At 38.0% G+C, this 72,089-nt stretch overlaps 2 protein-coding genes and 1 pseudogene across 3 annotated transcripts; 2 read left to right on the top strand and 1 right to left on the bottom strand.

Moving 5' to 3' along the window:
• The first annotated feature begins 18,835 nt into the window (after positions 1-18,835).
• On the top strand, positions 18,836-22,416 carry LOC104211238 (uncharacterized). Of its 2 annotated transcripts, none has more exons than XM_009760265.2 (4): positions 18,836-18,946; positions 20,394-20,865; positions 20,941-21,864; positions 21,977-22,416. In XM_009760265.2, the coding sequence occupies exons 2-4, from the start codon at positions 20,684-20,686 to the stop codon at positions 22,077-22,079; spliced, it is 1,209 nt and encodes a 402-aa protein (XP_009758567.1). In that variant the 5' UTR covers positions 18,836-18,946; positions 20,394-20,683; the 3' UTR covers positions 22,080-22,416. The 2 variants fall into 2 exon arrangements, with proteins under 2 accessions (XP_009758567.1, XP_009758568.1); XM_009760266.2 differs by having other exon boundaries at positions 20,391-20,865.
• Positions 22,417-23,566: 1,150 nt separating this feature from the next.
• Positions 23,567-44,629, top strand: LOC104211239 (DNA replication ATP-dependent helicase/nuclease JHS1). The gene is made up of 34 exons (XM_070165854.1): positions 23,567-24,266; positions 24,988-25,155; positions 25,239-25,472; positions 25,556-25,618; positions 25,755-26,117; positions 26,199-26,252; positions 26,343-26,404; positions 27,141-27,273; positions 27,419-27,529; positions 27,655-27,751; positions 27,934-28,016; positions 29,052-29,117; positions 30,403-30,558; positions 30,683-30,738; positions 30,865-30,922; positions 31,042-31,152; positions 31,760-31,816; positions 32,851-32,985; positions 33,067-33,321; positions 34,096-34,170; positions 35,070-35,191; positions 35,279-35,351; positions 35,450-35,554; positions 35,765-35,932; positions 39,621-39,690; positions 39,775-39,926; positions 41,340-41,417; positions 41,498-41,590; positions 41,680-41,817; positions 42,948-42,987; positions 43,084-43,157; positions 43,261-43,395; positions 44,053-44,172; positions 44,283-44,629. The coding sequence occupies exons 1-34, from the start codon at positions 23,715-23,717 to the stop codon at positions 44,436-44,438; spliced, it is 4,413 nt and encodes a 1,470-aa protein (XP_070021955.1). The 5' UTR covers positions 23,567-23,714; the 3' UTR covers positions 44,439-44,629.
• A 1,684-nt stretch (positions 44,630-46,313) lies between these two features.
• Positions 46,314-50,951, bottom strand: LOC104232838 (eukaryotic translation initiation factor 3 subunit B-like; annotated as a pseudogene).
• Between the last annotated feature and the right edge of the window lie 21,138 nt (positions 50,952-72,089).

Genomic DNA, 72,089 nt, shown 5'->3' with positions numbered 1-72,089 from the left:
TCAAGTTATGTCCTGGAGATAACTTGTAACACAGGAAAGGTGGCAGGACAGGTCTACCCGGACTTCCGTCTAGTCGGGAATGGCGTGGCCTCCCAGTTTCGAAGTTTGGCGTTCGGCCCCATGTACAACATCTCAGCAGTGCTTGTGCCTTCACCTGGTTGAACCATGTGAGTCTCGTAGAGCATTTCTCTCATTGCCCCACATATCTCTTCGATTTCCTCAGCCGTGAAGACCTCATCGTCTTCTTCTTCGATGCACCTTGGCCTGATGAAAGTTTCATATAAAACCGGCAATGGTCGAGGTAACTTCCAACCCTCATTTTTCCTTTTCTTTGCCCACTCTTCATCTCCTGGAGTGGGTTTGAAACCTAGTCCAAAAGGTTTCTTGGCGGTTGGCAAGGTGATGGGTTCTATTATTCCCTGCAAGGTTCGTCCAAACCCTTTCCCTGGCCTAAATCCGTGCCGGATCATCTCTTTGGCCACCATAACCGAGGCGTTAGACAAGAAAGGCTGGGGGCAAGGTATTCCCTCTTCATGCTGCTCTGCTAGTACAATCTCGAAAGCTTGATAGACCGTGTGTTCGCTCCCTTCTCTTGGTTCAAGATATGGGATGGATGAGTCCCGATAAATAGCATGCTCGTCCTCCCCATGGACCACGATCTCTCGGTCTTCATACTCAAACTTCACCATCTGGTGAAGAGTGGAAGGCACAGCTCCTGCCGCATGGATCCAAGGTCTGCCGAGGAGAAAATTGTAGGATGTATCCATGTCGAGCACCTGGAAGGTTACTTCAAACTCGACTGGTCCTATGACCAACAACAGGTCTATTTCCCCCATGGTATCTCTCTTGATGCCGTCGAAATCCCTTACGCAGACATTATTGGGTCGGATTCTCCCGGTCCCAATTTCCATTCTTTGTAGCGTGGAGAGCGGGCAAATGTCAACACCTGAACCCCCATCCAACATTACCCGCTTGACATAGTAGTCCTCGCATTTAACTGTTAGGTGCAAGGCCTTGTTGTGTGCCGCTCCTTCTGGGGGTAGATCGTTCTTGCTGAAAGAGATTTGGTTAACGGCGAAGAACCTTTCTGTCATTCGCTCCAGTTGTTCAACCGAGGTTTCAACTGGCACGTATGCTTCATTCAGGGTCTTCAGTAAGATCTTTTGATGCTCGGCCGACCTCATCAACAATGATAGCATGGATACTTGCTCGGGGAACTTGCGCAGTTGATCTATCACTTCGTAATCCGGCATTTTCATTTGTTGGAAGAACACTTCCGCTTCTTCAATGCTTACAGGCTTCTTTGGTGGGAAGCGCCTTCGTGTGGCGTTGTTCAGCTCTTGGGTGTTTGAATGCCTTCCAATGAAAGTATTTTCCGGAAGTTCCCCCGTGACTTCTTTACCTTTGTACGTTACCAACGTCATCTAATAGTTCCACGGTATTGTGGACAGGTTTGTCATTGGCTTTTGTGGCACGCGTCCGATAACCACTGGCTCATTCAGCCGAGGTGGTTGAATTGTCCCCCGGACCACATAGGCCCCTTTTGGTACGTACATAGGTTTTGCCTTTTTGACCTCGAAGCTCTGCGGCTTCTCTGCTCAACCTCGTGGGATGTAAAGAACTCCATCCTTTACCGGTACCGCTTTCTTCTCCACCTTCTTTTCGGGCTCGCATTTTGTAGTATTGGCCTTTTCCCCTTTTTCTGGTTTCTGGGCTGTTTCAAGCTTTTTCCCTGCGTCGACAATGGCGATTATAGCTTTCAAAGCAGGGTCAAATTCTTTGTCTTCGCAAATCATCTCGATCATCGGGCAGTTATTATGAGCAGGTAATGGATTGTTAGTCATATTTGGGACCTCCTCGTCCCTTAGCACTATTTTCCCTTGCTCTATTAAATTCTCGACCACTCTTTTCAATGACCAGCAGTCATTTGTATCGTGCCCTTCGGCCCCTGAATGATAGGCGCATCTGACTCCAGCTTTGTAAGAAGGTGACGTCGGGTTTTGCCTTGTTTGAGGGACTGGTCGCAGGAAGCCCAACTGGACTAGCTTCGGGAACAAAGTAGAGTATGGTTCACCGATAGGTGTGAAAGTCCGCCTTCTAGGTGGCTCCTGAGGGCGGAAGTTATTCTGCGGAGGTTGTGGGTTATAGTGGTTGCGGTAAGGAGGCTGATTTCTGGGAAGTGGAGCTTGGCCTCGGTTGGCTTGTTGCGGCGGATGGACATAAGGCTGGGCATTCATGACCATATAGGGTTGATGAGCATATGCCAGATTTGAGTGGGGGTAATAGTGTTGTGGGGTTCTTTCCGGAAAACGTGGTCGGAGATTACGATATTCCCTTGTTCCCGAGGCTGTCATGGCCGCTTCTTCCTTTTTCTTCCCTCTTGCCATTCCTCCGGACCCGCTTTGGACAGCTTGGGAGGTCGCCCTTATGGCTGCTTGACTCAGAATCCTACCTGTTTTCAGACCATTCTCCACCATCTCTCCAATCTTAATCGCTTCCGCGAATGGCTTTCCCATGGCTGACATCATGTTTTGGAAATAGTCGGACTCTTGAGCCTGGAGAAAAGTAGTGACCATTTCCACTTCATCCATGGGGGGCTTCACCCTCGACGCCTGCTCGCGCCACTTAATAGCATACTCTCTGAAGCTTTCTGAAGGTTTCTTTTTCAAGTTCGACAGAGAATTTCGGTCTGGTGCGATGTCGATGTTATACTGGAATTGTCTCACAAAATCTCTAGCGAGATCATCCCAGACATGCCATCGGGACATGTCCTGGTCCATGTACCATTCCGAGGCTATTCCTACCAGACTTTCCCCGAAATATGCCATTAGCAATTCCTCTTTTTCGCCGGCTCCCCGCAATTGGTTGCAATATTTCTTAAGATGTGCAATGGGGTCACCGTGTCCATCGTACTTCTCAAACTTTGGGGTCTTGAAACCCACTGGTAGGTGTACATGAGGGAACATGCATAGGTCGGCATAGGAGACGCTTTTCTGTCCGCTCAAACCTTGCATATTCTTCAAACTTTGTTCAAGGCATCTCATTCTTTTGGCCATCTCATTTTGTTCTGCAATTCTGGGGTTCTGATCCTGCCCAGGTGCAAGCTCGCACTGAGGCTGTGGAGGATTAGTGCTGGTAGCAAACCTAGTTGGTTCTATCGAGAAAGATGGGGCTTGGAATGTAAACGAGGACGAGTCAAAAGTCGGCTTGTATGCAGCAGGTTGTGCCGTGATCGGGCAAGGTGGTGCAGTTAAGACATTGGTGTTTACATCCGTCGTTGACACTCGAGGATGAGACTCAGAGGGCGATCCCGCAGAGAAGGCTGAAATGGTTAGGTATCCGAATGGGGTAGCAGGATAACTTATGGGGACATTAGAAGTCCCGCTTGTCCTGGAGAATAACTCGGGGAATCCAGGGACGATGCTTGGTGGCTCTTTTCCATTATTCCAGTCATCAAGCATTTCGAGCATGCGAAGCCGCAAGATTTTATTTTCCTCTGTAGTTGCGGATTCGGGTGTGGGGACGCCCGAGATAGAACTTTCCTCGGAAACAGGGATTGTTGGCAACGGAATCTCTGAAGACATTTCTACACTTCCTTTTGACCTTGTGAAGTAAGTGTGAGCACTGCCTCCTGTCTTAACAATAGGTAATTGAACACTCCCTTTCGATCTCGTGAAATACGGGTGCGAGGCCAGACTTTCACCAAACCAACCACCTTTTCCAAAACCTGGAGAAACTCAATGACAAACGAACGGTTAATTCGAAATCAAATAATAGATAAGCAATCTCACGTTGGGGCGTGATGCACCTATACAGTTAAATGGACTCCTACATGTTTGCGACGAAAGCACGTGTCATTCCGGCATTCTTTTAGGCTTTTATTATTCCCCCCCCCCCTTTTTCAATTTTTCTCTTTGGTTAAACCGCGATCGGATCCGATGAGGATTGCCTACGTATCACGATGCCACGTGAATCAGATCATTACGTAGTTCAAAAACACAAATGAGCGTAAAAGAAGCAACCTTTTTATTGCTGAAACTGTCTATTACAAACTACATTTTGCAAAAGAAAGAGCAAACTTTGAAAATAAACCTAGACTCAAAATAGACTAAAAATCACCCTGATGGGAAAAACAGGCAGAAGATGCTAAGATACAGACTTGACTTATGAGTACATTATGGTTTTGAAAATTGGTGCCCGCGGGGCATCGTTCGGCCTCGCCGCGGTCCTAGGTGTGAGATCCCTCTCAAGTTGCTCCAGCTCATGCATGGTCTGCTTGACATAACTCATCACTGCCGAGAGGACGGTAACGCTGGTCATGTTCTCACATCGTAGACATCGTCTGGTGATGGCATGGGCAATGGCCTTGATCCTATCTCTGGTTTGCTTCTTCTCTATGAGTAGGCGTTTTATCTGATCGCTACACATCTTGAATACCTGAGCATCCTGTATATGCTGATGCTTCAGTTGTCGTACTTCTGACTTCATCTGGGCCAACAAGTCGTACCAGTATCTGCTCTCAATTTGGAAATCCTTGGCCTGATTAGCTACTTTGATCTCAAGTGTAGCCATCTCTCCCTTTATTTTAGCAACAGTTTTCTCGTGGTCGCCTTTCAATTGATTCAAGTATCGGCGATGCTTATCTGCTCTTGTATCCCACTGTGCCCTGAGCTCTGCTATGACGTTTTTAGATTTCTCTAAACCCTCTTGCCATTCCCTGACTTCGCTTTTTAGCCTTTTTATCAACTTCTCGTCTGATCGACGCCTTGGCTGTTTATCCGCATCCATCCTTATCTGTTTGATCTGGGCTCTGAGCATTTTGTTTTCCTGAATTAACCTGTTCCGCTCTCCCAGATCGGTAGCAACTTGCACGTTGTGCTCATATTTCAGGCTTTCCACTTGTTGCTTCAACCTGCTGATTTCGGCGCAATAGCCTCTTTCTTTTGCTAACCAATCCCACTGTCTTTGCGATGATTCGGTGAAATTCCGGATGTGGGGTCTCTTAGCTGGCCTTTCATGCTCAAGTTCCCTTCTATACCATGCAAGGTAACCTGGCGCCGTCTCTCCTTTGGCTCGATCCCGCACGCAAGTATCTGATTTCAAATATTGACACTCACTCCAGATTTGGCGAATCTTTGCTTCTGGGAATTGTCCGTTAGGACTTATCTCAACTGCTTGAGTGCTAAGATCTTCCTCATGAGGTACTGTCTGGCATCTTCCGAACTGTCTCAAAACTCGGCAGGGTGCGTAAGGTTGAATGCTCTTAAGCCCCATCAGTAAGAAATGAGTTTTAGCTGCCGACATATATAGGATCTCATCAACAGGCAACCATCCTAGCGTCCATTGTATTTGGCTGGCAGTAAGAGCTTGAAAGAACGAGGTCCATGCCAGGACTCCTTTGGGCAAACTGATCTCTTTGGTTCTCGTGTAAAATTCTTCTATGCAAGTCTTTTCCGGGGAACCATGGCTCAAAATCTCGGAACGATGGCAGAGGTGCTCGGTCATCCACATTTGTAGGAGCAAGTTACAACCTTCGAAGAAATTTCCCCCAGCTTTACAAGCTGTAAGAGCTCGAAAGATGTCAGATACCACCATAGGCGCGAGAGTACTGTCACTTTGCGTGAGTAAAGTGCTGACGACCCCGGATATCTTCAAATCAATGTTTCCGTCTTTCCTTGGAAATACCAGAAGGCCCAGGAACATCATCATGAAGGCTACCCGTCTGTGTTTGTCCCACTTCTGACGAATACCTTTGCTGCACAGTTTGTTGATTGGATTATTGAATCCCTCTTCATGACCGTACCTATCATATATAAAGCATGGAGTACAAACACCGACAGCCAGATCCGGGTTGTGGACCGTTCTTGGTATCTTCAGTGAATCTAGGAACCGATGTACCGTGACAGCTCTTGGGGCGACCAAGTATTTTTGCCTTAACGGAAGTTCAGCATTTCCGATGTACCCAGTCATTTCTTCCAAAGTCGGGGTAAGTTCAAAATCAGAGAAATGGAAAACATTGTGCGCCGGGTCCCAGTAGGTAATCAAAGCTCTTATGATATCTCCCCGAGGCTGGATTTCCAACAAACCCACGAGACCTTTCAGATATTTCTTGACCTCATCTTGTCCTTCAGCACCTAGATCATTCCACCATAGCCGTAACTTGACAGGGATTTTGGTCATTATTGAAAAATGTTCAATTTTGCATTGTGCTCATCCTGCACATTTATTAAGGTGTTCTTAACAAAAATAACTTGACTCAAAATATTTTACAAGGAGGATCAAGTTTTCGAACACGGCCTTTCAGCACTTCGGGGATGAAGATTTTGAGGCTGTGTGGGTCAATTGGATGAAAATCCTAAAAAATGACCCGAAGGTGGCTATTTATGCAAAGTCAGCCTTCCGGCGTCCCTTTCGGGAACATTCGGCTATTTATGACAAAGCAGCATCACCTGATTTATTCGTGACAGAATTAAAATTTTGACATTTTTTTTTATTATTATTATTACTATTTGTTCGTTTTTTTTTTGCTCCTTTTTTTTAGTAAAAGGTGGGGTTGAACCCGATGGGGGTTGCCTATGTATCTCACATCCGGTGAGAATCAAACCGGCGTAGTTCGGTACATCGTGAATAGAGAAAATCAATTAAACCCAGAAAGCAAGAGTATATTTTTTTTTATTATTTTCTTTTGAAAAGAGATAAAGACTAAAGAAAATATTTATTTTTTAAGGAAATATTTGGACTATTAGTCTGAATTTATAAAGGAGGTACTACGAAAGAAACAACATTTTTTTTTGAATTATGAATTTTCTATTTTTTTTTTACTTTTAAATAAATACCCTTTTTTGATTTTGAAAGTGATAAAAAAGAAAAAATTTATATGTTTTTTTTAATAAATCAAACTAGAAGACAAATTTTGTTTTTATTCTTTTTTTTAGAAAAATTCCGGCGAGGTTTTGACACTACTTGGACATTGGTTTTATTTTTCCAAAATAAGTAATTATCTCCCTACGCTGCTATTTTTCCCCTTTTTTAGAAACCGGTCAGCATGCGGAACCGAAGCAAATAAATGCGCAAAACAAATAGGATGCAGCAGGATGGTCTTTTCATTTCAGGTTGCCTGTCCTAGACAGACCCAACCCCTGTGTTGAGTCCCCTAAGTCAAATGCAACATGATGCAAATAAGCGTTCCTACTAGGGATCCGGCATGAAGTTTCGTTATACTAGGTTTATAACCTGGGTATTTGTTCTAGACTGTGTACCCGAGCGGACAACTCGAGTCGAGGAGGGGGCTACGTACCGGGGACCCGCGAGATCGTCCGGCTTTGTAACTTGTCCGACCTCTTTCTTATTTCAGGTATTGACACTAACAGAATAGGGAGTCTCGACCAGCGAGCTTCTCCCCGGAGGTAAGAAGAGAAGGGTTTCGGCACAGTTTATATACAGTTCAGATAATATCAAAGCGGTAAAAGACAACATTTAGCACGTTATGCAAAACATGTAATAAAGATCAGATAATAAAGCCAAATATAACAATTATTCTAAGCTCGAATTCTTGAACCCTGAACTAGTGGTTCTGGGTAAATTCCCCAGCAGAGTCGCCAGAGCTGTCACACCTCCTTTTTGCGCGCCCCGTCCCGAAGGGTTTAAATGCGCGAGGGGAGTTTTTCCAATTTAAGTGACAATATTCGAAATGGGATTATTTGTTTAATTCAGAGTCGCCACTTGGGAAAGGTTTGGCTTTTGGTGTCCCAAGTCACCGGTTTATCTTGAATCCCAAATCGAGGAAATTTTGACTTTTCCAAATGAAGTCTGCGAACCAGAAATTCTAAGTAAGGAATTCTGTTGACCCGAGGGAAGGTGTTAGGCACCCTCGAATCCCATGGTTCTAGCACTGTCGCTTAAATTGTTATAATGGATAAATATCTGATTTAAATACATGTTATGAATTACGTGCTTTTATTAAGTTTAAACCGCTTTTATAATTATCATTTATTTTTTTTTTTATAGAATTGCAACGTCGTGAAAATGCATCTCGAACCACGTCACAATCAATGCACCCGTGATCGTCAACAACATTTTGACTCCGTTGAGATTTGGATTTGGGTCACATCAATGTGCACCCGTGTTTAAGAAAGTTAAATTATTAAAGGTACGCCTAAAGAGTCTAACGCGTTATTATCTTTGGGGAAGACAGTGAAATTCACGAAACAGTCTATCCCAAATTCTAAGTATTTATTATGATCAATTGTTGAGGGCCCCGCGGTTTGCATTTTTATTTGGCGAGGCTCGCCTCGTTGTTTTTTTAAAAGGGATATCCTAAAGCGACTACATTTCTATTATATTTGTCTCTAAAAAAGAAAAAAGAGAATACGTGCTTAATTAAATTGCTTGTTTGGCCAGTTTGGCCTCTTATTAGTTATTGGATTAATTCCCTACAAGGTGGAAATTTTTTTGTGATTTATTGGACATGTTTTCAGCTTGATAAAAGAAATCGCATACAAGACAAATATCATGCTAAAAATTTACCCTAGGCGTCTGTTCCATTTTTATTCGAACTGACCTTTTAAACAGATTAACAGTATCGACTACTGTAAACTACTACCAATGGGATTCAGACGTGATCCTATAAACTGCCTAACGCAACCCGATTTGATAGAGTTAGTTTAAACGATTCAGAATTATGATGAGTCTTTTTGTCGAATTAAAAGCATCCTGCCTTACATGTTAGGGAACAAGAATAGAAGCTGAGATTTAACTGCCAATATACTAAACACACACGCACTCCTCGTCATACAGACAACTTAACAACTATAACCACATAGTGTTAAATAGACTAACTTCTATTAAGTACATATTGCACAAATGTATATTTTAAATGAGCTATAAACTGAAAATTACACAAGCCTAAACACATTTAAGAGTTGTAAATGCAGCAAATGACCAGGCTCTTTTGCATCTTTCATTTCATGCCTTTAGTGTTACATCAGTATGAGATTCGAGTGTGTACCTGGGAAATGCTTACAATTGAAGAAGCAAGGAAGTCAGTAGAGCAATAGTAGCATACACCAAACAGCAGCAGTAACAGCAGATAATAACAGAACAAATCCCAGTGCAGGATGTAACTATAGCCGATGGAAAAGTGGAAAAATGACAGCAGTAGGCAGTGTAATAGAAACAAAACTCCAGACAGACCAACTCCCGGAAATAAACCAATGCAACCCACAACCAGTAAACTCAGTTTAAGCTGGGAGGAATCAGAATTGATTTGAGCAAGTTGAAGAACAAATGAAATCCCAAACAGCAATGTGAAGAAACAGATTCTGATTTTTTTTGTATATTTTTCCTCTCTTGTTTATGTGTCTGTATATGCCTCTCTATGATATCCCTCTCCTATATCTCTCTTCTTTTCCAAAATTCCCCTCCCAATTTCCAATCTCGAAATCTGTCTGAGTTCTCAAAAATCCCCCCTTACTAATGGAAGTTCTTTTTCCTTTTATAGCCTAACCTCATGCTATTCACAGCCTATTAAATCATCAGAGATCCCTCACTTTCTTGTTGTTTTTCCACTCAATGTTTAAAATATGAAAACCTCCCATGAGATTCCTGACAGTACCCTTTAATATTTATTAAACTAAAAAGCAGACAGGGGCAGCAAGAATATAATCTGACAACATATGCTGTCAAACTATTTTAATCTAAAAGGGCTTTTATGCACATGTTGTGCACCAATGCACATGCCCTCCAATTCAGATTGCAGCTAACAATCCAATCTTTTCATTTTCAGATTCAAATACAGCAACTATAAGTAGCCATACTTGATTCTTCCTTTAATTCAAACAAAGTTCCAGCAGGCAATAGATCAAATTGTTACCATTCGAACAACTGAAATTAATTGACGACATATGTCGACTCGACTATACTAATCATAACATGTACAATCGAAAGCCATGATCAGAGCATTTAACAGTATTAAACACATGATTCGAATTGTACTGACTAAACAAACAATTGTATTGAGGAATCGATTAATCAAACAAATTTAAAGTTCAATTGATTGCACAGCACATACACATATACACACTATCAGTGAATAGAGGAAAGATTTGACCAATGCAGAGGTCCGGGCAAGGTGGGCAGAAACAGTTGGTAAAATTCCAAACACAAATTAAAACAAGACATTTGACCATACAAACAGACCTTTAACAAATACATGAACCGAATAAAGAAAATAGAAACAGACTTACCTTAAAATCCTTGGAAAAATCAGAAAACCAAAACTCGTATTTGAAGAAAACATTCTTGGGGCTGAACGGACTTTAATCGAAGTGTTCTCAACTGAGAACACTTCGATTAAGGTCCATTAGACCCTAATCACTTTGGCTCAAACGGACACAGACCAGGCTTGGGGTTTCTAGGGTTCCTAGATGGTAGATTCGGGTTTTGGGTTTCCTTGGTCAGATTCGGACCAAACCAAGCATGGTTTGGTCACGAGGGAGGTCCGGGGACTGTCTGGTGTGAAGCTGGGGTCAATCGGTGTAAGTCAAGTTCCGACTCGAACCTTCAAATGAAGATTCGAGAAGGTGGGAGGGGATTTGAGCTAAGTGGTTGGTGGATTTGGGTTCAGGGTGGTGAGGTGAATCTATGGTGTTAAGGTGGAGGTCACCGGCGTTCATGCCGCCGGGATTTTGGTGAAGGGAAAAGGGGGCGGCTCTAGGGTTCTGGGGTTCTGTGAAGGGGACGACCTAAGGCAGGGGGGTTTGGTTTAGGCGCGGGGTGAAGGGGGAAGGGTTTATATACGGGGTAGATAGTTGGGTCTGGGCCGTTAGATCACTCGAGATCAATGGCCTGGATCTAAAGATTAATCCAAACAGTGCCGTTTGGTTTAGTACTGGGGTCGGGTTGGTCCGGGTGGAATGGGTCGGGTTTATGGGCGTGTCCTGAGGCCGTAGGATGAGGATTGGATTAACGGCTGGGATTAGACGGCCTCATACGGCATCATTTAAGTAAAGGATTGGCCAGATCTGGGCCGTTCCTTTGAATCTATCAACGGCTCAAAGAGATGGTGCCTGTACGACGTCGTTTGGGCGTCTTGCAGAGGGCCTGTTTGGACTGGGTCGTTTGTATTAGTTTTGGGCCTGATTTCATTTGAAATTATGGCCCAAATCCAATGTTTCCCTTCTTACAACTTAAAAAATAAAATTCCTAAAAAAATAAAATCATACCAATATTAATTAATACTCAAAGCAACAATTATCACTCGCATTGACATTTAATAAAAATAAAATCATTTAATGACAAACAAAAAATAAAAGACGCATATTTTTTACGATTTTCCTTTTTAAAACCAATTACGGTTCAACTACACACGACACACATTTTTGTATTTTTTTTTTCAAAAAATAAAAATGGACGAAATCACAAATAACTAACAAAATGCCACGTAAAAATCCAAAAAATTGTACAGCAAGACCATTTGCTATTATTTTTATTTCTTTTGGAGTGATTGTCGCGTAAAACAAAAATCACGCGCTCACAATCAACTTTCAACCAAAAATCTCGTTCTTTAAGGGTATAAATTAGGGATTTTTGGGGAACTGGAAATTTTACAAATTTGGGGATTTAGACCTCGATTTGGGGTCGGATTCCAAAACTAATTGCATATTCGAGCTCGTGGGTGAATGAGTTTTGATCCGAACCTCGAGTTTTGACCAAGCGGGCCCGGAGTCAATTTGTGACCTTTTGGGGAAAATGATAGAAAACCTATAATTAAGCATTGGAGTTGAATTCTTTAGCATTTGTTGATGTTGTTAAGTTAATTATGGCTAGATACAAGTGAATTGGAGGCGAAATCTAAATGGAAAGCAGTATTTGAGGCTTGAGTTTGGCCGTGGAATTCGATGTACGTGTTTGGCCTAACGTTAGCTTGAGGGAATAGGTGTTAGTTTTGTGTACGACGTATATGTGTGGTGACGAGTATCTATACGTTAGTGTCGAGCATGCCCATGAGTCTTATACCGTGACTGTTGTGACTCTTATTATGTACTATCCATGCTTAAATTGATGATTATCCATGTTGAACAAGACTTATGATAATTTCTTGGTAATTGACCATTGTTGAGTATTGGTTCAATTTGAGATCTATTTTGTGAAGTTAACTGTTGGAACGAGATTGGTTATAGCTGATTCCCTTACCGGGATATATTTGTTTCTATTGTTGATTCCCTTGTGGGGATGTTATTATTTCTGCTGTTTGGGTGAGGAAAGAGTGATAAAGTATGAAGGGTGATGCCGTGCACATTCATACTTATGCATATGGTGAGGAAGAGTGATAAAGCACGAAGGGTGATGTCGTGCACATTTACATTTATATTGACACATATGGTGAGAAAGAGAGATAAAGCACGAAGGGTGATGTCGTGCACATATATACTATTCATATGGTGAGGAAGAGTGATAAAACACGAAGGGTGATGCCATGCATATTTTTATTATTTATTGCATGGTGAGGATTGAGAGTAAAAGCACGAAGAGTGATGTCGTGTATTTTCTGTTTGCTGAGTTCATTTGCTGTTATCGGTTCAAGTGTTTTAACTGTTTAAATTCCTTTACTGCTGTAATTCTTTATGTTGGAACCCCCATAGCATGTTGCCCCTTCCCGTACATTTCTGCTTAGTTTTTATTACTTATTACTCTGTTATTATACTGCTTAACTGCACAGGTTTATGATGTTTGGTGTGTCCTAGTATCGTCACTACTTTGTCGAGGTTAGGCTCGGCACTTACAAGTACATGGGGTTGGTTGTACTGATACTACACTCTGTACTTTTTGTGCAGATCTCGATACTGGACCCTATGGACCGTAGTTCGAGGTTGCTGCCTTCAGTCAAGTGGAGACCCGAGGTAGTCCTGTAGGCGTCCGCAGGCCTTGGCGTCCCCTTCTATCATATTTCTTTTATGTTTATCTACTTTCGAAGAGATGTACATTTCCTTGTTTAGACCTTTATTTGTAGTATTAGTAGACCGTCCGTGAGATTGTGACACCAGTTCTGGGTGGAGTTTTATTATGGTTTCACATTTGTATTAAGTTAACCTGTTAAGCTTTGTTCTTCCGCATATATTTCTCCACTGTTTTTTTCTTATATTAACTTGTAAATTGTTAAAAGATAAAAGAAAAAGGTAAAATAATTAGTAACGTTGGCTTGCCTGGCGGGTGCAATGTTAGGCGCCATCACGGTCCCGACGGTGGGGAATTCGGGTCGTGACATCTTTAATCAATAAAAATATATATATCAATTATTATAAAAGCACAAAGCCTCGGAGCGAAATATTAATAAACCTTTTTACGCTTAAAAATAAATTTCAAATAGGATAACATTAACATTTAATTATTTTTCCTAATAATTATAATTTTGAAGTCAATTATAATATTGTGATAAAAATATTAACTTAATTGTCCATTTTTATTGATTTCTACATAACAAATCATAATATACGTGGTTATTAAGACAAAAACAATATTCATAAGATATTCTAATTTCAAATTACTAATAACTTTTTTTGTATACATTAAGTTAATTTGTTATTTAAATCAATATTATTAGAAAAGGTCATGAATAAAATTCTTTATATGTGTGTCAATTTCATGATCGGTATTTATCATTTTTAAGAACTCAAACTTTATTTAATATTATTTTTTGTGACTAAAATCATGTTTTGAATGTTATTTATATATTTTATAAAGAAATAATTCTCATCAATATAGGGCACACGCGTAACGCGCGTACCCGTAGACTAGTTTTATTAAAACTAAATTCATAAAATAATTCGAACTATATTTTAAATTCAAGATATATTGGTCTAAATAAATATTATGGGCTAATATAATTGAATTAGTTATATAAATCTGATATACATGGATTAAATAAATAAGTCTTAATCCATTGGGCTAGTCCATTTAGTCGGACTACAAATGATGAGCCCACTTTATTAGGCCCAATAGGCCATCTTCCTAGAAGCCCAGTTTGGTGTCACGTGTCAATTGACGTAGCACGTCAAGACAAACAGAAGAGCCAATGGGATTGTACCACGTGTCAAAATGACAAGGCATGCCAAGCCAAATCAAAAGGCCAATGAAGTCGCGCCACGTATGCAAGTGATATATTCTGGCGAATCAAATGTGGCCATGTCACACTTCAATTTGATTGATCGGAAAGAGTTTGTTCTTATCATAACTCTTCCCTTCCACAACTATAATAGTTTCAATTTGATTGATCGGAAAGAGTTTGTTCTTATCATAACTCTTCCCTTCCACAACTATAATAGGGGTCTTCATAACTTAGAAAAGGGACCAGAAGTTATAACAAGAAGCAAGAGAGAGCTCGTGGATCAAACGCCAGAAATTTCTCTACAAGTTTCAAGCTTCAAGCTTCAAGCTTCAAGCAACCAAGTTCAAGTTCAAGCTCAAGAACGAAGAACAAATCAAGATTCAAGAACGAAAAACAAATCAAGATTCAAGGAGTACGAGTTCAAATCAAAGTTCATGCTAGTTGAATCCAAGATCATCATCTGTGGCAACGAATATAGATTCAAAATCAAGCTCAAGGGCCCTTGAATTTATTTACTATTGGAAAGAAGAATCAGAGGATTCATGGACATTGTAACACTCAAATATTTAAAATAAAACACTACGATTGCTGCAATATTTTCGATTTTGATTTTATTTTCTCGATACAAATTTATTGTCTACACGATCGTAATCGGTTTTTGCCGAATTTCTTGTAGTGTTTCACCATCCAAGTCTTCGCACTTGTAGCAACTATATAAAGAAGCTTAATTTAGGGGCTAAGCCGCAACAAGAGAACATGAGACACTAAACTCTATATATATGCAATAAAGATATTTTGTGAAGCGACTTATTTTAAGGCATGAGAAGCCAAATGATTTTAAAAAACGAAGCAATCAAATACAGCTATAAAAGAGAGGAAAAGAAATTGCTATTGTCTAAATAAAGTCGCAGGGTTCATTTTCATCTGAAAGGATATATCGTTTAATTTTGTTATTCATATTCATATTCATAAATTAATGTGACTGGGGACACCACTATGCTTGAGAATATCAGCAATAAATCTATCCATTTAAAGAAGAGAAATTTTCATAAAGCACTATCTTTTAGTGGTAATTAGCTATCTATAGATACCATTTGCTATATTATGAATTGTAAATATGTTTTCTGTTGTTATAAGATGTATTAGATGTATTTAAGCTATTGTATTCATGAATACAGTAGCAAAATAGGCGGCTAATCAGTTGTTGTATTCGAGTGTATTCGATTGTATTCATGGCATGAAATATGGGATTACAACTGGACACCTTATTGTATTCGACTGTATTTACAGCGTGAAACAGGAATTACACTGTTTTTAAACGGAAAGTGAATCAATTAACATAATAGACTCCTAATATAACTCAACAAACTCAATTATAACACGCAAAATTTGTATTTCCAGTTATAAAAAAGATTCTCAACCGAAAAATACCCTAAAAACATAGCATTCTTCCGATAAATTATATAAAACCTCTGAATACATAAATTATATTAATTAAAAAATATATATAAATACATTCATGACATATAGCGAGATAGTGAATACAAGGAAATACATATAATACAACGGGATACATTGAAATGCAATTGAAAAAAAGACAATGAATACAATGAAATACATAGAATACAGTGAGATACATTGAATTACAATGAAAAAAAAAAAGATAATGAATATAATGAAATACATGAAAATACAGCGTGATACGTTGAAAATATATTGAAATATATTAACAAAAAATCAAGTTGCCCAACCCCAAACTCCGTCATCTTTGTTCAAGAACGAACCCTACTGGAGATAGTGCCACCAAAAGCCCCAAACTCCGTTGAAATTGCTTGTGGCTTCTTGTAGTTCATTGTAGTCAAATACGTGAATTCCGAAATAGTGTGAAGCCTTTTCAGGGTTCGTTATTGAGGAGGGATAGGAAAGGATGCTGCTGGAGATCAAAGATGAACCAACGTCACTTTTCTTCTGTCGACGACGATAGAGAATGAAAATTACACATGCCACAAAGGCAGTTAATGACTGTAATTGGGTACAAGCATCAATCGGATACTAAAGATGGCGGCGATATTTGTGGCGGTGTTGGTATTCTTGGTATTGCTTGGGCTTTTGGTGGCACGATCTTTGTTGAGATTGAGCGTCGTGTTTTCAGGGAATAGAGAAGAGAATGACATGTATCAAAGTAGAGAGAGAAAGAAAATAGTGTAACTGAATAGCGTATTTATTGTCTTAGGGGTAGGAGGTAACCAAAATTAGATATTTTGCTATAAACATTAAAAGGTATCTATAGAATATAATTTTTTTAAATGATATTTATTTAAAATAAATAAGTTGATAACCTTTCTATATGAGGTAAAAATTCCTTTAAAGAAACTATATTACAATCCATTTTTTTCAATCAGCTCAAATGTAATCGCAATATGAATGTACTTGTCCAGTCCGATATCATATCTTTTTTAAATTAATTGACTACTACCTACCTCCCATCCCATTCCTCTAAAGCCCAATCAATTTTCAGATCAAAGAAACATCAATTGATACCGTACTTTTTTGGTCTAAGTCCTTAAGTAATGAAACTGATTTAAATTAAATTTCCTTAGTCGTTAGCACATCTTTATGAGTTATGAGTATGACTAATCGAATCAATTAGAAATTAATGCTCAAATCTTCTGCTTTGGCTATATAGTGTTCTTAAGGTATAAGACTTCAATCCATTTGGTCTTGGAAACGTACATCTTGGAGATAGGAATTGCTAATAAGTATTTATAAAATTAAGCACAAAAATTAAAACATATGAGTTGATGAATGTAAGGATTTGCAAGTATGCCAAACCCTAAACATGTATGATATTCAAGAATTTGACGAATAGCTCCAAGTATGGAACGAATTCTTTTTTTTCTTTTCATATAGTTAACAGTACGATGATTCACAGGCAACAATATATAGCCTTTGGTTACTGAAATTTGCACTCGTAATATTACAATTTAGATTATGACTTTTTATCTGTGAAACACGAAATAAGTTGTTCAGCCATTATCTTCTTCTTTTCTCCGTTAAGAAAATGTGTGCCTTCTTAACTCGTCTAATAATTCAAGGATTAAAACAATAACAACACATTCAGTATAATCTCACAAGTGGGGTATGTGGAGAATAGTGTGTACGTATACCTTAGGAATAGGGTTGTTTTTTTATAGACCTTCGGCTCAAGGAAAACAATTCAAGGATTAAAACTGCAATAGAAAGTGATTAAAACTGCAATAGAAATTCTGGTCCAAATTCAAGGATTAAAACTGCAATAGAAATTCCTGGGGCATTTGCATCTATACTCGCTTTTTGGGTCACGTTTTAACTTGTGCCCGCTTTGCAAAAAAAAATTGCAAGTGTACCCACTTTTTCACGTAACTTCAGCATACGGGCCTGAAGTAGCAAATGCAATCACTCAAAACTTCAGCGTTCTAGTAAACGGACCTGAAGTAACAAAAATTGTTGAACCAAGTATGCTAAAGTTTTTGTTTGTAATTGCTGAACTTAAGCATAGTAGCTGAAGTTTTGTTCTCTATTTGCTGAAGTTTTTATTTGTAATTGCTGAACTTAAACATAGTAGCTGGAGTTTTGTTCTCTATTTGCTGAAGTTTTTGTTTGTAATTGCTGAACTTAAGCATAGTAGTTGAAGTTTTGTTCTCTATTTGCTGAAGTTTTTGTTTGTAATTGCTGAACTTAAGCATTGTAGTAGCTGAAGTTTTGTTCTCTATTTGCTGAACTTCAGCATGTTTTAGCTGAAGCTTTGTTCTATATTTACTGAACTTCAACATGTTTTATGCTATCATGTAATTGATTTTTTGTACAGATAATAAATTTATCATAAGTAGAATTAGTAACTTTAAAAACTAAATACTGATTTAGCACAACAGGTTAAAATGCATTGATAATGTACAAAGCTGAATCCAAAGAGAATAATAGAGTGTGAATTAAAGGAAATGAACTTATATTTACATACATGTACGTACTTACTTTAGAAAGTTATTTATAATTTATGTTTAAATAATCTGATAAACATACTTATGGCAACATCATCCCCATGAACTGAAGTTTCATAATAGCACCAACAGAAGAAGAAGAAGAAGAAGAAGAAGAAGAAGAAGAAGAAGAAGAAGAAGAAAACGAAGGAGGAGAAGGAGGAGGAGAAAGGGAACTGAAGTTGTTTAAAAAGTGGGTACAAGTTAAAAAAAAATTTAAAAAATAGATATAAATTAAATGGGAGCGACCAAATAGGACGCCCCGTACAATTTTTACGAAATTCCTTAGTTACTACAAGGTCATAAGCCTTTTGGAACTTCAACACCCTTTGCGTTAGAGAATGTGAGGCCCTAAAATGGCAATTATTGATCCACATGCCTGGGCTATAGTGAAGTCCAAATACAAACTTCCTATCTTGGCCGAGATTGTTACAGAAATAGCAAGTCAGATTCACTATTTACTTTTTTTTAGCTGCTATTGATTTATTATACATATATTATGTATGACTTTTACATATATTATACATCTGTCGGCTATTTTTAATTTAAGAAATTAATTGAGCAGCTATTTGAGTTAATTCTTCATTCTTTCTTTTCTTTCTTCATTTTCTTACACAGAGCCCAGCCCAGAATAATGGGCCTCCCAACCCATTAACTCTATTTTTCGCAAAAAGAAAATAAAAAATTCTCTTTCCTCTCTCCAAATTTCCCTCCAAATCCACAGCTCCTCACTTTTTTCTCTCTCTCTCTCTCTAATCTCTTCAACCCTACCCAAACTCCATTGGAGATTAGTTCACAATTAACGCCTCCCGAAAGGAAAAAACGGGTAATTTTATCTACTGATATTTTCAGAAAATCTTAACTTGGGTTTGCTGCTTTGTGATATGGTATTTATTTTGGGGGTTGTGCTGTGCCTGTGTGTGTGTGCTGCTATTGTTTGAGATCTTGTTCTGATCGTTTGTAAGAACAAATCTTTTGCCTAGTCTTTAAACGTTTTTGGAGATTCTGTTTTATGAGAAATGAAAATGGGTTTTGACAAGAATTTGGATGTATAAATTTGGTATTGGGCAATACTTCGTTAGAGTTCAGGCTTTATTTAGTAGAAACTTTTAGTTATTGCATTTTTCTCTATCTTGTTATTTCTAAGTATGAGCTCAAGTTTATGATATTTTTCCTTCTGAGATTAAAAGTATGGTTAACTTTTGCTGGTTTTCTGATGTGACATAATCTGATTATCACACGGTTTTAGGAAGTTAGTTTGACTTGTGCTTTATTAATAAGAGTAGTGAAATAAAATATTGAAGTTATCGTTACATCATTGTTGAAAAGAATGAATTTTTGAAAGAATTCAAAGTTTCGTACAAGAAGTTGTGGGATTTCCTAGAATGGAAAGTATCAAGTAAATTGTGACAGAAGGAATTATATACTTTAGCATGAAATAGAGAACTCCAAGTATAAGTTTCAGGGAGAATGTGTTATAAGGATAAGAAGACTTTGTCAAAGTATACGTTGCCTTCAATTTTATGTGATAAGCTTAGGCCTCGTCTCCTGGGAAACTTTAGAGGCTTTTCCAGAGAATCCATCAAAGTTTCGGCTGGAAATCTATGTTTCCCAGACTTTTTTCTTAAAACTATAAGATTTTTTTTTTGAGTTGACTTGAATGTTTCATGTTCTTGTAGTTCATTATCCTCTCTTGTTTTTTCTTCTTTTAGATGCAACATGCATAAGCATTTAGAGCAGGAGTCAGTTGACCCTATTGTGTCATGTTAGCTCAGTTTCCTATCTTTATGGTGTTCAGCTGATTAAGTCTGCAAGCTTTTATTCTAATCTTTATGTGATCACATAGACGATAGAACTGATTCTTTATTTCGATCACTTTCTGAACAAGCTCAACCTTCAAAATGTTCTTTTTCTTGGGGGTCTTCTACAGATGGGAGTTAATTTTTCTTAGTTGATTCTTCCGTAGACATTCTTTCAAAAGATGCCAATATGTACCTCTTAAATATCATTGAAGGATGTTGTCATTCATTGGTGATATGACCTCATTCATTATATCCAGGGCTCATAAAAACTGCACAATGTATGAGTATATAATCATTGATGATATATTTGGCCACTGCCTTAATCTAGAAACATGTTACAACCTTAGACAAAAATGAAGGTTATCAAATTCAAATAAGAATCAATTTCTTGTTGTTCTCATATTTATTGGAACAGTATGCTTTTAGTTATTTTTGTACTTCAATTTACGTTACAGATGTTTTGTCTAGCAGGTAAAGTGTAGATAACATGTTGTGGAAGCAAGGAAGTAAAACGGTCATTTGAGGTCTGTTGTCATCTGGCATTTCGACCTTGATAACTATTCTGCACTGGACTGTTTGTGCTCCTACTTGTTTTATCAGAGTTCTTTTGTATTGTTGCTCAAGAGATCCATTTTTGTGAGGACTTTATAGTCAAGGGACTAGAGTAGATAATCTTCCTTTTGAAAAATTTCCTCCTTTTTTCTTCTTTTATTTTTACATTTTTTGGGGGGTCGGGGGTATTGTAAGGTTTCTATTAAAGCATGGACCTGAAGATGGAAATAGAAAAATCACAAACTTGTGCTGAAGGAGGAGCGGAGGCAATACTAAACGTTCAACCCAATTCATCAATCTCTATTGCTTATCACAATCTATTTGGTCCTCACGATGATTTAATGCTTCTTGAGCTTGATGAGAAACTCCTACCTGATATCCTCAATCAAAGGTGTGTTGTACCATTCTGTAAAGTTCTTCAATTTGCTATCTAAAGTTTTGAGTTAAATTTATGCTTATTCTGTAGGGTAACATTAAGAGGGCAGCCAGATGAAGATGCAGTTCTCTGTAGCCAGTCAAAAACTTATGCCATTAAATTTGTTGGAACTTCTAATTCTGTATTTCTTATACCTCCTCCTGACCTACCGATCACACATGGAGCTTCACCAAACTCAAGTGAAAAGCATCATGACAATTTGACAGTTGCTTCTGTCATCAAAGTAGTACCTGGCAGTTTGGAACTTGTCGAGGTTGCTCCTAGATTGGACAAGCTCAAATCGCTTCTCTCAGAAAACCCTTATGGTTTTGATGAGGTGTCACAAATGGATACTGAATTTGCGCACAAGAGCAGGGGCTTGTATGCATGGGATGACCTTGTTGAAAAGGTGCAAGCCAGTGACGAGGAACTGTGCACAGGGTTGCGAGCTCTTTCAGCAGTAGAGATAGATGGATATTGGCGACTTTTAGATGAGAACTTTGTGGATGAGATTCTGAACATGCTTTTGCATGATGCAGTGCTGAATGACTGGCCTTTAAGTGCTCTAAATGAAGATGAAGTTTTGCGTGTGCTGGAAGCAGATGGATTCCCTCGGAAAATAGTAAGGCACTGTTTGGAAGTTTATGGAAGTAAGGTGGATGATGACACTAGAGGCGGCTGTACGTGGAGGTTGGAAGAGAGGCTAGTTTGTGTGCATTTTGCCAGAGTAATCTTAAGAGGGAAAAAAATGAAACTTGAAAGATTTATGGAGGAGTGGAGAAAGAAAGTTCCTGAAGGGATGAATGCAAGTTTTGATGTGCTAGAAGGGGAAGTCTTAACAGAAAAGCTCGGGATCGAGACTCGGATTTATGCTTTTAGTGTTTCTTCACTCCCATCTGTGCCTGCTGAACGGTTTTCGAAACTATTCCAGGAGAAGCCAAAGTGGGAATGGAATGAACTGCAGCCATTTGTCAGGTTGGCTTTAACATTTCATTGCCTATGATTTCAATCTTGTTTATTTCATCTTACTTGATGCTTGAAATGATGTCATATGCTCCATTTCCGCTGTTGTTATTGTGATGTGTAGGGATTTGAAGTTACCAGGACTTTCTCTGGAAGGTTTACTACTCAAGTACACTAGAAGAACTCAACCAAGCATGGATGCTGAACCAATTTTCAGTGCAAGATAATCGCAAAGTGCGCCACATTATTTCCCCGTACATGTTCCACAATTGGGATGGTTTACTAGACTTGTGAAGAGGAAGAGTAATGTAAACTTGATTTTGGAATCTGTAAGCAAGTTTACTATCTAGTTGCTTTGCCTCTGCAGTCAGTTAGCAGCTCCTTATTCTGTTGTCCTTGTAACAGTAAGAACTGTACCAGGGAGAAGAAACTATTGAGTTGCATCTTGGGTTTACAATTCCCTTATGTAAACATTTATGAATTCCGAAGTCCTAAACTTTTGTTAAATTTCAACTCTCCTTACCCCCGGGTGTTGACATTTATATGTTAATTATCTTTTCTGCCTGTGATTATAGTCCAGTGTCAAAGATTATTCCCTCGCCTTCTGCTTTAGACTATGATTTAAAAGTAAAAATGCTTAGAATTTATATTTTGACTCTGAACAACAAATAAGCTGTTGTGTCTAGGGGAAAGAATAAAGTTTATAACAACATAGTGCATTAGTATTAATTAGAACGAGTAGATATCTATATGGTTGACCACTTTCAGTTGGATTTTCTTTTCAATGTATTCTATTAGAAAGGGAGAATCAGAAATGCGAAAAAGGGAAAGGACCAACGCTTGAGAATCAATTTTGACATCTATCATATGGAAGATTTTTACCAGAACCGTTAGACCATAAACTTTGATAACCACTCTTGTCTGGACTAGAAATATTTTTTGATACTTTTCGAAAAACTAAAATTGTATGTGTTTTAAGAATATACGTTGTTTTTCCAATTTCAGAACAAAGTGTTTTTGGAAAAAATCCAGAGGTAAGCTTTGAAAAAATATAACACTGATTTTCTCTGAAATATTTTCGCAAAGGCCAGATCAAACACAAACTTCTTGGTTTAGCTCAAATGGTTTTCCAATAATCTCTTAGTCGGGAATAGGAAAAAAGAAAACATTTCTCTTGTTTAGAGCATAACAAATTAAAATTTGTGAATTAGAGTACTTACTGTTTGGGAAGAAAGGCTTCTAACCCATCATATCCGTGAAAATGGCATGAGGGAACCAGTTTTCGAACCGGTAATTGAAAAATAACCAGCTTTTGTAAAGTTATTGAAAGATATTCATTATTTTGCTGAAACACGAAAAGTTTCAGCATAATATATTGTATTACGGAGCTCATGCGTATAAACTTTTAGCATATTATGTTGGAACTCCAACACATTATGAAATTCCAGCACATTATGCTAGTTCTCATATGTAAAAAAATTCGAACTCCAGCATATTATGCCGGAACATTTTTGGATTTTTAAAGATATTTTTGTTCAGATTTTATCTTTACGTGAAAAAATGACTAAATTTTAATTATTTTTGAAACCGAGACTATTTTTTAATTACCAAGTGTAAATCCTAATTCTGATTTTTTCCCGTTATATCCTTTAATACAAAAATACAATTTAAAAAAAAAAAAAAAGCCTCCAACTTCACTACCTCCAAAGTCCAAACCGTCCCCCTTCTCTTTTGGCGGGAAAATCCCTCTCTCAGTTCCTAACATTTTTGCCTCTTGCTTCAATCTTCTCCGATGACCTAAAACCCTAGTTAGTGTCATCTGTATTCTGTAATAGCACAACTCAGCTCAACCGAAACATAAAATGGCTCCAAAGAAAAGAACAAGTTCAGGATCAGTGAAGAAATCAAGCAATCAAAACCAGAACCTTCAGCATCAGCAGCAATCTCAGCCTTCCAAATTCGGGATCCAGCATTTCTTTGAACGCCACACCCAAAATGTCCTCTCTCAGAAATCCAAACCCCTCCTCGTTCCCCACAACTCCAATTCCAACTCATTTCAAAACCCTAAAGAAAATTCCAGTGTATCAGTACCAGAAACTTCTACAAATAATGGATTGAATTCGAAGAAGTGTGACAAGGATAATGCGGTGTCTCGAGATAAAGACCGTAGAAATGTGAATAAATCGGATCATATTGATGTAACGGAGAGATTTAAGGATAAGGGAGTTGGGGATGGTAAAACTAAGGGAAAAAGAGTGACTTCGAAAAAGAATGAATTGGGTGGTCCGTCTCAGAGTACACCTACGGAGAATGTGGTAACTGCAGGTTCAGTGGAGGATAAAAATCAAGCAGAAACAACGCCTGAGTTTTGCAAGTCAGTGTCTGTGAAGCGCTTCAAGTTTTCTCCAGGAATGGTAATTATCTTTATTTTCTGATGGTTGGTTTCTAGCTATTGTTTACTTTTTTATTGGTGAGTAACATCATCAGTGAGGATTCATATTAGCCAACACCAACTTGTTTGTGATTGAGGCGCATTAACTGTTAGTTGCATCAGTGAAATTTACTTGGATGGAGCTAATTTCAACGTGTGTATATGAATGAAGGGTCTTCTTGTTTTATTAAATACTAGTGCAAGATTGCAACTTTTTAGGCTCATTCTACAAGAAATCGTGCTATGAGGGATCGGGCCATGGGTAAGAGGAAATTAATGAGTAAACTCATTGATGTAACATCATGCCAAAGACTTTTAAGCAACGTGGCTTTCTGTGTCACTGAAGTTAAAGTAGCATTTGTCGATATTTCACAGGACAGCTGGGGAGTTTGGGGGCCCAACCTCAGAGACCTGTCTAAAATTTCTATAGACATTGCATGGATGTCCACCTTTTAGAATTTTAAAGACATGTCGATGGTCTTCTTTGACCCCAGCAACCTCTTCTATCTTGCAAGGAGGATTTTGAATCCATCAGTTGTTTAATAAGCTTGACACATCTTTTAGTCTATAGTTTTAAATGCTTAGACTGTTGCATTCATGGTTAAGAAAGCATGAAAAAGAATTAGATCTAACTGATTCAAAAGTTGTCCAAGCTTGCTTGTCAGTTACACATGATCTAATATATATATGCTGTTGTTTGTTAGCTGATCAAGCAAAGCCAGGATGATGGAGGTGATGAAGTAACATGGAGAATATCTCCAGTGAATGAACGACTTCATGCCGTGTCCAAACAGTTACCAGAGATGGTAAAGGTGTTGGCGGATTCATCACGCTTCAACTCCTTAAGTATTCAAGAATGTTCGCTGAAAAAGGTACATTAACATATGTACAACTATGCTGTGCCATTTTTTTGTTATAGATCATTGTAATACTATAATACTAATGATTACTACAGACGTCTCCTGGGACAGAAAGAAAGTTTGAGAAGCGGCTTTGTTCACCTCCACTGAAGGCGCTTGATAAATCATTAGTAAGCTCAAATAGGGCTAGCTTGAGAAACAGAAGCAACGATCATGTAATGGATCTGTGGGAAACCAATGGAAACTTTAACTGCCAGAGCAAAACTGAAGTAACTAACAGTCAGAGTCCTTTTCAAACTCCACCATCTTTGACATACGGCAGTGATAAGGTAGTATCTGCATCGTCATACTAGTAAACATCTGTCACATTTCGTGTAGAAATGTTTCTGATGATTTCTGGCAATTAATGCAGCCTGCCAATGCGGTCAATAATAATGAAGTTACTGATCAGCTTGGTTCAAGGCAACACAAAAAGGTCTTTGACTGCTCTTAACATTTTCAGCTAATGTAATTATTTGCTGTTAGTCATTTCTGACCCCATTTGTGCAGAAGATGTAATTAGTCGTACTTCAACAGTCCCCGTGCTTTATAGGTTTTATATCCTGTTTCAGGCATTGATTGAGCTTTTAGACCAAGTAGAAGATGTTATCTCGGTTGAACCAAAATCTAAGGAGAAAGTTGCCCATAGTCATGATGAACCAGCTAAGCCAGCTTCCATTGTGCTAGAAGATGTAATTTCTGTTATACCAAAATATGAGGAGAAAGTTGCATCCCATAGTCATGAAGAGCCAGCTAGGCCAGCTGCCATTGTGCTAGAAGATGTCATTAATGTTGAACCAAAATGTGAGGAGAAAGTTACATCCCATAGTCATGATGAACCAGCTAATCCAGCTGCCATTTTGCAGAAATCGGCAGAAATATTTTGTGCACGTGACCAAAGGAAAGAGTCAACTATCTATTTTCTTGTATTGGAGGTACATTGGAACTTCTCTTATTTAAATAGATCCTTTATGTGAATTATGGATCGATGTACTTCAAAACATATGTTACTACAGGTTTCTGAGAAGCATGGACAAGTTGAAACATCTGGACAGCAGTACTCCTTCAAGGTTTGTGCCAAAGCCCCTTGCTAAAACCTTTGTGAGTTCTCACTTCTCACTAACCCAAGCGATGTACGGACACCTGACAATGACTTTCAGGTTTTGCGCATACTGAATGAACAAAGTGGAGAAGAGCGGGTTTTGCAATTGAGAGATGAGTGGTAATGAGTTGAATCTCTGTTATTTCATCTATTTTCAATCTGCTGAATATACTTAAAAACACAGATTTACAATCAAGCTATTTCGTTCAAAAGGACCAATACTCTTGAATAATTTCCTCTATTTCTGTTATAGTAGAATGTAGACAACATGGGGGATGGACTTTCCTGGTCACAATGACTTGTTACTTGAACACGAATACTTTTGCTACTCTTACCTCATCTTCCCAACCGACAGTTCAGTTGTGATGATATTTAGTCATGCAGAACAACAATCTCAATGTGCATTGTGTAACTTATATCTATTATTTGCTTCTTTAGATCTGTCATGGACCCAATGAGATTATCATGTGAACTAAACAAACAGAGATTTCATGTGAACTAAACAAACAAAGATTACAGTGCCACTACTACTCGGATGACCTTCAAACACTAGTTTTGTCCCCCTTCTTCTTGCATCATATGTCTTTTGTTGTTGAGGTAGCTTTTATGTCTTTCTTGTCTTTGCATTTGAGTTTACAAAGGCATCTTTATCCTAAATTCTAAAGCAGACAACGTTCTAGTCCCAGCCGCTTTTCTGCATTGCTTCATTTTATAAAAGTACCTTCCAGTTGTGAGAAACTATAATTCATCATCTGTATGAACCTTCTGTGGAAGAGACCAGAGATCGTCTCTTCTTAATCTTTGTAATTCTGATTGTTGACAGACAATTATGATGAGGAACTTACTTGCTTTCCAGGTGCTATAGTGTTGTTGCACCAGGAGATACTATTCATGTCATTGGTGAGTTTGACAGCGAAGGAAAATGTGAAATAGACCGTGAGAAGAATTTTCTCATTGTTCATCCAGATATTTTAGTCTCTGGAACAAGGGTATGTGTGTGCAATTATTTTTCAGTTGTTTGTTTCGATTACTCAACATCTTGTCTTTCACTGTTCCAGCTTCTGCAAAGTCATGCTTCCATCAGTTGATGATTCTTCTTTCTCCATTGTTCTTGAACGTTGAGTACTCTGTTAGGTTGCTTCCAGTTTCAGTTGCTCAAGGCGAGCTGTGCTGGATGAGAGGTTAAAATCTGGCGAGTATTCAGCTGCAGCATTGATTGGCACATTATTGCATCAGATGTTTCAGGTTTTACAAATGAAAATTTCTTGCTTTCTATGGCCATAGGCACATTTATTATCATAGTTTAAATTTTCACTGCTTTGCATGTACTATGAACTATGCCATTGAAAGCGACTGACACTTTTTGCCAGGCTGGGCTGATCAGAGAGTCTCCTACACAAGAATTCTTGGAGGATTATGCAAGGATAGTGCTCCAGAAAAGTCTTGAGAGCCTATATGCATGTGGAGGTGAGGAACATAAGTTTCTCCCAATTGCTACTTTGTGAAGTCGTAATTATTACGTTGGCCATCTGGAAAATGCTTTCTTAGAAGTCCTGGAAAAATGATTCTCAACGACAAGTCTACAGCAAAGCACTTAAACTGTCCATTCCTTTCAATGCTGAAACTTCTCAAACTTGTGGTAATTGCAGTTGATGAAAATGATACTCACAAGACATTGATCGAGGCAATTCCAAAATTGCTGAATTGGATACGTTCCTTCCAATATTCGGAGGTAAATGGCTACATATTTTATTAAGACTGAATTGTTGTTAAACACTATCTTGAGGCCATTAGTAACTAAGCTGGAAAGATGGGATTGTGATTTTGAAACTTTCGAATGGTGTGAACTCCTTGTTAGACTTGGATTACATCAGGCTACTTTGTTCAACAAAGCATGCAGCCCTATCAAGAACATGTCTTTTTTTTTTTCTTTCAGAAAGGTGATGGTTTATGGATTGTTTACAATTTTTTTGCTAACACTTGTAAAACCCAAATGAAACAATTGAAAAATAAAAAGGATATGGTACCTAAAGAAAGCATAGTTAGAGCCATCTCCAAAGTACTATGTTCCAAATTCTTTGTACATAGGCTAGTCCTCCTCTTAGTCACGTCAGCCAAAATGTGTGATAGATGGATACATGTGTGGTTGTATGGGTGCGGATCTAGAAGTATGATATGTTATCACCTAAATCTTAGGATTGGGGAACTAGAAAATGTGGTCAGTACGGGTGCTGAGATACCACTAATAAATGTATAGTATAACATATATATTTATATGACTAATTCATTTGAAAGACATCCGACAAAAACAAATACAAATAAATTGCTTTAAATATCTAAGCTTTTATTCCATAAGTATATCACATACAATTACAATTTTTCAGAATACTTTATCTGAATACTTATGTAAAACCCAAAATTTGAAACCAAAAACGCAGCCAACCTATGCTTCTCAGCCATACTGTAATTGTAGCCAATGCAGCCTAGATGAATTAACCAAGTGCGGTGGTATCTCACACCCATGCCCTTATCAATTTGGATTGACTTTGGTGCAGTGGTTTTTTTTTTTGAAGGATCCATGTAACATAGGCAACACTTGTCCTTTTGCCATTTCCATTATTTTCTACTTCGTTGGTGGCTAGTTCTTTGTGTTTGATTCTCAGTACATCTTGATTATGATTTGTGCCCATTCTCACATTTGTTTCCCACATTGTTATAATTTCTCTCCTTGTTTACCTAACATATTTATGAGCTTAACTTATGTTAGGTTTCAGAAGGCCCAAGTATTGATTTTGGAAGTGAAGATGGAGTTAAGAAGATTAAAGTATCTGAAGTAAGGAACCTCCTTCTATCTTTCTTGGTAATGCAGGCTTGAGTTAATACTTGCAATCAATATCTTTTAAGGCTATCCATCTTGAATAATTTAATGATCTTGAGATACGAACTTTGTTAGTTCTCAAAATCATATGTTGCAAATATTTCTGATATACAAAGCATTAACCACATCAGGATGATCATTAGGAACTGTGTTAAATGAGCATTAACACATTTATCTCTAACATTAGTTTCTTTTTGTATTTATGATTTGTGATGAACAAATAAGAAATAATCGACAAGCTTTCCACACAGCAACCTCAAATTGAAATTTAATTCACACTCTATCTACTATACTGTAGTGTCGCAACTGGAGTATGAAAGTACATGTAAATTGTCCTCCTAAAGTATAACGTTAAGATTTTTTTAAAAGAAAAGGTTCATTATTAATTGATGAGTTATGGGACATCAGATATAAATTGTGTTATAAAGTTTATGGTAGGAGATTGTTAGAGGATGTCTAGTAATGAGCAACCAATGGAACATGTTAATCTAACATTTAACTAATATTACACTCCCCAAGTGGTTTACAGGATTTGTGCTTCAGTTCAGTTAGCTATATGCACTTGGGACTGCTTTCTTTAACCAAGATTATGCCTGATTTATTAGTTTTGACTGGATATTGAGCAGTTTTTTTCTGAAGGACATTATTTGTCTTAAAGGAGAATAAACTGCAACATGATGCAAAACTACTGGTGCTTTCTTGCATTATCTACATGACAAACCCTTCTTTGCTGGAAAACAAAGGAGAAACATTACTTACATGTCAAGAACAGATGTTCACCTATAATTGTTTTGAAAATGCATATAACATGGTTCACCCTGTCCAGTCTCTCTATCCTCCCTGTGTTTATATTCTTTTCATTTTGGATGTCCTTAAATATAAACTGACAAACCCTTCTTTGCAGGAAAACAAAGGAGAAACATTACTTACATGTCAAGAACATATGTTCACCTATAATTGTTTTGAAAATGCATATAACATGGTTCACCCTGTCCAGTTTCTCTATCCTCCCTGTGTTTAATAAACTGTAACATGATGCAAAACTACTGGTGTTTTCTTGCATTATCTACATGACAAACCCTTCTTTGCTGGAAAACAAAGGAGAAACATTACTTACATGTCAAGAACATACGTTCACCTATAATTGTTTTGAAAATGCATATAACATGGTTCACCCTGTCCAGTCTCTCTATCCTCCCTGTGTTTATATTCTTTTCATTTTGGATGTCCTTAAATATAGGTACTTGATATTGAAGAAATGGCATGGGCGCCAAAATATGGGTTGAAAGGCATGATTGATGCATCCTTGCGAGTAAATGTAAAATTCAACACCAGTAAACATAATGAGATGATTATGCCTCTCGAATTTAAAACTGGGAAGGCAACAAATGGACAGGCAAGTTTTGTTTGAGAATTTGCAAAATAGTATCACTTAGTTGTGAAGTGATGATAATTTTCCACTTTATACATTGTTGCTAGGCACCTAACCTCTAGGCTATCATTGGCATTACATTCTGCAGACAGCTATGGAACATAATGCTCAAGTGATGCTGTATACCCTTCTTATGTCAGAAAGGTGCACCGAACCCTGCCTATTTGCATAAGTATTCACCTACTGTTGGCATATGCTGTACTGCCATGTAGATTTTCCTTTAGTTCTTCATAGATTCATCTCATTGCCATCTATTTTTCTCTTAATTAGATACTCGCAGCATATTGGACATGGTCTCCTGTATTATCTGCATACAGATCAGACGCAGGTAAAATCAAGCATTTGATTTTGATAAGTAGGTGAAAAACTAGCATCTGTAAGAATTATAAAGTTTGCTTTTCTTTCTTTTTTCTTTGCAACCTTCTAAATTACACTTCATTTTTCAAGGGAATAACTGTTCGAAGATCTGACTTGGTTGGCCTAATAATGCGCCGTAATGAACTTGCAAATGATCTTCTCAAAACCACTATAACTCAACAACTGCCACCAATGTTACAGGTAAGGTATCTCCGTCTCATCCTGTTATACTTGGGTTAAATACAGATAGTGTTTGCTAGAACTTAATATTTTGCATTAATACTATCTAGTCATTGAATATGTGGCTGATTTCCACATAATGGCATGTTGTCCACTAAGCATTCAGGGTTATCCCGCATTTCCTTGTGTCCTTTTATTATATTCTGTTCTTGCACAGTCCTGTAAGTTTATAGAAATTGTTAAGGTTAAAAGGCTCTTAATTGTATTCTGTAACCTATTCTCTCTGGTACCACGTAAAAATCTCTACTGAAATATATTCCCCCCCCCCCCCCCCGGTTTGGTCGTCTTCATAGAGGTGAATGTTTTGCCCGTTAAGTGTAGTTCATTCCGAGTACACCTTCATAATTAGTATTGAATACTAGTTCTTCCTGTAGAGACCTAAGCATGGTTGTCATCTTCCACCACTATCCCAGGCCACAATCATTTATCGCCTTAATTATAAGTAAACACCATAAAAGTGATCAGAAAACTTAAATTAGCTTATTACCTGACCAAGAGGAACTCATTTAACAAAATCTTCTAGATATTATTAACTTATTATTCTGGTGACTTCTTTCTTTTGATGCAGAGTCCAAATATGTGCAGAGCCTGTCGACACCTCAATGTCTGTACCATTTATCATAAGGTAATTTGAGAAGTTCTCAGGGTTTTTATAGTGACAAGCATCCATTGTACTCTTTTACGTATATAGATTTTCAAAATAATTGGTTAAAGGGGCTTCCATGTTTACTCAGTTTTCAATCCTAAAACATTTTAGCATCTTTACCTCTGCATGCTAAGAAAATGTTCTCCTTTCAAAATGATCGAGATACTGAGAAACTTATGATAAACCATCTATAGAAGAAAGGAAGGGAGCTTAGTTGTTGAAGTCAGTAACTAAATCCTTTGGTTGGCGAATGTGCATGTGATAAATATACAGAGGTATCTTCATCAAAATAAATATACAGAGGTAATATGCTTACACGCACTGTAGTTCCTTCTCCTAGAAAAACCTGTTCATGTGGTTAAAGTAACATAGTTGCTTGCTGATAGAAGAAGGGGCACTTAACAACCAAGAGAAAGTTATTGCCTCAAATGCCATGTTTAGAATACTAGTATTAGGCCTGATTCCTGAAATATATCAAAAGACTGTAAACTTTAACATTTATGCTACAACTAGTACTTATTTGGAACCTGAATTGAGGAAAAAGATTGCATTTATAACATCTATGTTAGAATTCTAATTATGTCAGGTCTTAGTTTTCTTGACAAAGGTGCCAAAACTGGGTGCGCGCCTAAGAAGCTAGACATGTAATCAAGGCAATTTAATGGCTTTTCTGAATACGAATCAATTTGCCTAATGATGAGGAGTCCGCATTTTGCAGTGTGCAATGTGGAAAGGACTAAAGGAACATATTTGAAATCGAGCAGCAATTGCTTCCTTTTTTGTTACCAAATGGGTAGAATAATGGGGATGATAAATCGACATTCATGTTTTCCATATGAGCCTAACCAATGTTGACATGAAAATCAGCCATCTTTTCTTGGTGTATGCCCGAATACTTATTCTCATCTTAATTGTGCTTATATATCATATTATGGGTAACATCAATATTCAATATTATTGGGACTTTGTTGAAATTAAAAACTTATACTACTGGATCCTGAAAATTTTCATAGGCATACGGTGGCAACACAGAAGGTAGCGGTTTGGGTGGTGTTTTTGATTCACTTGTTAGCCATCTAACAAATGCACATACTAATTTTCTTCAAAAATGGGATCAGTTGATTGACTTGGAGGCTAAAGAAGTTGAGGTACAATACATTGTCGACTGTAAATTAAGAAATCACTTCATGGCAATTGAATATCTCTTTGCTTGTTAATTTTTTTTCCAGGTTGTAAAGAAAGAAATTTGGAGTTCACAAAGTCCAAAGAATGACCTTTACGCTCCTTACTTATCTTCTCTTGTCCTTGATACATCAGAACGAACCACACCAACAAAGTTTTGCAAAGGAAATCAATTTACTTATCACTTTGTACATCGAGATTGGACTTCCTTGGGCACTCACCAACAGGATGGAGATGCTCTTAATAGTTATAATTTTCCTATGAAAAAGTTTGAATCCTCACTTAGGAATGGGGATTATGTGGTATTCTTCTTTCCCATATTCTTTTTGTTTTATGCACTCCTGAATGTTCTATTTTCACAGCAATCAGCTGAAGCAAGAATTACTTGTCCATAGGTGTAACATGATCTGCTTGCCTCCAAGAGAACAGTAGTGAGACAGAGCAGTTATATGCATCTATAGCAAACTGCACGATCCTGTCCCTGTGAAATATAGTAATCGGATGGCTTGGACTAATGGTTCAGTTAGTTATTTTGGTGAAGTAATGAAGCTTCTTAGAATTCAATGAATCAACTATGCCTTGATCTTGAATTAGTTGTGGTCAGCTACAGGAATCCTCTTATTCATTCCACTCTATCTAGGAACACATGCCTTGGTGGCTCTGGGATCATCCCACAAATTTAGTAATTCTCTACCAGCGTCAAACCCTCGGGCTTTACTTGGGTTTGGGACCACTAGGCTTCATGAAGCTCATAGAGGACAGGGAGTTCTCACTATTCAATAACAAAAAAAACAGAATAATAGTCAATTATTTTCTGAAAAAATGGCGTAATTTCTGATTTATCTTGGGCCATGGCTTATGTTTGTATAAGTTGCCTGCAAATAGAGTAATTTCTAGTTTTGTTGAGCCTCTCAATAGCTGAATTGTTTGTTTCGTTCCTGCACTTTCAGCTCACAGTAGTGTATGAGTTGTGATCATTTGAATTGAAAGTGCTGTCTTATAAGCGCAATATGTTTGGTTCTATTCATGGTCATGAGCAATTGACGGTATGACAATATAAATTTTAAACTATTCAGATATTGAGCACTGAACCTGGTGGTATACTAATAGCTACTGGAGTTGTTGTAGATATGAGTTGCTCTCGCATCTCGGTGAGTATTAGACCTTTGTTTGGTATTAATTCTTCAATGCAAGGAGTTATTACTTTATAGTGTTTGTCATTGCTGCAAAAAGCCTAGAATGCACGGATATAACTTAGTTTCAGTTCCTTCTTTTCATTCTCCTTAGGTGGAGCAACCCGAACTTTTCAAATAATCTCATTTGTTCCAATGAAAAGTAGGAAACTTATATTTCTCGTCTGCAAATTATCTTCGTTAATGCTGTTAGATCTCACTTTGGTCCCTTTCAACAGCTGAAAAGTTTTTGCCTTTCTTTAATAGAAAAGGTAGCTCCAAACTATACAAGTAGATGATATACGAATGAAATAGTTTGATTTGTTGAGACAAAACAGAACAAGAGCCCTGACCATTAACAAAACTAAAGCTTCACATGGCTCTTCCTTTTTATCCCACTTTCAAAAAGAAAAACTACTTCATGACCTGGAAAGCATTTTCCAAAATGAAAAGTTAAAGAAGTCCATACACGGAAGTCTTCTAAACCAGTGTTCGTCTTAAGAAATAATTACAACTAAAGCATACTAGTGTTTAGCTTACTGTATTTAGTTAGGGCTAAAGCATTCTTTTGTTAATATATCTATATCTATACAAGATTTTACGACCTAACCTGTCTATCTTATCATAGTATTGTTTTCAAGTAGTAGAGGTCCATTGTCACTCATTCTGAAGTGAGCCAGGCTACATTCCCTTGTATGTCTTTGATTTTTAAAAAAAAATTGTGGATTTGTCTAATTCTTTATGATAATTCTGCCACTAATTAACAAGTTTGGAATATAAAATGCCCTGGGTACTCCTTTTGATTTTGGGTCCAATAATATGTAAAAGGAAAAAGCCTGCGCAGATTTTAACTTGTAATATTTGCTTTCATAATTCAGGTATCTCTTTCCAAACGCTTAAGGCTTCCAGGTAGCAGCCGGACTTCACAGGCACAAGATCTTCATCAGCAGTTGTGGCGAATCCATAAAGATGAGTTTATGGGTTCATTTGCAATTATGAGGTATTCAAATTTTTTCATGTGTTATTATCTCCATCTGAAGTACATATATTTGTCCAAGCGTAATTTGCTCCTGCTTTGATTTTGAAGATTCAACCTCATACAACTATTTCTGCAAAATGAGCAGAGTTCTCATCTGAGGAAGATGATAGTTGATTTGGAGGTGAATGCTCGACTTAAGTATGAAATTTGATTTGCAGCTCCTCAGCCACAGCCCTCTTTAATGAATGAGAAGAAAATCTTACCTGTGAAATTCTGCAGGTGCCTAGGTTTGATAGTGGATGTCAATTTAGTCAAGACCCCGCCATCTCATACATTTGGTCGGAGAAAAACTTGAATGACGATCAGCGCCGAGCCATACTTAAGGTGAAGAGTTATTGAAACTCTGTATAATTTGGTTTATATCTGCACCTGCAAATCAGATGTATTGTGAATTATCAGAATCTTAATTGGATAAACCAGATACAAAGCAAAACTTACAGCATTCGAGTTGTCAGAACTCTCAACCATATCAAACTGTCAGAATTGTATTGTGAATTATCAGAACAGCATCATATATAATTGTCATTACTGCAGATACTTACGGCAAAGGATTATGCGCTGATACTAGGAATGCCAGGGACAGGCAAAACATCCGCTATGGTCTATGCTGTGAAGGCGCTGTTGATGAGAGGTTCATCCATTTTGCTTACCTCCTATACAAACTCAGCTGTTGATAATCTGCTTCTCAAACTGAAGGCTCAGGTCATCTCCATCCTTGATGCTTCTATTAGAAACTTATTGTTTTGATCTTTATTTAACTGCTATGCTGTATCTAAAAAACTTAGAAGGTATAAGCTGTGGAACTGGTGTCAACATAGTATAAAATTCTTGCTTTAAATAGTCTTGGGAAAGCTAGATTTAGCAAACTGAAGAAATCTATATTCGGTGCAAGGTAGGCATAGGAGTTGATGTGTAGCATTAGATGAAACTGGTTGATTTTAGAAGGGCCTACTATGGCAACTACATTCCCTAGCTGCTTCTACTGGTATTAGTGTTACATCATTATTTCCTCTTTATCCTTCGATCATTTAGTAGCTACATACATTTTTTATTTTACTACCTCCAAACTCCTGAAATAAATTCCAGCATAAAGCTGCTTGGTGGTGACTCCATCGAATAAAATCCTTTTTGAATCACCAAATTGTCGCATTCATTGAAATCCCTTCCTCCACTTGTGAGAATTTGTTGCATATGTAATGTGGTTAGTGAATGGGCGTTAAGGAGGATCTCCACCTGTCATTTGAAGCTCTGCTGGAAGTATGTGTTCTCGCATGGACTAACGGGTTGAAGGAGCCATCAGGGAATTGGATATCCCTTTAAAAAGGGCTGGAAGACCCTTTTAGATGCGAAATTCTTCGTTTTTTTTATCACATGCTTCCCATTGGTCAATGATCAACCAAGGTGCTCTATACTTCTTCACTACTTGTAAGGCGTGACATATGATTCATTGACTTTTAATTTAATAAAAGAAGACATTCAAAATGCGAATGTCTAGCTATTTAATGGATAAGGGAATAGATTATAGCTGTTCAGCTTAACTCAGTGCAATCTTGTAGAAAGAACAACTCAAACTTAGACATTCAACTGTTAACTATAAACCCTAAACCTATATTTTTAAAATATATAATTAATAACAACCTTTAAAGTTTAAACTGTTTTGTAACTTGAAGCATTTTCAAGGAAAACTAACAAATGCCTATCAGAAATTCTAAACAAGGGATATCTTGAGTCCAAATTGATAAACACAAGTCATTTACTTTGAAATTTGATTCCTCCATATTGTAGATCATGTATAACTTGGTCTCACCATGAAAAGTTTTAGATAGCGCTGTTAAGCTGTTGATGAATTAGTAGACAAGCTATTCGGATATATGTTAGTGGGGCTTAAGCGAAGGGGCAAACAAATCTAATCTATTAGCTTCATGGCAGAAAACCAAAATTCTATCCTTATAATCCTTATCCTAACATAATGCTGTATTCTGGCCCGGGCCTTAGTGGGCCTAACGGGCCGGGCCTCGCGGTCCCGGGCTTCGTGGTCCTGGGCTCTTGCGGTCCCGGGCCTGGCGGTCCCGGTCTTCGTGGGCTCAATGGGTGGAACCGGCCCGTGACGGGCCTAAGCCCACATGGTCCTGTGCTTAACGGGCCGGGCTCGTGGGCTTTGCGGGCCTAGCGGTTTTTTTTTTTTTAAGGCAATTTCTTGTAGTATCATGGCTATATTAAAAATATATATGTAGTATATATGTATATCTAATTATTAAAGTGCTTGACGAAAAAGAAAATAACAAAACAATAGTAAAACACTAAATTGTCATGCATAATATATTTTCTTGTAGTATATTATATTGTATCTTATGTATATATATTCTCTTATATATTTTCTTGTAGTATATATATTGTATCTTATGTATATATATTCGCATAATATATTGTATCTTATGTATATATATTGTATCTTATGTATATATGTTCGCATAATATATTTTCTTGTAGTATATATATTGTATATTATGTATATATTTTCGCATAATATATTTTCTTGTAGTATATTATATTGTATCTTATGTATATATATTCGCATAATATATTGTCTTGTAGTATATATATTGTATATTATGTATATATATTCGCATAATATATTTTCTTGTAGTATATTATATTGTATCTTATGTATATATATTCTCTTATATATTTTCTTGTAGTATATATATTGTATATTATGTATATATTTTCGCATAATATATTTTCTTGTAGTATATTATATTGTATCTTATGTATATATATTCTCTTATATATTTTCTTGTAGTATATATATTGTATATTATGTATATATTTTCGCATAATATATTTTCTTGTAGTATATTATATTGTAAACTAATGATGTTTCTAGGCGTTTAGCAGGTTCTCTATTAAAAGTAGGAGTTTCTACAGGTGGGTCGACCGGTGCATCAGTTGGGTTATTAAGAGGACTAGTAGGTGTATCATCTAAATCCGGTGCTTGGGTTTCATCATCATCCTCATTTTCCTCATTATTTTCTAAGATGGTTTCATTAGGATAAAGAGCATTCATAATTTCATCATCTAATCTTTCACCTGGTGCAACATTATGATAAAATTCACTATCGGTAAATTGAAAACAAGGGTGATCACTATCAAGAATTACGGAAGGAGGAGGACGTCTAGGTTGGCGACTACTTTCAACTTGCTTATCTTTTCTAGGTCGGGGAGCCGGGGGAAGGGTAGTTGGTTGGCCACTACTTTCACCGGTTTTATCTTTTCCTTTACCAAATATTTTTTTCAAAGTAAATGCCATATTAATTATAATTATGCAAACTAAACCACACAAAAATATATTCTAAAAACGTAAGAGTTGAAACGAGTTTACCGGATTGCCGAACAACTTCTTGAAAATTGAAAATCGTTGAACACTTGAAAACTTCAATTCAACAACTTCACAATTTTTCACGAAATTTCAACAATAAATTAAGTAATTGTAGTAGAGAGATTGAGAGAGATTGAGAGATATTGAGAGATATTGATGAATTGGTGAATAAAAATGAAAGAATGAGGGGGTATTTATAGTTGAGAAATGGGGAAAAGTGTAATTATATAAAGTTTGGGGTTAAAATAAAGTTTGGGGGCCAAATGGCCATTTTTTAAACTTAAAAACGGTCATATTTTCAGCCCAAACGGCTAGATTTTAAATATGGCCGTTGGAGAATTTTAAATTTTTTTTTAAAAAAAATAGCCGTTGGGCCCGCCAGGCCCGCCTGACGGTCCCGGGCAAAACGGTCCCGGGCTCGTGGGCTCAAACTTGAAGACCGGCCCGTGACGGGCTCAGGAGGACCACCAGGACCGGCCCACCCAGGACCGGACCACCAGGCCCGTTAGGACCGCGGGCCCGGTCCGGTCCGGTCCGGTTCAGGCCCGGCCCACCGAGCAGCCCTATCCTAACATACATTTAGATCAAATCCAGAGCCTGCTGATTTCTAAGGTAAAAAATAACGCAATTACCTCTTCGTGTATAAATGTATCAAGTTAAAGATCCTTCTTTTTATCCATTTAGACATTTAACTATATGCAGCCTCTCTGCAAGTAAAATGAAGCTGATTGACTGACATATAAGCGTTATCGAGGAAAATCTCTCTTTTCTTCTTCCTCTAAGGGCATGATTTTCTGAAATGTCCTGCTAGGAATGATTTCTCGACATGCTTCACCTACATATTACGGAGTATCATTTATTTTTCCTAGTGCTTTCATTCTCTGGTATGCTTCTGCTGATTGGCACTGCCAACCACAAGACACAAGTAATGTAGTGCTTTTACATTTACATACAAATCCTACTGCATTACCACTTCAGTGGACATCGGGACTAACATATATACTGTTGCAGGGTATAGATTTTATTCGTATTGGAAGATATGAGGTTGTACACGAGGAAGTTCGAGAGAATTGCTTATCAAGTTGGTTTCTGGTAACTTTGTCGAAGAGTTTGCTTCATGATTGGCCCACAGAATACTAATTTACTGCTGGACTTTCTCCTACAGTGATGGACACTCATGGTCTTGAAGAGATAAAGCAAAGGATAGAGCAAAGCAAAGTTGTTGCTGTTACGTGTTTGGGGATAACTAGCCCATTGCTTTCAAACAAGAGATTTGATGTGTGTATCATGGATGAAGCCGGACAAACTACGTTGCCGGTAAGTTTCTATAGTTTATGTTGTAGTGAAGCATTTGAACATTTTGTTGAATAGAGGTCTTGAATGAGGTTAAACTTGTCAAAGTTGCTATTGCTGATTGCAATTGTTCTATATATCTCAATTAACAATGTTTTTATTTTTTTGATAAGGTGAAGTTTTATTAATGAAGGTACCAAGATGGTAGAGTTACACCAGACCAAAAACTGCCATTATACTTATCAACTACAAACCAGCTATCTCCTCCAAGAAATCTATGTATTATTCTAGATTTTCAATAACACTCCTTTTACACCAAAAAAAAAAAAACAAATTCAAAAGATATCTATATTTAATCCTGGATACATGCTGTCTTATCCCTTCAAAGAACTCTGTTTCTCTCCAACCATGTTGTCCATAAGACACAGGGGGATTGTTATCCACACTGCCTGCTGACTTCTTGCTACTTGTTGATGTTGCCATGTCTCCAGCAGACTTATTACATTTTGTGGCATAACCCATTTGATACCATACAAACCAAGGAATAGCTCCCAACACTGTCTTGCCACTTTGCAATGAATGAGGAGATGATCGACTGTTTCTAATTCTTCTTCACACATATAGCATCTATTAATTAAAATAGTTCCTCTCTTCTGTAGATTATCCTGACTTAAACAAGCTTCCTTTGCTGCCACCCACCCAAAACATGCTACTTTAACAGGAGCTTTTGATTTCCTTATTGCTTTCCATGGCCAATCAGATTCATACCTCTCTTGTTGCTTCTGTAAAAGAGTATAACCTCTGCTAACTATGAATTTCCCATCTTTACTTGCTGCCCAAATCATTGAATCTCTCCTATTGCCCTCCAAACTGACACTGTCCAGCAATTGCATTAACTGAGCGAATTAATCTACTACCCAGTCATTAAGGCCCCTCCTGAAGATCAACTGCCAGCCATTACTTGAGTAAAAGCCTGCTACCTTCCCATTCTTGTCAGAGAAGCAGCGATATAAAACTGGAAATTTTGATTTGAGACTTTCATTCCCCATCCATACACCAGTCCAGAATTGGATATTTTTACCATTCCCCAGCTTCAACTTTACAAACTGACTACATTCATTCCATAGACTACTGATAGTGCTCCAAAGTCCCCCTTTGGAAGAGGATTGGACTGCATGAGGAGTCCAAAAATCCTTCCTGCCATGTTTGACATCTATGAGTTGTTTCCATAACCTATTGCTTTCATCGTTATATCTCCAAAGCCGCTTAAATAATAGGCTTTTGTTGTGCAGCCTTAAATTCCTTACCCCCAAAACAATCTCTTTTGCTTTTCCGTTTCTGTGTTTTTAGAGCTAGTTATTTTTATGAACTACATTTGTCACCAGATGACAAGTCCTTACTTGAAAAACAAATGACAATATTAGATTTACAATCCAGGTATCATTGGGACCATTGACATTTGCATCAAAATTTGTTCTAGTTGGGGATCATTATCAATTACCACCACTCGTCCAGGTAATCTTGATTCTCTCTGCGTTGAGCTCCAATGCTTGTGTAACTTGTGATACCAAAACTTCGAACTGTTTCCATATTAGAGTGCGGAGGCTAGAGAAAATGGAATGGCAGTAAGCCTGTTCTGCCGACTCTCAGAAGCTCATCCCCAAGCAATTTGTGCTTTGCAAAGCCAGGTATCTTCAAATTTCAATAAGATGTTTCTTTCCACCTCTGAAGTTCGTTTGGGTTAATATAGTTGCCACTACTATGCTACAACTTGCAGTACCGCATGTGTGCAGCCATAATGGAATTATCAAATGCCTTGATATATGGTCACAGATTGCGATGTGGTTCTTCTCAAGTAGAAAAAGCCAAAATCAAGTACACAGCATTGCCATCTGGACCTACGTGGATAAAGGAGGTAATAGTCAGTGATTACATTGCTTCCAAGTACAATGCTGCTTTATTTTAGTAATGATCCAAACATAAGAGGCCTGCCCAGCTAGAAAGAATGATCTTAGGATGGAAAATAGATGTTGCTTCCAAGTATGATACTACTTTATTCTATATATTCCAAACTATAGAGGCCTGCACCTTCTATAAAGAGATTGATGCCTGGATGGACAATACGCCTGGTGAAACTTGTCCATTTTTTGAGCACTCATAAGTTCTTCCCTGTATATAAGTTAAACGTTTGAGCTGCTGGTTCATTTCCGCAAAGTTAATTCCGGCAATAAACCACTCAAATCTGCACTTTCTACTTGCTTCTCAAGGAGCAAGTCTGCTCATATTTTCATGTCATAACCACAGTGATTCTTTTTCATCTTAGAGTGATTTACGCTTTCATTTATATCTACTTTTTCGATGTACTTATTTAGGTATATGCACTCAAATTAAAGTGGTGTCGTGTAAAACCTAGTGCACTTTTTAGTTTTTAGTGTTTCCGTCTGGTAACTAGACACAATATAAGACATCTTTTGCCTGTCCATTCTTTTCTGTCCGGACCCTCGAGAAAATAGAAAAATCCTGTTTCTAACTGAAGCTCTACTAGTGAATTCTGAGGTTTTTTATTGGTTGATCTAATAGGTTTAGACTACTGAGGAAAAAAGTCAAAAACAGAATAGCCTAAACACATGTTCTTCACTACCCTTGTATTAATGAGACCGAATTGTTGGTTGATCTCTTGTGTTTCAAAAAGTGAAATTTGTCTACCTGCTGTCCAAAGTTTCTCATTGCACAATCTTAAAGGTCCTTAGAAAGGATGATTCTTACCATAGTAATGATTCATACAAAGTTGTACATAACTGACAAGGAGGAGTTCAACTTTGTATACAAAGGTCGTGATGGGAATGTAGGAAAACAGTAGGAGAAATTTTACAAGGGAGAAATTTAGTGCAGTTACTTGGTGTGATCATTATCTGACAAGGATGACCTCATCTTAAGCAGTTATATTCCTTCCAGAAAAATATGTAGTATGAATTGTGAGGGTTAATACCCCAATTGCTTGTCGTCTTATTCTGTGAAATAACCTGGTATGATCTGTCTTGACAGGCTTTGAATCCAGACAGACCTGTCGTCTTTATAAACACAGGTCAGACAAATTTCCATCTCAAATTATGCAGGCTTGTCAAATGCAGTTTAAACGTTCTTGTCCTAAGCTGTTGGCTTATCTGTTTATCCAAACTAGATTTGTTGCTTGCATTTGAAACAAATGACCGTAAAGCTGTAAATAACCCAATGGAAGCAAATATCATTGCTGAGGTATGATGCCTCTTGCTTCTTCCATGAATATTAATGACCATTAGCATCGGATCACAAGAAATATATTAAGCTGTAATTTCTGTATAATGATTTTGGCCTGCAGATAGTGCGTAGGTTGTTGAGCAGAGGTATATTGGAGGAAGATATAGGCATCATTACACCCTACAACTCTCAGGCAGATCTTATCCGGCAATCTGTTTCCACATCAGTGGAGATACATACCATTGATAAATACCAGGTAATATATGTTGATGTAATTACATCCTTGAAAAACATCTTAAATTTGCAACTTTTCTTATTCATTAAAAAAGACAGCTCCTTTTTGGCAGGGTAGTAGAAGGGGAAAGGAAATCACTAGACCAGCCTTACTAGAAACATATCTGTCTATGGTTATTCTCTGACACGTTTGTAATTGTCAACTACACACATAGGCGACCTAGTACGGTTTTGAACTATAGGGTCCTGAATGCCATCTGGAAGTAGAGAGCAGAAAAATGGTTGGCTTTCCGTTTCTGAAACAGAAGTTCAAGAAGCCTAAAACTTCTCAATACCCTAGCCCAGAACAAGAAGTCTAATCCCTCGCATCTCACAATGCTACTTCAGAGACACTTACTTATCTTCACCTGACTTTGCCTAGAAAAAAGCCCTAAGTCCTTGTCCAGTTGTTCGTTATCTATCCTCAACCGTTTAAGATTATATATGCCATCTATCAGCCCCAAGAAGCTCGTTTGGCAATTCACGAATGATCCAATCTACACGATTGTTTGCGTTTAGAATCATTTTCTGTGGCTCATGGTGGTCTTGCAGTTACATCAAATTACTTGATTTCTTAGGTAGAAAGGACTAAGAGATCGGTACATTCCCTAGTTGTTCTAATGTAATCTACTCTTTGCAGGGAAGGGATAAAGATTGCATTCTGCTATCCTTCGTAAGGTCAAGTGAAAATCCAAGAAACTATGTTTCTTCATTGCTTGGAGACTGGCACAGGATTAACGTGGCTCTTACACGTGCTAAGGTTTAGATACTGTTCCTTGAAACATTTGACTGAAAATTTTGCTCTATTTGAGACTTTATGAAGTTCCTCAGATTATATAGAATAATGTACTTACTCTTTTGATTGAACAGAAGAAGTTGATAATGGTAGGTTCATGCATTACACTGTCAAGCGTGCCTCTGCTAAAACTTCTCATAGAAAAGGTGGAAGAACAAGGTGGCATTTTGAGCGTTTCCAAGAAGGATATTCATAAACCGGAATTGAAGAGATGTTCCAACCTGAGATGATGGTGAAGATGTGCCCCCCCCCCCCCCCAATTTTGCTATATCTTAAATTATTGCTAAATCCAGCCCTTTTAGGGGTTGCATTTTTGTATTCTAACGCAAATGTAAATATTAATGCCCTGCGAGACCAAGCCATCCACTCGTGTAAATAATAGTAAAAATTCCTGGGTGAAATGAAATTGTTCAAGGTTAAACTTCACATTTCACGAATGTCTGTATATGATGTATCAGATTGCCATTCCAATGCTGGTAAAATGCTAGAACGTTTTACATTGGGTAACCTTTCATCAGTAACCGAATTGGCAGACATTGGTCAATATAGCCAATTTTAATTTGCACCTTCAATTTCGCTGCATTATGTTGTCATAATCCAACGAGCAATTTTGTTCGTAAATTAAATAAAGGACTAACCATAAAAGCAATCTCTTTATTGCATTTAGCCAATGAAGTGAAATGGTATTATTAGATGTAATGAGAATTCTCGAATTGATTTACAGGGGTGCCGTTCATCATGTTTAGAAAGGTCAAGGTAAGAATGAAGATCACACGTTTCACACTTTGCATTCTACACTCACGCAGAAAATTGGAAGCAAGATAAGTTCCCATTGGTATAATCAGATCTCTCTAAAACAGAATTTGAAATTTAAGTGTTATTTAATTATTGTAGACAAAATTTTCCAAAGAATCAGTTTTTTTTTTTTAAACTTATAGTAAAAGATATAAAAAATTACTTAGATTTAAAACCTCTAAAGATAAGCATATTTCACTAGCTAAAAACTGAAGAAAGCTAATATATTATCAACAAGTACATATTGATGTAATTTTCTTTGTCAAAATTGGTGCTGTATTGAATATTCAAAATATATGTGGCTTTATGACAACAGAGCATTGGTAGTGCTTTCTTTATTATGAAAATAAATGACAATTAACATAAGTGAAAAATAATAATTTCAATTAATATTTGAGCAAAAGTTATTATAGAGGGATAATTTTATATAGAGTGTACTGTTAAAATGATAGTTGTTATAGATAAAAAGGTTACCCCCCCCCCCCCAACCACAAAAAAAAACTTAACTGTTAATAGCGGAATGTTATTACTATAAAGTTGTTATAGAAGTCTTGAGTCTTGACTGTAAGGTTCTGCTCCAAAAATTGGTTTATTTCCCCTGAAGTGCAATCGAAATGTAGTTTCTGAAGTAAAATCACCGAAAGCAGATACAAAAACACTGCCATAGCTTTATCACTGCCTTCCTCGACAGAAAGGATTTTTTCTGAAGAAGAAAAATTCAGCTTTTTTCTTCCCGATGGCCACCCTATTATAACACTATCTGGTTCATTGGTGCAAACAATACTACAAAAAATAATAACTAAAAAATAAAATAATAACAACTACTACCAGAAACCGGCCAACTTCTTTGAAAAAAGAAATACTATTCCCCAGGGAAGGGGAGCAGGGGAAAAAAGACAATGGAAAATCGAACCCACCTTTGTGAAAAATGCCCAAGGGTACGATTGCGTTTGTAAGCTTTGGTGGTAACCACAACTTAATTTCCAAAACTATTATATTCACAAATTCTTTTTTTGGAGTAAGTGGACATTCACATGCTTGCTGCATACAGAGTTCATGTACAGTTGAAATAGCTGTTTAAGTTGGCATGCGTTGTATTTTTGTCGAGAGCAAAACTCACCAACATTTGCACAAGTGACCTATTTGTGTACAAGATATTTGCAGATACCCAACAAAATAATCAAGTCTCTGTAATCAAATTCATTGCCCATGGTAACAGCAATTTTGGGCTAGTCTAGTTTAACAGACAAAACTTCGTATAGTATAATCAACAAACAAAATAATAAAAGAAAATGAGTTGGAAAAAGAAACAAAAAGAAAACAAAGTTTTTAACCAAATATCCTACCTAAAGCTCTCAGTTCGCTTCTCCTTATAGCAGCTCTCGCGGAAAATGTTGGACAGGGCTTCTCAAACTCTTGAATTCACTGTTGGCTCTCTTCAAAAGGAATAATCTCCTCAGTAACATTTATTATTTCCTCGACTTCAACTTCCTTTGCTTCATATTCCTCCTCTTCGTCACTAGCTTCCCCGTCACGTAACTTCTCCCTCTCCATTTTCTCCTCTTCGTGCAGCCGCTTCCACTCGTTAATCCATGCTTCCCATTCTTCTTTCAACTTCTTCCGCTTCTGACGATCTTGCTCACTCAATTGCAATGAAACATCCTGATCCTCTGCCTCATACCTCGTGTTGTATCTTTTCAAGTTCTTAACGATCTCTTCCTCTTTCTCCTTGCTCAAGAAAGATGGTGGCCTGGGCCGCCACAATACTGCAGCAAACAAGAAGCATTTGCTATATTGATGAGTATCCAGCAGGTCATGTAACGAATATAAGCATGTTCCTTCCAAAAAACAGGCGTAGCCAAGCAGAGCATACAACCACATAGCAAATACGAGACGATGAATAGGGAAATTGTGTCAAATATACATTAGCAGCATTCGAAAGATAACAGGAAATCAGTAATTTCCCGTTCTGCGACTGCATAGTAAAAGCTGCAGCAAACCCTTAGTGCTGAGATTACACAAGTCCTAGCACATCAACTAACAGAAAACCAGCCCTAGAGCATCAAGTATAGCATGTAAGAAACGCCGGGGGGGGGGGTATTAAGGATCAGAAACCATCCCAAACATATAGTAACAATTTAGGAGGCAGAATAATTCGAGCAGTGTGACCAAGTCGCTTATAGGCCAAAAGTAGGAACAAGTACAGCGAACAATGTATGGGAAAGACTGTTACCTGGAAGAAATGATCCTTAAGTATCCTATACAACAGCTTTCCATTGAAAGACCAAATGTTGAATCCATTTTCCATCTCATGAACTGAGGTAACAGATGTTGCTACATACCTTGAAATGCACAATAAAGCAAAAGTATAAGAACCAAAATAGGACGGTGTCTCAGGGCAAAACTAATGAAAGAGCAAAATTCAATACCTTCCAGTAGGATCCCATTCAACATCTGTGGCCATAAAATGCTCAGCAGATGCCATGGTTTCAAGCTCATCGACATCAAAGAATTCCAACTGCCCATTGAAACCTTTCAGTCCAGCCAAAATAAGGAAGCAGCCTCCAGGTGACCAGTAGAGAGCATTAGCTTGCTTTCCCTTAAGAGTTGTCAGCTTTGAAACACGGCCCGTGTTAGTGCCAGACCGCACGGAGTAGAAACTGATGTCTGGCCTAGGGTTGTCACCATGGATAACAGCAAATCTATGACCTTTTGGCTCCCAGGCAAATGCAATAATTTTGTCGTTCTTGTTGTCAAGCTCCAAAACCTCAATCGGAATGTCCCGTTCTTTGATTCTGAACAGCTCAAAACCAGTGTAAGTGCTTTTCTTAGTCTTCGTGTACCGGTCAACTTTGACAGCAAGCTAGTCTCCATTGCTTTGCCAATACATTTTGCAATCACTAACGCTGAAGAGATTCTTCTGCCTCAACTCCTCTTTGCTCGGGATTTGCACAAGGCTGACCTGTCAATTTAATAAAGGTTTAATTCAAATGCAAATACAAGTAGTTCCTCCAAATTAGTGATGACTTCCATAAAAGTTTTAGCACAAACCCTGGCAGGTTGATTTTCGCATTCAGGAACAAAAAGTGCAAGAATTGGATCTGCTGGCGACCAGCTAAAATCCATAATATTTTCAACCTTGATAGATTTCTTGTCAATAAGAGAGAAGGTCTCTGTTTCATAAACAGAGATTACATTCTTTCCTATTCTTGCAAAGTACTTGTCTTCTTTACCACCACTCCACCTGAAATCATCTCAAAAAGAAAGTTAAGAAAGTATTCCAGCCCCACTTTTCATTATATTTCTGAGGAATCGTGTATGCACTCAAGCATGCAAGAGTTTGCAAATGTTAGGTATAATTTTAACAACAGGTAGCAGAGAAGGATAGAAAGTGTCTCTTACAATAGGATCAAATCTCACCTAAAAACTGGCCACGACACACCAGTAACACCTCCAGTTCCTCCAACTGCAAATTCATCGGCACTTCCCTTGAAATCTCTCATCACTTTCCCAGTTCTCACATCAAAAATATTTAGCACAACCCTCTGAAAGAAATCTATATTAGAGACAATCCAGTATGGCCACAATCAGATACACAAACACAATAAAGCTCAGACTTACCTGAGTGTCACAGGGGTTACTTGGTTCGTGGCTGCTGTATGTCACCAGATATCTCTCACCAGGGGAGAAATCAATCAGCTTTACCTGAATTTAAAGCCAGTAGAGGTAAGCCACAAAACACCTGCAAAGGTTCACTAGAAAATAAACAAAAACTAACCTGTGAATGTGCATAGCGCATCAGACGGTTGAAAGTGGTGGCACCACCCCAAATTACAGCACCTTGTCTGTGAACTGTTGCCAAATACGTTCCCAGAGGGGACCATTGAACAAAACTCTCAGTCCAGAACTGCACTCGAAGCAGACATCGTTAGCAAAAATTTAGTAATTACCCATCTTCATAAAAGAAAAAAATATCTTCTAAAGAAACAGTTTCTGTACAAGACCCATTTTGAATTCTGAAAATATGAGAGATTTAACAGTACCAAAAAACCCCATGAATGGATAGCTAAATGAGCACAAAGAGGAAATAAGTTCACTTACAGAACGTTTGTAAACAAGCTCAGGCTTCAGCTGTCTTGCATCATTCCAGAGGACCTCTGTGCATTGCCAGCCCGAATCACAAACTGGTCTCTAGCTTTCTCATCAGTAAGCCACTGTTGCAGATTCTCCTGCCAGGATACAAACATCTCAATGTTAGCAGATGAATGAAAAACTAATATTTAAGACACATAGCGCTCGCCGGAGAAAAAGACAGCTGATGAAGAGCCTAACCCCTAAAACATAAGGCTTGATCTCTGGTGGAGCCCACTCATCGGGAACTTTCAAGAATTTCTCAATGTCATCAAACATGTTAACAGCAAATATATGCGACCTATCTAGCTTGTATCCATGTGTCTTCTCCTTACTCAGCTCAGCTTTCTAAAGCAGAAAAACATAGCAACATGACACTGGTTAACATCTTCCACAATCAGTTACAAGCCTCACACATTGTCTAAAGAAATGAGATACATTGTAGCTGCTAAGGAGAAAAATGGAGTACCTGAGGAGTATTATACTCGATGAAGCAGTACCCAAGGGTTTTCTGAGTCTCAGGATCAACAGGCATCTAGAGACCATCCTCCTTAATAACACCAAGTTGGCTGTAAATTTTCCGAACTACTCCTTCCAACTTCTTAAGTTTCTCTTTAGGCACCACAGGAAGATTGTCCACCACCAGTATGTTCCCAAAACCAGCATCAAACTCCAAGGGGTCCTCCTCCATTAAGTCATCATCATCACTGATAATATCCAAATAACATACAAATTCAAAAACCAAAGGAAAAACTACAAAACCCATTTTCATGGTATATGAACCAAAGAGAATTTAAACTCTACAAACCTTTTCTTTATCGGTATGAACCAAAACCACAATTACAAACCAAAAGAACCTAAACGTCAAACAAAAGAAACGAAACCAAGCAGAAACACATAAAAATTCATATATAAATTAAGGTATTACCCAGTGTCTGAAAATACAAATGGAGATATCAAATCCCCAATAGAGACCTAAAAACTATATCTTATCAACATATGAACAGAACTCAAGGAGAATGCAAAAACACATAAAAATCCATATATAAATTAAGGTTTTTTAAATGGTAATGAATCTATAACTCAACATATTCAAGACTCACAAATGCAAAACTCAACATATTCAAAATCCAACAACCACCACCCAGTAAAATCCCACAGGTGAGGTTGGAGAGGGTAGTGAGTACGCAAAACCTAAGAAAACACTAAAAGTCTAATCTTCACAACATATTAACAGGCCTTGCACACTCAATAGAAGAACATTGACAAAATCCAAACTTCACAGCATAGAAAAGAATCCCAGACATATACGTCCATAAAAAAATTAACATATTGAACTGGATATAAACATAAAATAAAACCAACAAACTCAAAAACCCAACAAAACACTAGAAATTTCTAATCTTCAAAGCATATGAACCAAAGCAATAAACTCAAACTCAAAAAAATTTAAAAAGACCCAAACTTTACAGCAAAGAAAGGAAACTCATAAGCATCACCACATAAAAAGCGCATATATAAATCATAAAAATGCAGAAACAAAAAAAAAGGGAAAGTCAAGATTTAAGACCTGGGTATGCCACAATCTTCACCAGGAGGAAGATGAATGGAGTCAAGATCGATTTGGGAAAGATCCACACCAATCCTAGCGGCTATGGCTGTGATTTCTCCCATAGACGTAACGTCCGCCATGATTGGAACTCTCTTCTCTTTGTTTAGCTTTCTTTCTGTGTTCTATATGGAATGGTGCGTATAGGAGAGAGATAGCTACCTTTGAAGCTGAAAGCAGAAGTGTGAGCTTAGCAATAGAGGCAATGTGCACGCGTACGAAGAGTGGAAAGGTAGGATTTTTCTGTAGCTCTTATTGGAGTTACGCTGTTCTTTTTTTTAATTCCGGGTAAATGGGTCTCTTTAATGGGTCGGTTAAATGGTTCGATTAGGCAGGAATCTCCCATTGGATCATTTTTGAAGAACTAGTATTTATGTGCCTTGCACGTTAATAATGGCACGTGATGGTTTAACCGTTTAAATCATTTGAAAGTCAAAAAATATTATTATATTAGCATAATACGTGAATTCAAGATAAAAGGACATCATCATAACTTACACAAACGATCAATTTAATTATGTTAGTTAGATAACTATGTATTATAGTTTAACAATATTTAATTTGATGGTATTTTACCGAACACTTCATTGTAAATGATTTTTTGTGTGTATGTTTTCTTCTAATATTTTGGTTGTTGTGTCATAATTAGAACTCTTGTTGTCGATATTGATATTACTCTTGGAAGTGCAACATATAGTTGTTCGTCCAAGAAAATATGTTTGCGATAAATATAGTCCAATATTTAGGATATTTATTGTAACGACACGACCGGTCGTTTTGAGCTCTAGCGCGTCGTTCAGCGGTTTGAGGCCATGAGCAGCTTCAGGTATTATGTCTTGTACGCATGGTCGGAATTGAATTTCGGGAAGTTCGGAGTTGATTTGGAAAGAGAATTCTCATTTCGGAAGCTTTAAGTTGAAAGAATTGACTAAGATTGGATTTTTGAGTAAACGACCCCGGAATCGGGATTCGAAGGTTCCAGCAGGTTCGTATGATGATTTCGGACTTGGGTGTATATCCAGACCGGGTTTTGGAAGACCCGGGAACGTTTTGGCGCCTATTATGGAAGTTAGCATTTTGGAAGAAATTTCATAAGTTTGGGTTGAAGTGCATTTCAGTGTTATCGATGTCCGTTTGTGATTCCAAGTCTAGGAGTAGCTCCGTATGGTGATTCTAGTGTTGGGAGCGCAATCAGAAGTGAATTCGGAGGTCCGTGGGTCATTTTGGAGTCATTTGGCTAAAGATAGAAATTTGAAGGTTTTTCAGAAGTTTGACCGGAAGTGGACTTTTTGATATCGGGGTCGGAATCTGATTCCAAAAGTGGGAGTAGGTCCATAATGTCAAATATGACTTGTGTGCAAAATTTGAAGTCAATCGGACGTGATTTGATAGGTTTAAATATCGAAAGTAGAAGTTTGAGATTCCAAAGTTCATAAAGCTTGGATTGGAGGTCGATCCATGATTTTAGCTTTGTTTGATATGATTTGAGGCCTCGAGCAAGTCCGTAATATGTTTTGGGACTAGATGGTAAGATTGGTTGGGGTCCCGGGGACCTCGGGTGGATTCCGGGTGGTTAACGGATCGAAAATGGAATTTTGGAAAGGGCTGAAGTTGTTGGTTGCTGGTGTAACCGCACCTGCGAGACTAGGGCCACAGAAGCAACCTTCGTGCCACAGAAGCAGAAATGGACGGCTATTCTGGGACCGCATATGCGGGACCGCATCTGCGGAGGAGAGGACGCAGAAGTGGAATGGGCTGGAAGCCCTGGACCGCAGAAGCAGCATTTGGTTCGCACCTGCGAGACCGCAGGTGCGGAAATGCTGGAGGCAGTAAGGTTCTTTTAAATCAGGGGTTGGGTTCATTTCAACCCCATTTCTTCCATGGGAGCCGATTTTGGAGCAACTTTGAGATGCCATTTTCACCATCAAGCATGAGGTCAGTAATTTATGCTAGTTTTTAGTTAAATACATGATTATATACGGATTTAGACATGGAAATTGGTAAGAAACCTGGGGTTTGAGAAAAACCTAGAAAATTCGTATTCTTTGATTTTGACCACAAATTTGGGTATGAAATTAAGAGAAAATCATATATTTGAGTTCGTGAGTTCATGGGTAAACTTTATCTTCGAAAAATTTCGGAATCCGGGCATGTGGGCCCGAGGGCAATTTTGTCAACTTTTCGATCGGGGTTAGGAATTGCTATAAATTGGATTGTAATGAGTAATTGAACTTATATTAATGTATTTGCATAATTATTGACTAGTTCTGGAGCATTGTGCATCGATTCGAGTCTTCTGAAGGGCGTGGAATGCCGGTTATGGAACTTCGGAGCGATGTGAGTCTCCTCTCTAACCTTGTAAGAGGGAATTGTCCCCATAGGTGAAATAATTGGTTAGGTGCTCCTATTTGTGGGGGCTACGTACGCACGAAGTGACGAGAGTCCGTGCGTAGCTACTATTATGTTTAAGTCCAGGTAGTCTAGGACCCAAAAACATGCTATACTTGGAATATTTGTAATCTTATTAACATTTGAATTGCTTAAATCCTATCGAATTGGTAAATGGATTTCTAAAAAGAATTAAACTTCATTTTTTCTAAATTGTTAAAAGAGAAGTGGTTTTCTTTGGATAATTGTTTCCTGATGACTTCTTGATTGACTGTCTGTGCGTGTTTAAATTCTGGAACGGGCCGAACGCCTCGGTAGATTGAATAGATGCATCTATGGTTCGCGACATTCGACCCTCTGGCAGTGCACAGTTTAAATATTGTTGGATCGGGCCGTATGGCCTCATCATGATTTGCGCATGCTTGTATTGCTTGCCTTGAAACTTATTAAAGTTGTTATTGCCTCTTCCCGATTTGAGAATATTTGTCTAAACGATGAAAAGGAATTTGGAAATTTTCTATAAAAGAAAGAATTTCTTACTTGCTTCATTCCATTGAATTACAATCATATTTATAAAAATCACCGAATTACTATATTATTGAGATAACATTATTGGACTACTAGTAAGTGTCAAAGTCGACCTTTCGTCTCTATTTCTTCGAGATTAGACGTGATACTCATTGGGTACACATTGTTTACATACTCATACTACACTTGCTATGCATTTTTGTTGCACAGCTTTATGAGTGGCATATCGGCATGGTTGATACAGAGACTTAGGTGAGTTGCATTTATCGAGGCATCCGTAGCCAATAGAGTCTCCTTCAGAGTATTGTATTGTATTTTTATTTCTGTCCACTTGTATTCCGGACAGTCACTGTATTTTATTTCATTCACTGGTAGATGCTCACACACTTGTGACACCAGGTTCTGGGAGGATCACAAGATTTTGCAGTAGTTAAATTTTGTAAAGACAACCTCATTTATTTAGTAGAGTTTATTATTTATTATTCAGTTGTTTAAAGGAAATGATTTCAAAATAAATGAAATGAGAACTTGCTAGTAAGTTGTTGTTAGCTTGCCTGACAGTGGTGTCCGGCGCCATCATAACCCTTAGTGGATTTTGGGTCGTGACAACATGGCATCAGAGCACTAGGTTCCCTTAGGTCTCACGAGTCATGAGCAAGTCTAGTAGAGTCTCGCGGATCGGTATGGAGACGTCTATACTTATCTTCGGGAGGCTACAGGGTTGTTAAGAGTACTTCCCTTCTTGATTCCTCATCTTGCGATTTGATTCCTTGAGGCTTATGCCCTTGATTCTTTCCTACTCAATCTTACGCGACGCGAATCGCTTGTTATAAATCGAGAATTGAAGAATTGTAATGGTACTACAGATATGGTGCGGGATGTTTCTCCCGGTATAGTTGGATGGGCTATTGTCGTCGCCTTGCGGAAGGATTTTTCTATCGTTTCGGCTCGGTAGTTGTACTTCTAAGAGCTTAGAGGCTATGCACAGGTTGCTATGATGCTCACGATTGGTTATCGCATAGTAATGACTTGATAGTAGGATATTTGCCTATGTGTTGGGGCAGTGAATGATTTGAAAAGAAGCCTACTCAGTGCATGATTCAGAGATCTGATATTTCATTTCCGACATAGGAAAAACAATTGGCCTAGGGACGTCCAGATTTGGAGTGATGGAGTAACAAGACTTGGTGATTTTAAGCGTGATGGGATTTTCATCTGCGATGTGGTGTCATCGTCCACGATTGAGTGTGTTAAGTTCGTCGGTGTTATAGTCTTCTACAATTCGCCTTTGGGGTAAGATATTGAGAAATAATATTGGAGAAATGACTGTTAGATATCGCGAGGTACGGTGGTTCTGGATTGAATCAGTGTTTCTAATGCTGACGGCTCGAGAGAAAAAATGATCTTCTGAGAGGTTTAAAGCTAGTAGCGATTTGTGGGTTCAAGTGTTACGAAGATAGATTTTTATTTAAGGCAACAACTGAGCGACAAAGGATGAGGAAGGACATGTGGGGAGTGTTAGGCGATGGTTAAAATTTCTAGAAGGCCAAGTATAAGAAGCAAATGTCGAGTAGCCAATTAAAGGGGTGAGTTCCGCCAAAGTGGGAGAGTGACGGAGTTGCATATGAGCTTGGTGGTAGGATGACTACGCATCTTGAGGAAAGTTTGGAATAATTTGGGAATTGTAGAGATTAGTGATTGGGGCCTACAGATTTAATTTGGAGCATGGGCTCTTATGCGGCAAGAGATTTGTTATAACGGAAAGGAGCTGCTTGAAATGAAGAAGGATACAACATAACTTTGAATTGGAAGGATGTTGTCGCACATCTAATTGATGTCCACTGGGGGTGAATGGACTTGTGCAGCAAGAGAGTGAGCTCGGACTCAGGATGAGTTATTGATGTCGTAGTGATTGTACATCGTGCAGCAGAGTTGGAATATGTCGGAAAGTGATTTCCACATATGGGTTATTCCTTGTGAGCAGGTTAACGGTCGCATGGTTGGCGAAGCTTCTGTGGAGGATTTTACTGGCCATTCTGGTAAGAGGTCGAAAATGTGAATGTTGATGGAAATTCAGGGTGTTCATGAAGTGCTAATGGAAGGGATTTCAAGGAATCTGGAGGTTTAATTGCGCGAGGTCATGTCAATAAGAGATAAAGAATCTTGGTGAATTCCAGAAGTGTGTAATAGTGGCTTCAAGCTAAGTGGGAGAGTCCCACCGCTTATGATTGGGTTGCATGGTTAACTACTTGCGAGGTTTCTAGTTATTAGCATATTGATGGGTTATTTCAGCTACGGAAAAAGGACATAAGTGGTAATTTGAGCAAAGGGATTGTTAAAGGTGCGCTTTGGTTGGCCTTATTGGCTCATGTTCAGACTTGGGGAAGGATTCAGGATTTATGCCTTGTATAGATGCGGGTTTCAAGGAAAGTGATTCTGTCGGGTGCTTCCTCGTGAGGGTATTCATGTGCTAGAAGATTCATGGAGTTGATCATTTCGGGGCTAAGTCAGAGCGGGTGGCTCTCAACAATGGTCCTAGTGGATTCAAAGGGGTAAAGTGTAGTGCCTATTGATTTCGAGCCTATAGGTACGGTTAAGAATCAAGATTTGTAGCAGCTTATGAGAAGAGGCCCAAAATGTTCTATGATGTTTTTACTTGCAGTGTAGCATTTGGGAGGAAAATGAGAAAGGACTTCGGATTCGTAGAGAGATTATCAGAATGGGTATACTAGTTGAGGACGCGAATGTGTGCACAAGGGAGGTATGAAATAGTTTGTGGAATTTGAGACAGCATGGTCTCGTGATTCAAGGTCACTCGGGATGAGTACGGATGGAGTGAGCTATGTGTTGAATGGTGTTATTATTATTTCAAAGGCAATCAAGGATAAATTGGGCGAAGATAGATTGGCTAGCCATAGTTGAATTGGCATATTGGTGGTAGTGATCAGTTCCTTCAGCGTGATCAAGTTATGCAAGTGATTTGTGATGGTACGTGTGAGGCTTGTCGGCCACCGTAATTGATGTTATCCAGAAATATTCTACTATTATGGCCTGTTATGTGTAGGCAGATCCCGGAAAGGCTATGGTGGCTTAGACCACTACTTAGAGATTTGCATATTTTACGGTTATGAGAATTCACCTATGTGTTGCTATGGTTCTCCTAAAGTGAGTTAAGTGAAAGGTTTTTATATGATGAAGTGTTAATCTATTAGTGGTTCCGGAGTAATGACGAAAATCGTGTTCTATCCTATATTGGCATGATGGGTATAATGAGTGGTATGAAATTTAAAGTGAGGATCAAGGTTGCAGTTCGGTGTTGACAAGGATGTCACGAGCTCGGATGAGCAGGAATGGAGTCTCGATGTTTAAAGTAAGTTGGTATTGTCTTCAACATCACCTGAGATCGGTGTTTTGTGAAAGAGGCTTTGCATCCTAGTTAAGGATTCTTGATCGCTTTTCAGCGTTAGTGCGACCGGTGGTTTGGATGTACAAACCTGTTATCTGTTATGGAAGGTTGTGGGAAAGTGCCCTACGGGAAGGTTGTATAATTGTGGCATGTAGCCACTTGATTGATTGAAGAGTTAAACCAAGTATGAAGATTGTAGTGATGTTGTTAAATCGAGAATCGATGCCTGGAAGGCACTCGATTTATTGGGTTGTGGATTGTGGAAGATTACTCCGGTTATGATAGTTGTTCTTGTGTGTTATGGGAAAAAGGGGGTTATTATGGAACCATGAAAGGTTATTGGCCTAGTTCAGTGTGATCAGAATCAACTTGAGGTCTGTGGATGAATTTAAATGTGAATATGGGCTCTATATCAGGCCAGATGCGTTCATTTCAGCAATGCGCTCCTTATGGAAGAGTAGTCGGGGTGTTATTTCATCGTCAACTATTTTATGTAATGATACATTGCACTGTGTGAGATGTGAGATGGCTTGGTGAATTTCTTATGTGTTGAGATTCCGCATAGGGATGATGTTATATGAGCAGAATGGCTCTTGAGATTCAGATTGTATATCTCACCTCAGTTGTGCTTGAGTTGTAGCTTATAGCGCTATATGTCTCCCCAGGGATGGTATTATGCACTTAGCGTGCTTGTGACCGACATTCAGTATTTTGTTGTAATGAGCAATCTAGCTCGGTGTGTATCTCCTTATGTAAATTTTATGTGTGGATCAGGTGTCACGCCGCCATGGGTATATTGTTTGGATCGGGTTGCGCACCGCAACAGTGTGATGTTGAATACAACTTTCTATATTCTATTTTGTGTGTCTTGTTTTCCATTTCTGAGGAAAGTTCATAATAGCGCGTGAGTTGAGTAGTTCCTTCCAGGGTTTGTTTTCCTTTTGTATCTCGTTCGAGTTGGGTAGCCTACTGGTACATTGTGACATTATACAAGACTTTTGGTCATGTCTGGGTGGCTTATTGCCTGAGCAGTTCATACTGAGTGAGACGAGATCATTGGATTTAGGATCAGTGCAATCTGATTATATGAAGTATATTAAAGAGCTAAGACCATTATTTGGTTCAGAATGAGGTGATGGTTCTTATCAGGAGTATAGACCCAATGATTTGTTGATTCGGCAGTTGGTTATGAATTTCTACACATCTCTTCCATTATGGTGGTATTATAAGAGTTAAAGCAAGACCTATGTATGTCATGAGGTGCAATGGGTGCATCAGATTCGTGGAATTTTGACTAATGTGATCAGAGAATGTATTGTGATCCTGTGAGTAAAGCAGTGCAAGGAGTAAATCCAGCAAAGGTATGCAGTCATATTCTGGTATATCGTGCAATGATTGATATGGTGAGCATATGTTGGAAACAAGCCTGGCAGAGAATTTCGGATGTTAGAATTGGGCTCTGAGGCTTATTTGCTTAAGTGAAAAAAGATATCTTCAGATTGATCAAGGTAAGGTGCCCGGCCGAGTTGTGGTAGCACAGGTAGGTGCTCGAGGTGTTAAACAGTGATTTCGGACAACTCCAACGCAGTTCTTAGCACGTTCGAGGACGAACGTATGTTTAAGTGGGAGAGAATGTAACGACCCGACCGGTCATTTTGAGCTCTAGCGCATCGTTCAACGGTTTGAGGCCATGAGTAGCTTCACTTCAGGTATTATGACTTATACCATCTATATGCTGTTACATAAGCTATTAGCGGATCTAAGTTTTTCAATAGCATGATGGGCATAATAATCTTCAAAATAAATCTATATGCAATTGAAGACGAATTTTAACTTAGTCTATTACGTATATAGTGTCGCTGACATACATATGAAAAAATAAACTTGACAACATGTGTGGTAGAAGACCATTTGGTATTAAAGTATTTAATTATTCTTCTTGATAGTAATTGTTGGTATCATATTCTACTAAATCAAAAATTAAAAACTATATTATTTTTACCATAAAATTGTGCAATCAACATATTTATTTCAGCTAGCTAAGATAGCTTTTTAATTTCTATCATGCAATTTGCGCAAATTATCTTTTAATCAATTGATACAAATATTTTTCTTATTAAATCCACTACTATTATAATAGGGACTGATAACTAAGTGTTTTGGAAGAACCAAATCATCTTTTATTAGATGCTCTTCTTCGTTTTTGACACGAAGTAAGAAGTTACTGAATATTGAATCCGTTCTTATTTTATATTTCTTGTCAGTTGATTCTTCTTCATTTGAGGCTATAAGTGTAATTTTGACAAGCTAGTTTTTAGAGTCTCTGCTTTCGTCGATTTTGTAACTATTGATAGTTCTTGATGGAAATCACCTTCCAAGCCATTAGTTTTTCACCTAATGATTCACTGGTATTCAATATATCTCTAGGGCATAAGAGCTTTATCCCATATTATCAATTTTGTTTTCCTTATAAATTTAGAACTATTGCTCTGCTTTGATATATTTATGATGGTTATTTAAGTTGTTTTAAGAGATATATTAAATCTATTTGTTGTTGACATGTGATTTTTGACCCTCTCCAAGATTTCACATATTTTAGCATGTAAATATTTAGTTTAGGCTTAGTATCGCTATTTTAACTAGTTTTGACCATTTTTACTTTATTTTATTACAAAAATAAAAATTACAAAAAATATTTTCTTTATTTAGCCAATTAATATTTTATCTAGTTACTTTTAATTTATCTACTTTACCTAAAATTTAAAAATACAAAAATAGTTCCACTTTGTTTTTAAGAATATTATTTTAATAATTTTAATCTAATTCCATTTTTGTCTTCTAATATGATATTTGAAAATACCAAAAAAATAGGTTTGTTTTAACGGCTAGTCTTATTTTAATAGTTAGTTTACTTAAGTATGATTAATTAGTAAATGAAGTCATATTTTAGTGTCGTTCACGGAGAAAGAATAAAGTTGGGCTCAACAACACATTTTAGGCATAATTTTCGGATCTAACCCATAATTCCTAAGACTATACCCCTAACCTAAAAATAACCCAAAAACTCAAGACCTAGAGGGGACCTTAACCTTACGGCTGTTTTCTATTATGAAGGGATCCTATCTTCTTTTTGAAAAAGACCTAAGTAGCTAACCCTAGGAGCAAAAATACAGCATTAGCCGCAGAACCCCATGTACCTGCTTCTTTCATCTTCAACCTTGAACACAGACCTAGCGCTAATAGACTACACAGCAACAGTCGTTTCTCGTCATCTAAAACCAAGGGGAAAAAAACTTGCGTCTTCGTCTTCATCAGGACAAGCAACCATAGTTGCAGATCTCCAGCCATTTTTTCCGCCAAAAACCTGAACAACAAACAAGCCGAAAACTCTGAAACACCATTTTCGCAAACCTCCTGCACATCGTCTTTTTCAGAAAGAAGCAGCCATGAGAGAACACTGCTCCCAGCCATGAAACAGAAACCCTCACGCCTTTTCTCCTTCCTCAAATAAAAAACCCGGCCCCTAAGACTCCATGAACGTCATTCTAGCTCCTCCATGAGCTTCTTCTTCAACAACAACATCAGGCCTAACCCTAGAGAAGCTATAACCCCAAGCGTTCTTGTTGTTCATCTTCAATCTTCAGCATCTCTCTCATACACCAACTGACGTATTCTTGTCATAAGCGAAGATGCCAATGATGACGTATTGTTGACACTTGATGTAGATTCTTCTTGTTTATTGTCTCCCATCTTTGACACAAATATTATTTAATAGCTGACGACACAAATCAAGATTATTTCCTTTCTGGTGTGGAAGATCAGACTAAGCTGCAACCACAGAGCATACTCAGACAGAACCTTGACTCAGTTACCAAGATAAATCTTTTCTGATGTGGAAGATCAGACTATGCTGCAACCACAGAGCATACTTAGACAGTACCTTGGCTCTGATACCAATTGTTGCGGAAGCCAAATGTATATAGTGTGAATAAGTCACAACTACTATACCAAAAATTATGACAGCCACCAAATAATAAATAAGACAATAAAGCAACAATAAAGGGAACACCAGAATTTACGAGGTTCGGCTAATTTTGCCTACTCCTCGGACACAACCAATATTTTATTTCACTCCAAAAATACAAGTGAAATAATACTAAAGAGAGAAGATACAAATGCCTTAAACAGATGAGAAGGCAAATGAGAGGTGTGTTTCAATCCTAAACATTAGGCCTTCTTTTATAGGGGGAAATCCCCCCAACCCTTCTCTTCCCATCGATGTGGGACAAATAGTTTTGCCAAATTCAACAAATCTCCACCTTGGCAAAATTCCACATCTTCAATTTTCTCTCAATAACAAATTTTGATTGTGTCTTCATCTTCAATCTTCAGTTTTCAACAATGTTGATCAAATCCAAACAATGTTGAAACTTGACCGCAGTCACCACCTTTGTCAGCATATCAGCAGGATTCTCCGTAGTATGAATTTTCTTCACTGTGACTCCACCTTCTTCTATGATTTCTCGTACGAAATGATACCGAACATCAATGTGCTTCGTCCTTGCATGATAAACTTGGTTCTTCGCTAATTGAATAGCACTTTGACTATCACAAAAAATTGTGATACCTTTTTGTTCAACACCAAGCTCCTTTAGCAATCCTTGAAGCCAAACTGCCTCTTTCACAGCCTCTGTAATAGCCATGTACTCTGCCTCTGTTGTAGACAAAAGCAACTGTTGACTGCAAAGTAGACTTCCAACTAACTGGTGCCTTTGCAAAAGTAAACACATAACCAGTAGTTGATCTTCGTTTGTCCAGATCACCCGCAAAATCTGAGTCACAATATCCAACTACAGACTGATTGTCTTCCTGCTCAAAAACTAACCCGACATCTACAGTATTATGAATATACCGTAGAATCCACTTCACAGCTTGCCAATGCTCCTTCCCTGGATTGTGCATATATCTGCTAATAACTCCAACAACTTGTGAAATGTCAGGCCTTGTGCAAACCATTGCATACATCAAGCTACCAACAACATTTGCGTATGGTACCTTTGACATATACTCTCGTTCAGCTTCATCCATTGGCGACATAATAGTACTTAGCTTAAAATGGGAAGCAAGTGGAGTACTAACTGGCTTAGTCTTGTCATCTATGCCAAAACGTTGAAGTACTCTCTTCAAATATTCCTTTTGAGATAAACAGAGTTTCTTTGAACGTCTATCTCTAATTATCTCCATGCCAAGAATTTTCTTTGCCTCACCCAAATCCTTCATCTCGAACTCCTTCTTCAGTTGAATCTTCAACTTATCAATTTCTTCCGAATTCTTGGAAGCTATCAACATATCATCAACATATAGGAGAAGATATACAAAGGAACCATCTTTAAGCTTGTGCAAATACACACAATGATCGTATTTGCTTCTCTTGTACCCTTGCCGCAACATAAACTCGTCAAATCGCTTGTACCATTGTCTAGAAGATTGTTTCAATCCGTACAACGATTTTTCAAGTTTGCACACCATATTTTCTTTTCCAGCAACTTTGAATCCTTCTGGCTGAGTCATGTAGATTTCCTCCTCCAAGTTTCCATGTAAAAACGCAGTTTTTACATCCATCTGAACTAGTTCCAAATCCAATTGTGCTACCAAAGCCAACATAATTCTAATGGAGGAATGTTTTACAACTGGAGAAAACACTTCATTGTAATCAATTCCCTCCTTTTGAGCATATCCTTTGGCCACCAATCTTGCTTTGTAGCGAACATCTAATTGGTTAGGAAATCCTTCTTTCTTTGCAAATACCCATTTGCACCCAATTGCTTTCTTTCCCTTCGGGAGATTGGCCAATCTCCATGTATGATTCTGATGAAGGGACTGTATTTCATCATTCATGGCAATCCTCCACTTATCTTCTTCTGAACTTTGGACAACATCTTTATAAGTGGTAGGAACATCATCAGCTACAATTGAGGTTGCACAAGCAACAGTCTCTATGAGACGAACAGGTTTCGTTATTGTTCTTTTTGGCCTGCTGGTTGCTATTGATTCAAGTTGTTGTTGAGGTTCCTGAGTTGGAATCTCCTCTACTGGCTCTCCTTCCAGAGGGTAATCTTCATTTGTTTCCTCCTCTGCTTCTTGTGTAGGAAAAATAAATTTTCCCTCAAACTCCACCTGCTTAGAAACACCTTTATTTTGTTTGGTATCTTCTGTTACCTTATTTACCATAGCAGATTCATCAAAGGTAACATCCCTGCTGAATATTACTTTCTTTGTCATAGGACACCATAAGCGATATCCTTTGACTCCAGAAGTAATTCCCATAAAAATAGCCTTCTTTGCCCTTGGATCCAATTTTGACTCCGTCACATGATAATATGCAGTTGAGCCAAACACGTGCAAAGAGTTATAATCTACAGCAGGTTTTCCATACCATTTTTCAAATGGTGTCTTGCCATCAATAGCAGCAGATGGTAGACGATTAATGAGGTGGCATGCATATGTAATTGCCTCAGCCCAAAATTCTTTGCCCAAGCCAGCATTGGACAACATACACCGTACCTTCTCCAGCAAGGTCCGGTTCATACGTTCTGCCACTCCATTCTGTTGTGGTGTATGTCTAACAGTGAAGTGTCGGACGATGCCATCATTTTCACAGACCTTATTGAAATGATCATTTTTGTATTCACCTCCATTGTCTGTGCGAATACACTTGATCCTCCTGCCTGTTTGATTCTCCATCATCGTCTTCCATTTGAGAAAAATTCCCAGCACTTCATCTTTGTTTTTCATTGTATACACCCACACTCTTCGAGAAAAATCATCAACAAAGGTTACAAAATAGTGCTTCCCACCCAATGAAGGTGTTTTGGAAGGACCCCAAACATCAGAGTGTACATAATCCAAAATGCCTTTAGTATTATGGATCGCTGTACCAAATTTAACCCTTGTCTGTTTCCCTTTGACACAATGCTCACAAAACTCCAAGTTGCAAGCCTTTACTCCTTTTAACAATCCTTGATCTGATAGAGTTTTCAAGGATTTTCCTCCAGCATGTCCCAAGCGCATGTGCCATAGCTTGGTTGCTTCTGCCTCTTTGTCGTCACTGGATGTCACTGTCGCTGTCCCAATAATTGTACTGCCACGATAGCGGTACATATTATTATTCTTCCGATTAGCCTTCATTACCACTAGTGCACCGGAGCATACTCTCATCACTCCATTTTCTGCAATGATTTTGAACCCTTTTGATTCTAGGGCTCCTACAGAGATGAGATTCTTCTTCAAATCCGGTACAAATCGAACATCTGTTAATGTTCTGATCATTCCATCATGGTTCCTTAATCGTATTGAACCAATGCCATATGAGGTAAGAGGGCTGTTATCCGCTGTGTGGATGACTCCATATTCTCCTTCTTGAAATTCCACAAACCAGTCCCTGTTGGGACACATATGATGGCTACAAGCCGAGTCCATCAACCATATGTCTGATGATGTTAATGACTCTGTTGTAACTAATGAGAAGTCTGAATCATCACAATCAGCTACATTTGAATCCATAATGGCCTTTCCATTGTTATGTTTGGCCTTATTCTTCAACTTCGGACAGTCTTTCTTCCAGTGCCCTTTTTCTCGACAAAAGGCACATTCATCTTTGCTGGGTCTGGATCTTGACTTGGATCTTCCCTTCTTTGTCCTCGTTTGATTTTGAGGACGACCCCTCACAAATAGTGCTTCTCCTTCTCCGCCCTTCTGTTTTTCTCGCTTTCTTTGTTCATAGCTGTACAAAGCCGAACAAACTTCTCTAAGAGAAACTTCGTCATTTCCATGGAGTAGAGTAGTTTCAAGGTGCTCGTACTCATCAGGAAGTGACGCCAACAACATCAAGGCCAAGTCACCATCATCATAAGTTGTATCCATATTTTGCAAATCTGTGACCAACTTATTGAAACTGGTGATATGTTCATTCATCGTGGTACCAGGAACATAGGTGAAGTGAAACAGTCTCTTCTTCATGTACAATTTATTTTGACTGTTTTTCTTCAAAAATTTATCCTCCAGTGCTTTCCATAATCTACTTGCAGAAGTTTCCTTTGTGTATGGATATTTCTGCTCTCTAGCAAGGTAGGATCGAATGGTACCACAAGCAACACGATTGATAATTCTCCAATCTTCAATAGCATCTGGTCTCTTTTCTTCAATAGCAAGATCTAGCCCTTGTTGAAAAAAGACATCTAGAACCTCGCCTTGCCACATCCCAAAATGTCCGGACCCGTCAAATATTTCTACCGCAAATTTTGCATTTGACACAATTCTTGTCATAAGCGAAGATGTCAATGATGACGTATTGTTGACACTTGATGTAGATTCTTCTTGTTTATTGTCTCCCATCTTTGACACAAATATTATTTAATAGCTGACGACACAAATCAAGATTATTTCCTTTCTGGTGTGGAAGATCAGACTAAGCTGCAACCACAGAGCATACTAAGACAGAATCTTGACACAGTTACCAAGATAAATCTTTTCTGATGTGGAAGATCAGACTATGCTGCAACCACAGAGCATACTAAGACAGTACCTTGGCTCTGATACCAATTGTTGCGGAAGCCAAATGTATATAGTGTGAATAAGTCACAACTACTATACCAAAAATTATGACAGCCACCAAATAATAAATAAGACAATAAAGCAACAATAAAGGGAACACCAGAATTTACGAGGTTCGGCTAATTTTGCCTACTCCTCGGACACAACCAATATTTTATTTCACTCCAAAAATACAAGTGAAATAATACTAAAGAGAGAAGATACAAATGTCTTAAACAGATGAGAAGACAAATGAGAGGCGTGTATAAATCCTAAACATTAAGCTTTCTTTTATAGGGGGAAATCCCCCCAACCCTTCTCTTCCCACCGATGTGGGACAAATAGTTTTGCCAAATTCAACAGGTCTATGTTCTAAATTGAATTTGAGCTTAGTTTGTTTGTCAGATTCTTGCTGTATTTGTTCTGCTCGTTACTCTCTGTTGTTGGCAATGACATTATTTCCGATCTCACTCTGCATGCCTGTAGTGAACATTGTCAACATATCCTCTTCAAAATTGGCAACAATGTTGTACATGTAAAATGGGGTTCAAGTAATGTTGGAATGCTGCTCAACTTGGAGCAGATGAAGGAGGCACTTCAGCTGCTGCCTAGCTCTTTGTCCAGGAACAAGTGAATTGATGACTTAGTACTTTCAAGCAGTATTAAAATTACACTATGTAATGATATTTGATAATGAATTTATGTTGGAACAAGATTTGCCGGGTGTACATTTCATGTGACCCGACCAAAATTTTGAATAATAATAATAGGTGTTGTAAATCGCGAGTGCATTTCATGTGACGTGGTTCGCAAGTGTATGGTGATCGTGAATAATTCCATAAACACTAAAAGCGGTTAGAAAGTTAAAAATGCACAATAGGTTCTAAACGTGTAATTAATCAGATAATTAAGCCAATATTAATAGTTGAGCGACCGTGCTAAAATCACGGAACCCGGGAATGCCCAACACCTTCTCCCGGGTTAACAAAATTCCTTACACGGATTTCTGTGTTCGCAGACCATAGATAAGAGTCAACTTCCTCAATTCAGGATTTTAAACCGGTGACTTGGGACACCATAAATTATCCCAAGTGGCAACTTTGAACTTAAATAAATAATTCCGTTTCGATTGTCACTTAAATTAGAAAAACCCCCTTATACTCCTTCCTGGGGTAGGAAAAAGGAGGTGTGACAGCTCTGGCGACTCTGTTGGGGATCGAACCCAGAACTTCTGGTTCAGGGTTCAGAATTTGAGCTTAGAATAACTATTATAGTTGACTTTTATTTATTATCTGATTTTTATATGTTTGAGCCTAATGTGCTAATTGCCGCTTTTTACCGCTTTGATATTGTTTGAACTGTATATAAACTGTTACGAAACCCTCTCCTCTCTCTGAGTCTTCTAAATCATCTAGGAAGTATGCACTTCATGTGACTTCTCTTCTGTTAGAGTCATATCCTAATTTTAGAACGAGATTCAGACAAATTACAAAGCCGGTGAAGCTTCTGTATTCTCGGTATGTTGCCCCCCGGCTCGAGCTGTCCGCTCGAGTAAGCCAGGTCTAGAACAAATACACCCAGGTTTTTAAACCTAGAATAACATAGCCCCATGCCGGATCCCTAGTAGGAACGTTTGTTTGCATCATGTGCATTTGACTTAGGGGACTTAATACAGGGGTTGGGTCCGTCTAGGACAAGTGTACCCAAAATAAAAGACCATCATGATGCATCCTATGTGCTACATGTTTCATTTCTTCAAGGGTAAAAGGGTCATTTGGCAGACCAATGATGACTGAGGGTAAATGAGAAAGAAAAGAGGGTGAAGTGTGAAAATAAAGCAAGTAAGACCCAGTTATGTTTTTCTCTCACATTTTTTTAAGAAAAAGAAAAAGTATGAAAAATCCATAAAGATTTTGCACTTTCCCATCAATTTCCAAAAATAAAAAAAATAAAAAAAAAAAAGAAAAAAAAGGAAAAGAAAATCCAAAAAGAGTTTACATGTTTCATCATTTTCAAAAAGATAAAAAATATATTTTCTCTAAATTAGTTTTTTTTAATTCTTGCGTATATCCAATCTGCCCGAACTATGCATACCTGATTCTCGTTTTTCGGGGCGTGATACGTAGGCAACCCACATAGGGTCCGGTCTTCCTAGTGAGTTTAGGTTCTTGGCTTCATGGAGTCTTAGCCAAATCTTGTATTTTCAGCCACTTTTAGCCACATAGGTTAATTTTAGAAAAATAGTCACAATCATGTCTTGCATGTGTCCAACAAGAAGGTTATTGTCTCACATAGCGTTCTAGATCTTTAACTTTATTTGGTCATAATTTTCTCATACAGGTGTGAATTTACTTACCGGAGTTTGAGCATGACAGACGCCCCAGGACCATCTAGTCAGGATCGCTCATTCAGGAGCGGCTTAAGGAGATTTTTTTTATTTTTTATGTTTTGAGTCTGTTATTCTTTTTATGTCGTCTGTTACCTTCTAGTTTTGTACAGTAGTGTCGAGATTTTTGTTATTGTACTTTCTATTTGTATTTGAAAAAGTGTGTTATAGCTCAAAAATCCACAAAAAAGTGATTTTGCGTTTTTATATTTCCGTTAGAAGTTTTCTTTAAAATACCAATTCTAGAAATAAAATAAAAAAAATTTGAGGTGATTTTCCTTAGGAGGTTAATATCTAGAACTCAAAATAAAAAATTTCTTTTTATATTTCCTTTAGCATATTAAGACTAAAAATTCAAAAAATAAAAAATTTTTCTTTTAGTACCTCTTTAAAAGTTTTCTTTAAGATATTAATTCCAAAAATGAAAAATGAATAGAAAAAAAATCTTTTTATTTTTACTATAACTTCAGGATATTATATATAGAAAAAAAAATAACATACTTTATCTTTGGTTTATCTTTAGAGTTTTTCGAAATCCAAAAATATTTTTTATCTTTTTCATTTCTTAGTTCAAAATCTTTATTTCAAGATATCAAACGAAAATTCAAAATATTTTTCTTTGGTTCATCCTTTAGATTTTCTTCAATCATCCTTTAGATTTTTTTCAAAAAAAAAAAAAATCAAATCAATTTTTTTTCTTCTTCTAGGGGTTTTTTCCTTAGTAATTTCTCATACAGTATTTGTATCAAAAAAATATATGCTCGTTTAAGCTTGAGTTTAGAATAAGTTATAAAACATTAAGTCTATAAAATTCAAAAAAAAAAAAGTTTGCTTCTTATTTTTCTCTTTTTTTCATAAGAGTAGTCATTAAGGTAATAAACAAAAAAGAAAAAAAAAGAAAAGAAAATGAGAGCGTTAGTTTGTCTACTTTCCGATCTTCCCAAACTGCGCAAAGATCTGATTCATGCGGCGTCATGATACGTAGGCAACCTACATAGGGTTCGATCGAATCATGTTTTTATTAAAAGGAAAAAAAAGAAAAAAAAAAGAGAAAAGAAAAAAGAGAGGGTGAAGTCGTTGGACGTGAGAAATGAGAGGAAAGAAAAGAACGATAATCAGAAAGAAAAAAGGAAGGAAAATGGGCAAGCCAAGAAGTACTAGAAAAGAAAAGAAAGGAGAAGATTGAAATGAACAAAATTGGGATGATGCCAAGTGACCTTGTGACCCTAAAAGCCATTCTAGAACCGTTAATTGTTGCTAGGTGCATTGCAAGCAATGTGATATTTTTAGTTGTTAAATGCCCTAATGCTAACAAGATGTCTCCATTTTGTTCCTTTTGTTATCTTCATTGAGCAGAAGGGGATGATACCAAGTGACCTTGTGTCCCCTCGGGCTACCTCACAATCACTCCTATCAGCCCATCGAGCAGTAACATGAAACAACAACAGTCCCTCGGGCAATATCACATCTCACACTAGGTACCCGCGCTCACTAAGGGTGTACAGACTCCGGAGGGGCTCCTACAGCCCAAGCGATATATCAAGCCATCTCGTGACATAATCAAACTGGCCCTCGGCCTCATAACAAGACACCTCGTGGCATAAAAAATCAGGCCTCAGCCTCATAATCATAAATAAGTACAACATTGCTGCGGCGCACAGCCCGATCTGATAATATCCTCACAACACAGGCCCTCGGCCTCACTCAGTCAGAAATCTCTCAAGCCACTCGAGCACAGTAAAACATGATGCTCAGCTCAAAATATCATTTAATAGGTCAAAAACGGAGTAAATATGGCTGAGTTATGAAAAAACTGTAAAATACAACATGACTGAGTACAAATATGAAGTCAAAGCAGTGAGGAATAATAGTAAAAATCCCCTAAGGGTCCAAAACAATTGGCACGAGGCCCAAATATGACATTCAGCCCAAAACATAATGATACTTTCCAAAACACAATGATAGCAAATAATTTCCAATCAAATATGCGGTTTAACAGTCATACGGGATAGACTAAGTCACAATCCCCAACGTTGCACGACCCCATGTTCATCATCTAGCGTGTGCGTCACCTCAAAGTAGTATAACGATGTGAAATCCGGGGTTGCATACCCTCATGACAACATTTACAATCATTACTTACCTCTATCCGGTCCAAACTCTAGCCCGCGATGCCTTTGCCCCTCGAATCGGCCTTCGGATGCTCCAAATTTATCCAAAAGAGATTTATACCATCAAAATATGCTAAGGGAACAAAGCCCACTCGAAATTAACCAATTTACATAAACAAATCCTGAAATTGGACAAACCCGAGCCCCGGGCCCACATCTCGGATTTTGATAAAATTCACAAAACTAGAATCCTTACGCTCTCACGAGTTCATACATATCAAGAATACCAAAATCCGACCACAAATGACCCCTCAAATCCCTAGATTAAGGTCTCCAATTTTCAAGCCATAAACCCCCAATTTTTGTACTAATTTCCATAGATTTCAAGCTTAATCAGTCAAAAAATATCATAGAAATAAGTTTAGGGTCCAGAAACCTTACCTTCACGAAATCCCCTTGAATTCCCTCTTCAGTTTGCTCTCCAAAGCTTTCTCTCGAATGAAATATGGTGAAAAACCACTCAAAATCGCGAATATGTTCTGCCCCAGCTAAACCGCTTCTGCGGTTGAAATCTCGCACCTACGGTCCTAGGTGCGCATCTGCACAATTCACTTAAGCGCCCAAGACTGCACTTGTGGTCAGAAATCCCGCACCTGTGCTATCGCAGGTGTGCTCGAACACCCACTTTTGCAGTTCCAGCCCCCATGTCCATTTCCGCATCTGCGACCCTCTGGATGCTCTGCGAGCCTGCACTTGCAGTCCCCAAGCCGCAAGTGCGATTGTGACAGACTTCAGCAGCTTCAGCTGCAACTTTCCAACTCCAACTTCCCGTCAACGATCCGAAATCACCCCGAGGCTCCCAGGACCCCAACCAAAAGCACGAACAAGTCAAATACCACTATCCAAACTTATACCAATCTTCGAAATACCTAAAACAACATCAAATCAACCAATTAACATCAGATTCAAGCCTAAGGTTCCAAAAACTTCAATTCCGCTTTTGATCAAAAAAGTCTATCTAACCTCGTCCGAATTTCCTTAAATTTTGCACACACATCACAAATGACCTACTCCAACTTCCGGAATTCCATTTTGACCCATATATCAAAATCTCACCTATCAACCGGAAAATGCCAAAATTCTAATTTCGTCAATTCAAGCCTAAATCTAATCTAGACCTCCAAAACACATTCGATCACGCTCATGAGTCCCAAATCACCTCCCGAAGCTATCCAAATCATAAAAACCAAATTCCGAGGTCGAATGCTCACAAGTCAACTTTCAGTTGAATTTCCAACCCAAGGGCCAACTTTAGAGACTAAGTGTCTCAAACCTTACCAAAACTATTCCAGATTCGAACCAACTAACCCGATACCGGAAAATACAGTTGGATAAGACATAAAGAAGTAGAAATGGGGAAAATGAAGTGGTAACTCATGAAATAACCGGCCAGGTCGTTACATCCTCTCCCTCTTAAACAAATGTTCGTCCTCGAGCAGGTCAAGAAACATACCTGAAGCCTCAATAGGTGAGGATATCTGCTCCGCATCTTCCGCTCGGTCTCCCAGGTAGCCTCCTCCATGGGCCGACCTCTCCACTGCACTTTCACTGAAGCTATATCCTTTGACCTGAACTTTCAAACCTTACGCTCCAAAATTGCTACTGGCTCCACATCATAAGTCAAATCATCATCTAATTGAACCGTGCTAAAATCCAAAACATGAAACTGATCGCTAATATACTTCCGGAGCATAGAAACATGAAATACCGGATGCACACTTGATAAGCTGGGTGGCAAAGCAAGCTCATATGCCACCTCTCCAATTCTCCGAAGCACCTCAAAAGGCCCAATGAACCGAGGACTCAATTTCCCCTTCTTCCCAAATCTCATAACACCCTTCATGGGCGAAACCTTCAATAGAACCTTCTCACCAA

This window comes from Nicotiana sylvestris, chromosome 1, assembly GCF_000393655.2.
Source record: "Nicotiana sylvestris chromosome 1, ASM39365v2, whole genome shotgun sequence".
Classification (NCBI taxonomy): Eukaryota; Viridiplantae; Streptophyta; class Magnoliopsida; order Solanales; family Solanaceae; genus Nicotiana; species Nicotiana sylvestris.
This window is presented reverse-complemented; position numbering and strand designations above follow the sequence as displayed.

What these genes read in the sequence shown, in the direction of transcription:
- LOC104211239 (XM_070165854.1), top strand. Translation starts at nt 23,715, where the DNA reads ATGGCTCCAAAGAAAAGAACAAGTTCAGGATCAGTGAAGAAATCAAGC. An exon ending in CCGGACAAACTACGTTGCCG is followed by an intron (nt 39,927 to 41,339) that starts GTAAGTTTCTAT and finishes TTTACAATCCAG; the next exon opens with GTATCATTGGGACCATTGAC. An exon ending in GACCTACGTGGATAAAGGAG is followed by an intron (nt 41,818 to 42,947) that starts GTAATAGTCAGT and finishes CTGTCTTGACAG; the next exon opens with GCTTTGAATCCAGACAGACC.
- LOC104211238 (XM_009760265.2), top strand. Translation starts at nt 20,684, where the DNA reads ATGGACCTGAAGATGGAAATAGAAAAATCACAAACTTGTGCTGAAGGA. An exon ending in CCTGATATCCTCAATCAAAG is followed by an intron (nt 20,866 to 20,940) that starts GTGTGTTGTACC and finishes CTTATTCTGTAG; the next exon opens with GGTAACATTAAGAGGGCAGC. An exon ending in GAACTGCAGCCATTTGTCAG is followed by an intron (nt 21,865 to 21,976) that starts GTTGGCTTTAAC and finishes TGTGATGTGTAG; the next exon opens with GGATTTGAAGTTACCAGGAC.